The sequence below is a fragment of the Neopsephotus bourkii genome, unplaced genomic scaffold (assembly GCF_033783945.1).
Source record: "Neopsephotus bourkii isolate Nb327-2 ecotype Australia unplaced genomic scaffold, CSIRO-AGI_Nbou_v1 NB_398, whole genome shotgun sequence".
NCBI lineage: Eukaryota > Metazoa > Chordata > Aves > Psittaciformes > Psittacidae > Neopsephotus > Neopsephotus bourkii.
Window position 1 is genome coordinate 534,484 of NW_026900902.1, and position 72,089 is coordinate 606,572.

Genomic DNA, 72,089 nt, shown 5'->3' on the forward strand with positions numbered 1-72,089 from the left:
TAACTTTTTACACAAGTAAGCTAAGTTAAAGTTGTGAACTCTATCCCAAATGAGTTCTATCACAAAGACCTTTGTTTGGTGCAAGATACGCCCAGACTCATTACAGACCTCAGTACCTTTCGGTACACTGTAGCCAATGCAGCTGCAGATAAAACACCAAAACCTGAGTTACAGATCTCTAGCCTAAGTAATAGAGATCTTCCTTTCCTGAGGTGCTTCTCACCTGAATCCACGGTTTCCTCCTCCCACTACCCAGGATGAACAGTCTAATATAACACAAGTGGTAACTGCAGAAAGGAATGGCTAAATCCTCTCTGTGAACTGTCTCCTAAAATTGTTAACTTATGTGGATTTCAATAACTGAGTCCCTTCTGTGATTCTGTTATGCTATTATTGCCCACAGTGAAGGACAACTGGCATACATGAATAAAGATAATCTGTTTCCATGTCTTGGACAGTCTGCACAAAGCATCTGTTCTACTTTAATATAATATATTCAGAGGAATGAAAAGGTGTGAATAATACATATTAATTGTGATTTGAAGTGGAAAATTAAAATATGATGGGATTCATTTAACAAAGTTGATTTCTCTCATTTGCACTTTTCTTTTAGGTCACATAATACTTAGCAATAAAGTCACAAAACACAAAGTATTGTGTTAATGGACTGCTTAGACACCTAAAGGACAGACAGCTCATCTGTACAATGTTAATATCCCTTGTTTTGATTGCAGTGTTATTCATGTTAATATTCAAGCATAAGAACCATTTCAGACATTAGTCTAAAGCTGTTAAAAATAGCTATTTGAGGAGTGCTGCAGACATGCACGAACATTTGAGTTGAGATCTAATACTGCTCCAGGAAATTCAGGTAGCAGAGTCTTAGCAGCTCTGGCATTCTAAGAGCATATTCAACCTTAATTCTCTGTTACAGAGAGATCTCAGGAGCAAACAAAGCATTTTCTAGGCAAAAAGATTGTCTAGGACTTATTTCATACTGAAGAAAAGCTCTAAAGATGTAAAACAAATCTTACTCTGAAACTGCTTAATTTCTCTCTGTGTTTATGAATTAAGCCATTGATGGCTCATTACTCACAACTATGTAGAGGTCCTTATCATGCTGGCATCTGAATTCAGGCCAAATTAGTTCTACACTCATTCACGCATAAGTGTATCAATAACAAACGGTGAAAATGAAAAACAAATATCTGGGAATTCTGGCAGAAGGCCGTTGGGTAGCTTGAAGTCAAATGGAAATGTACTTTATTTTTTAAATACAGGAAAACAGTCTGTAAATTTGTAGTGGGAAAGATAACACAAGTTAGCTGAGAAACCGTTAAGTACAAACTTTAAGCACACAACCACAACAGGAGGTGCCTTGTATATATGAGCAGATTTTGGACAAATTGAGATATTTTACAAGTACCTTCATCTCCAGTGAAATGCCATTGGTTTGGCTTGTTACCTGCTTATGGTGTTGTATAAATTATCTGAGATTAAAATCAATAGAGGTACATAAATGAAGATACAGTAGCAATTAAGTGGATGGCTGAATAGGTCTGCCTGGGATGGAGTCCAAAACAGATTGCTTAGAGTTTCATTTCACTCAGAAATTTAGCTGATTCATCCAGGCAGCTAAGCATAAGTTACCTAAAATCAAACCTAAAGACATCCTTATTCATTTTCTAAGCATATGCTGCATCAGAACCTCTCCTTTGTGTTATCTGGAAGGCATCCTGAAAGCCTGTGTGTTACTGGACTGAGTCAGAGAAGGAAAACTACGGTTTGGGAGGTGGAGGTGTTTCTCAATCCTTTTGATCACCAGTTATCTCAGCCTTCCACAGAGGAGATTTAAAAAGTCTTAGCAGCACATAGTGATTTTGCAAAATTTCTGACAGGGTGCTTAGAAAGAAGAGCGTTCACTTGAGGTATTTCTAAATTACAATAAATAACAACTACAAAGGGTTTCTCTGCACACAAACTGTATCAAAAAAACCAGACAGCTGTGAACAAATTTTGATAAAGATTTAGGTTAAATCTAAACCATCTTTAGCAAACCCTTCCCAAGAACGTGGCTCAATATTGTGGATGTATGATGTAGATGGTAACACTGTTTGAAATAGTGCCAGACACACCTCAAGGCTAGTAACAAACAATGCTCATGCACCTTTGAAGAAAAAGAAAATCTGAGTATATGTTTCTACCATTAGATACTCATGTTAGAAAAATTTTTGAAGCTTATGCTGTACAAAACAGACACATTATTCAAAATTAATATCTTTTACTATTTCAAAGTCATACAGTACATATCAGCACTGATTAGTAAGTAAAAGATGAGCCTTTCTGGGAATATGGTGAACACTGGCATATTGCTTACATATATGACAACATTACATATCTCCTTCAAAGAAACTTGTAACCAGCTCACTGTATACATTTGTGTTATAAAGCAATTTACTCCAAATAAATACTTTTTAAACGGCTAAGAAATCAGCATGTCTTTAGGTGTAGTAACTACACAGAAAGCAGCATCAAAACCAATCATCCCCTTTGTGAAATTTAGCATTAGAAGAAGCATCACTACCTTTCTTCTCAGCAAGCAGGTCTTAAAAGCCAATCATATTGTCAAAATCAAAGGATTTTTGGTGAGGGGAACTGGGCATCACAAATGATTTTCAGATGGAAATCGGACAGCATATTTTCCAAGGCATCACAGAAGAAATTTATCAGGGAAATAAAATAAAAAATAAAACAAAACAAAACAAAACAACAAAAAAAAGGAAAAAACTTTTTGCATTCCAGCCTCTAATTTGTAACACAACATAGAGAAATTACAGTAGCGTTCCTTCATTTAACAAATGAGAAATGTCAAAACAAGGAAGGCATTAAATCCATATAGGAGCATGAGAAATTGATTTTGAAATTATGTTTTCTGCAATCAGATGCTGTTTCCATGATTGATTGTTTCAAAATTTTATACAGATACAAGGTCTCAGGCTTATGTTTTTGAGAGGGGAAAAGCAATTCAGCAATTCCAGAGAGGACTTCATAAACTCACATTAGTTTTTCTTTTTGTCATCGTTATCAAAACCATGATACTTCATGAAGCTCAGCAGAATCATTAATAGGCATAAATTCTTGTACGCCAGGTTGCTATATGCTTTTGATTTCACTTGCAAATAAATTAAATCTTTTTTTTTTTTTCCCCTTCTGGTTATCTATTTCATAATAGATACTTTTGAAAGCAATGATGGTTTCTAATTTGTAGGGACCAGCAATTGTTTAACTATCTTTAAACTTATTGTTAGATAATGGAATAGAAACAAAAAAAAGTAAAATTTCTGCATTTCATAAAACTAAGTTGCCTTTCATGTGTCCTTTGATTCTTAAATTAAATTCAGCCATTTTATGTAATGAAAAGAGTCAAGTTAAATATGTAGGACTATCATGTTCATTTTTAATTAACAAGAAATGTAAAAAAAATTGATAGACTATTTTGTAGTCAGGCATTCCTGATCTATCATCTAGAAAAATTAAAAAAATCTGTAAAATAATTCCCAACAAAACAAAATTCAAGATCAAGTGTCTGGTCACTATACAGGTTTGGCCACAATTAAATTTTTATAAAATTAGCCTACTGCAGCAGAAATGATAGAGTTCTTAAACTGAAAAGCAGACTGAATAATTTCCCTGAAAATTTCTCATAGCATTAGGAATCAGAATTATTATATATAGAAACTATTGCCATAACTTAATTTTGAACACATTCTCCAGGAATCCCAATTTCATCTCAGTGCCCATAGAATAACCCATGTTCCTATAACACTTCAGGCTTCACCTGAAGCTAAGAAAAATGGACAGGATTTGTAGAGAAGGATAATAAAATGCAGGAGAAGACTGGAAGTTAATGATGCCATCTTTTATTTTAGAACTTTACCCTTCATAATAAAATGCTGATTTTGTATTGGAAGTGCCACAAACACTTTAATGAGTTTCTGTGAAGGTGTATAATCCAGGCAACGAGGGGATTCTTGTTCCCGCTGGTGGGAGGTGTCATTTTCCTCCGCTGCTGAACACCTCCACAGGGAGTATCTATGTGGGACAGTGGGATGAGCAAATCCAAAGGTTGATCTCATTATTTTTCTATTAAATTATAATTTCTAGGTAAAAGAGTCTTTTATAACCGAAAAGCATGAGCAATGCTGTTCAATTTCGTTCACTTTTACACTTTTACTTATTTCTGCCTTTCCTGAGCTAAAATTTTGACTTTAATAGCTTAGAAGTCCTTGGTGAATATGTAGAGCCTACTTGATGTAGCAGATGGAAGGGGAAAGTACCTAGATCAGAAACTAGACAGAAAACAATACTTCACATGGATTAAAAAGTAACTGTTAGATGCTTAACTAACTAACTTCATTTTATAACTAACATTAACTTCACAAAGTGAAAAAGAAGAGTGAACACCCATTGGGGCAGAAAACAATAGCCAGCAGAGGTACTGGCTCAGCTATATGGGTAGGCAAGATGCTATAACAGTCTCAAGATAAATTCTCCTTAGTCTGTTCTTTCTTCTGCTCCTCCACAGCTTAGTGACACCAGTAGCTCAACATCTTTGTACTGTCTGGGGTGACAAGTTCTCAAAATGAAAAAGACCCCAATCAAGCTTCCTGTTGCATTTGCTACCTCTACAAATTCCACTTCTTCATAAAGGACTTATCTTCAATTACCATGGTCTGTTTCCATATTTCTCATGGCTACATGCATCTTCATAGTGATAGGACAAGGGGTAATGGGTTAAAACTTAAACAGGAGAAGTTTTGGTTAGCTATAAGGAAGAAGTTCTTTACTGTGAGGGTGGTGAGGCACTGGAATGGGTTGTCCAAGGAAGCTGTGAATGCTCGATCCCTGGCAGTGCTCAGGGCCAGGTTACACAGAGTTTTGGGTGATATGGTTTAGTGTAAGGTGTCCCTGCCCATAGCTGGGGTGTTGGAATTAGATGATGTTAAGGTCCTTTCCAACCTTAACTATTCTATGATTCTATATCAACAAGGCCTGTGATGACAAGGAGCCTCTGACTCACAGGTGGACAAACGCATGCTGTAGATTAATTTCAGAATTTAAAAACTGTATTATAAAAAATAATGTAAAATATACACTCAATGTATAGGAAGAGAGACTAACACATATGAACACCTATATATATATACACATTTGCTACTTCCTCCACATTTTCTATTAGTTTTCAGTAAAACCATCAAAATGATTGAAGATCTGAATGCACCTCTCTCTGTCCTCACAAGCAGGAAAGGATTTATACAGCTTACTGCATCTCAGTGGAGAGGGCACTTGCAAAAGCTCAAAAGCTTTTTTGCACTCTGCCACACCTGAAAACCAGGGGAGATGAACTTCATCATCTAAGGTTGCAATAATGTGAATTTATTTCTCCCAGGAGGTAAAGTGCTTTGCTACAGAGCGGTAGTTTTCTACCTGCCATTCTCAGAGCCCACAAACTGCTTCAAAGAGATTCAGAAAAGCTGCTATAAAGTCAGAGACAACATTACCTTTTTGTGACACTAGAGTGTGAAAGGAGGCTGGTCAAGTGTTTATCTTTTCCAGCCTAAGTGGTTATGTAGTCATTCTGCTCTATGTCTTCATTCGTACTGCTGATAACTTTCTAAATTTTATCATAAACAAAACTGGTGGGATAATTTTACTGTCAGTCACACCTTTTTTACCTCAAGTTGTGCACATGCTATGTTCAGGTGTTCCAAGCTTCTGAGCTAATTATCCCAGTAGCAGAAGATGGAGAACCACCTCATAGATGTAACAAAATATTATTTTAATTACATGTGAACTACCTTGAAGACAGCAACACTCTGTAAGTTACACGCATGGATGTTTCCCCAACAGTTCTTACCAATGGACTTCATGCTACTAAACTAAAACCTGGAATTTGTTCCTGCTGAAAGTGCTCATCTGAATGAACACAGAGTCCAGGCCCATGCCCTACAGAGTGTAAGCCTTCTGGCACAGTCTTTGATACAGGTTTTGGGACTGAACAGTGTCTCTCATCACCACACTATTTGATCACAGATTGCATTTTCACCATTTCTTGCTGTTCAACGTTGTTCAGTCGGAAAACAGAATGTCAAACTATTGCTGGTAATCACCGGCCTCTTTAGGTTTGATGGAGTGTTGCAGGCATGTCGTAGAGCTTAATTCAAACTTCATTTAGTCTTGATATTTGTTTAATTTGCAGTGATTACAGGAGCAAATAATAATAATAAGTATCTATTAAAAAGTCAAAGAACTGAGTTTGCCCTACCTTAGAATAATTAAGTCCTACATTGTCCAGTTGTGAAATAGGTAATGGATAATTACCTATAGGGATGCTGTTCATGTATTCTTACCTACAATTTAGGAAATTAAGGCTGAGTTTCCCAAGATTGACTACATATTTGTTAATATGTTGTGCCAGTATATTAACAAATGCATTTTCTTTTCTTTCCCTAGTTTGTGAATATTTCCGCCCACCATGCCTCCTTAGACAGCTTTGGTCTAAGTAGTTTCTCTCACAAGGAATGTCTGAGCATACCCATGGTTTGAGCTGGCTCATTAACAGCTCTCTGCAGTTATCTTCCATTTGCTTGATGTAACTTCCTGAGGAATTTAAAGTTTATTTCTTTAATTTCCTGCATGCTAGTCAGGCTAGGTTGAAGGCCAGAGGTCAGTGCAGTTCTGAAAATGTGTCAACAAGTTTGAAAGAGCAATAGAGCCACAGGTCTGAACTTTGTTAAAAGAACTAATGTAACTGCAGAAATCAGAAAAGCACATGTGCTTCATGGGCTGAAAAAGCTTGTGAGTAAGCGATAAGCATCAGAAGTTATGGATGATGACAGGCTAATAGATGGCTTTTAAGTATACTCCATTCTTTCACCTGAGGTAAAAAACAGCTCTCCATGGTGACATATTGCTGAATAATGACAGCATGAAGACACATACCCATTTCAATTTATCTGCTGAAGAACTGATGAACGCTGTATGAACCGGCTGTTCATGCTCATGTCTGAGATGAGAAAAGGCAGTCTCAAAACAGAATAGCTAACTTATCAGATTTTTGATTAAAAAAAAGTCTGATTCTGCTGTTACTCATATTTAGATAGAGTTAAAAGCATTTTTAAATGAAAATCCTTGTCATTAACAATTTATTTCTCTTGCTTACTGTGTATGCCCCCCCTTAAGCCTAAGAAGGAAAGCTTCCATGTGCCTCCAGAAAACCCTTCCACATCACCTTCCGCCAAGTAGTTTAATTTCAACATGTTTTCACTCCTATGCCTCAGCCCTACCTGAAGCTTACCCATTGCACTTACAGCACATTGTTGCCAATGTCAGAGGTCCTCCTGTCATGCAAAAAAAGTTTAAAGAAAGAAAAGTACAAGATGACTTGCCATCTTTCTCATCAAACTGGCAAAACCAAAGGCTTAAATTCTGCTCCTTATGCAGTATCCAGCAATGACCTGGAGAGCCTGTAGAGGACATGACAACAACCTCTAGGTCAGAGAGCTTCCCATTCCTGAAGTGGTTCTTGGAAATCCAGTTAACCACATATGGAGCTGCAGATACTTAGAGAGGTTTTTGTTCCCAGGTATCAGAAAGGGAAAATGTCTCATTCAGATATGAAGTCATCTCTTCCCGTTTCATCACTTCTCTCTCCATTCTGCAAAAATAACCTGGGCCAGAGACAACAGGAGACTTCAGAAGGAGGAGGGGCTTGGGGGATGAGGCATTAATCACTGTCTGTCTGTCACTATTGTTCCACCAAGGGCAAATGCAGAGGGCAACAGTAGGACCATTGGATTCCTGAAAAGTTCTGCCTATCAAGCATCTCACCAAGCCCCATTTGCTCAGGTATGTTCAGTGCTGATAACACAAGTACAAGCAGCTCTGAAAACAAAAGGAGACCTTCAGATTAATTCACTCAGTCACAGAATCAGGAGAAAATTAATATTGCCTGAGAACCACTGATGACCTGTAGAAAGAAAGCTTACTTTTTAGAAAGTATTTTGCCTTTCAGTTGAATAAATATTCAATATCCAATTTCCACATAATGCTATTGATAACAAGTCTGTGCTACAAGTCTGTTATTTGGCATATCATGGTCTCTCTTTTACCTAGGTTTAACTGAACATAATCTATACCATTCACACAGAAACATTTTTCCCCTGAAGTTCTTAGCTCATGTTGTTTACATTATCAAGATACACAAGTTTTGGCAAGCACAGGTGTACTTAAAGCCTAGTTTCATTTACATTTTAACACTGAGAATTCCATCTTACAAGTCTTGTTTCCCATGGTACTATTTTTACTGTATGTATAAACATGAATTTATCTACCTCCTACTTAAAGTCTGCTTTGAAAAGCTTGGTTCTAGGAATCTACAAAGCAAATAAGGGGTTTTCTTCATTCTTGCTAGTGATCAGAGAAGGAGGAGTTAGGTACCAAAATACATAAGATAAGGCAGGTGTTAGAGATAAAAGGTCTACCTCTCCCACGTACTCGGTATGTAAGGTCAATGTGTAGCTAACAAAAAGTACATGCAGAAATTCAGCCTACGCTAAAGAAAAGCTTTGAGCTGTGAAGCCTGTGCAGTGCTTTGGTGATCTGCTCTTTACTGTCCCACTCAGAGTGCAGTCTGTTTCCCAGCATCACTGCAGCCTGCAATACCTTCAAAATGTGTCACCCGTGCCTGGTTGAGGGACCAGGACAGGGCATCTCCTCTCTAGTTTCTGTATCTCCAGAAATAGCAACTTTTCTGCAAGAGGAAAAAGTAAGAGGAGTTAGTTCAGATGCTGGTACTAAATCTGAGTTATTCATTTTTTTTTCTTTTCAAAACATATTCTTGGGTGACCTAAAAAAGTCAGACTTTTTGCTTTAATTTACAGTGGGGCTTTGGGTTTTTCTTTTCCTATTTAAAAAAATATGTAGTTCTGACAAATATTTCATAATGTAAATGGACTTCACCATGTTGCGTGTCTAAATCGGAGCTGCATTTTTTTTCAGCTTGTCCACTAATGGTATTACTTCAGTCTCCAAGGATCTACGTTGTACTCTTAAGTCTTCCTTTTCCAATATTTTTATTTTCACTGCAAGATACCTCCAGGTCATATCATTAAAAAAAAAAAACAAAAGAAGTGAAAGTTAAACCCACACACTTAGATATCTAAATCAAAAATTTTTGGACCATAACTTTGTAATTTGACTTAAGTTACATGAACTGCTTTAAAAGAGGGTTAATACATTTTTTAAATGTTAATACATTGGTTAGTGTTGTGCTGTCCTATTTTCTCATAATGAGTCCCACTCATCAATTTTATATTCCTGACTGTTGCAAAAGCCACATCTACATTAACATTTTGTGCCAGTGCACTTTTATTTAAAAATAATTTGAAAGATTTTTACAGACAATACTGTGAACAGATAACTGGGTTTTGACACCAACTTAAAAATTTCATTGAAATCCTACAGTGATGGCTTTTTTTGCATACATGAGCATCCTACTTCTCGCTTAAAGATCCTTCCCAGACTTCATGAAGAGGAGCTCAAAAACTGCACTAAAGTATAATCTAAGTGTCCAGGAATCAGAAGACAAAGAAAGCAAGTTCCTACAGTTAGTACCTAAAGTTTTCAAAAGCATTCAAAGATGTTTCAAACTTTCTGAACTGCAATACTGTGTTTGTAAATGAGCATATATTTAGATGTGCAAACTGAGGCATAGAGGGTAAAGGGGTAGATAAACTGCACTGAACCACAGAAGAATCATTAAGAGCATAAAAACATGGTTTGGAAACTACTTGTCCCCATTTCTGATAAGTGTATTCAGAACAACATGGGTTGTTGGGTTTTTTTCCTAATTAATGCCACTTGACAGGAAGTCATCAAGTTTTTGACTGACCACAAAATCCTCATGATCAGATAATACATGTTACTGAAATATCTACAGAAGATCTTAATATACAGAAACCTAATACTTCCTATACTTATTTCAGCAGCAGAATAAAAGCCTAACATAATTTCTTAAGCATATTGTCATTTACTGAAGGAGGCCAGGAAAGTTTTTAGAAGAGTCACTTCAGTCACATGGAAATTCTCAGAAAGCACACGTATTCTTTCCAAGAGAAAAAACACCTCCAGCCTATATTTAATCGTTAACCATGTTGCATGCAATTTATATATAAATGTATATATGTAGTGGGTTATATACGTTTATGTTCACATATTCATATAGAAATCCCTTTTCTTGTAAGGATGGAATGAATCAACCTTTTTGATTCATTACACTCCAAATAGAAGGACATTCAGCTGTGTCAGAACCAAGAGTGATGACACAGTTTATAATTTCATGGAAACAATTTCAAAACAGAGCTGATGGAAATGATTTTGATAAGCTTTTCGAAACAGTTATCTGCACTAGCAAGCATGCACGTTTCAAGAAGAGCTGCAAGTACTAACAGGCTGCCACTGCAGGAGCCTGACTCCAGGTGAGATCCTCAGGCTTTTACTGAGCTGTCATTTACGCCTGACTGTTCCCCATCTCCCCAGGCATTACCAACAGGCATAAGGCACAGGCAAGGTGTGCTAACATGCAGAAAGCATGTCTAGCATCACTGCTGTCTTTTCTATCCAAGGCCCACTGGTTAAAGAACTCACGTGAGCTAAAGGGAGAGAAGAATTAAAATTGCTAGGAGGGACCTGAGCTTACATCAGCCAGATCCCGTGTGAGCCATCTGCAAAGTGCTCTGGGCACAGCCGGCAGGATGCTGCAGGCCAGTGATCCCTCAGCCCAGATGCAGGGATGAAGCAGTATAATCCAATATTCCCTAGGACAGAGAGGGGTCATGAGCAAACAGTGCTTGTGGGAAAAGGGAGCTGAGGTCGGGGTCTTGTTCTAGTTGCATTTTAGAAAGCAGTGGAGAGGGGGCATGAGTGCAGGTTATAGACCTGTCCCCCAGGATTTATGACTGATTGCTGCACACAACTCTCACCCCACTGTACTGTTTTTGTGGGACCATCCATTTTGATGAATGTTGCATGAAGACACCAAGCATCTAAGCATGGATCCTCCTAAGCCCCAAAGCCTACAAGTGCCATGGTGTAAAGTTTTTGCACCTTCAGCATTGTGCACCCTAATAGGAGCACAAATAACAAACCAAAGGCTCAAAGCATTCAGGTTCTGTTAAATAATGAAACTTCATTGCTGTCATATATTTCATTTGTATAGCTCCAAGTATCAATCAAGAATCACACCCACATCACACAATGACTGTACCAGTCCTATCATCAACTGCATCAACATTATGGTACACCAGATCAAGGGCACCACATCCTCCACACTTTCAACTCCCACAACCAAAGAGCCACCTGTCTGAATTTCCAAAAGTGCTTTCCTAAGTAAATTTCCAGTATCCAGGTAGCTGGATCAAATTTCCCAAGTGCTGAGACACCAGCAGCTACCAGATAAGTTTGCATGTACATAGCGTTCTTGAGGGTTTTATGATCATATCTTACCTTGTAGCTATTAAGTCAAACCTTAAAGAACTCTGAAACAGTGTCTCCTGGTAATACAAGGTATTCTAAAACAAACCACCAAGCAAGGCACTGGAATTGGTCTTATCAAGATCCAAACGTTTTAAAGGTCTAGAAACCTTATGCAGTCCCAGCCCATATTACCCATTGTAATGGAGATGGTTGTTCTAAACAAATTAAAATTAAGATAAGAAGGTGAACATGCAGATAATTTTTTTCCCTGAGAAGAGGGTAATGGTTTTAGACTGACTTTTCAGAACAAATGTCTTGTTATAAGTCACTTGTATATATAATGGATGCCCTTTTGCATTTTGATTTATCTTCATTTCTGTGCCTGTACTGTTGGCATTTTCCATATGTTGAACTAAGTTGAGAAATATTAGAAGAAAAGACACAAGTGACTGGAAGTGCTGTACTATGGCCCTGCATAGCATCTGGCACAAGTGGGATCTTAAGCTTGTAAAAGCTGCCACTGACTCCCCTTCCTCATACCTCATCAGATACAATCAAAAAGCTCTAGAATTGTTAGCTAAATTTTAGCACCTTTTACCTCAGGTCCACGGTTTTTATTTACACTGGCAATTAGGGTACCAATATAAGAGAAGACATATATGGGTGTCAGGTCTGCCCACTTGTACAGGCAGCTGCTCCTCTGAAGACAGTCTGAGACCAGCACCTACTACATGCTATGTGGAGGGCCTGAATGCAAATCTCTGCTGCAAATCAGAAAAGAATAAAAAAATAAGAAGTACCTATCCCATATTCACAGAGACCAGCCCAATTTTGATAATGAACATAGCCTTAGTGAATCAGAACGCTTTCATTCATAAAGCTTTAATTCAAAGCAAAACATCTCATTAGGAATAAGAAAATGGAAACAAACAGAAAAAAAACCAACCAAACAAAACACAACAAAACAACCCCCCACAGCTATACTTTTGTATTTCCTCTCCACTTCTTATTCCCATTCCCAGCAGTACTGCTCAGTGCTTACCTGAAGCTATCCTAGCTTTCTGCACCTACTCCACTCCCTGGGCAAACTAAAAGCAGGAACTTAGTAGTATATCTTCTCCAAATTTCATGTACCTGTGTTCACTAAAGGATGTGCTCTATAAAACCTGGTTCTCAACATCCCCAGTTTAGCCCTCTGCTTCAGAGCTGCTCACTTGAGGTTTACTTTATTCTCAGCAGGGAGCCTCAGGCACGTCAGGGCACAATTCACCTTCTTCAGTACAACTACCCAGCCTGTGATTCAGCTATCTAAACATAGGTGTCTAATGGTAATTTTGATGCCCTAGGATATTCTTCCTGGCAACCACTCCTGCAGGACACAAAACTCCCATAGCACATGGCACATCAGCCAACCCAGTGCAGGTGATGTGGATACCTTAAGGCTGCACTTCCTTTGAAGTTTTGGCCTGGAGCGCTACAGCAGTGTTTAAGTAAATCCCCAACTGCTCCCATTTATGATTTACAGGGCAGTTTTGGTGTGTGCAAACTGGTTTCCTTTGACAGGTTATAACTAAGCTAAAAGCACACTGCACATCTGCAGATGTACTCCAATATTTAATAGGGACATAACGGACACAGACCTATGACTGATCCTTCAGACCATTTCAAGGCACACATGTTAGAGGCACATAGACCATGGACCAGACTAAACCTATTCTGAAATAAAATAGCCAAATTACATGTAGGGAAATTTTAAAGTCCTCAGCACCACATGCTTTGAACTGCTGATTTGTTTCTGTTGGGCTTAGTTCCTTGATAATCTGTGTCCCATCTACTGACAAGTGAACAAATGCATGGGCATTATTCAGTTACTATTAGTTTTATTTTACTTTAATTCTGTGACTTCTCTGCTCTACCTTTACCTCTCACAATAACAGATAGGACAATTAAAATATTTTATTATTATTATTTAAGTCAATTAATTATAAATTTCAATTATAAAATTAATTTATCAATTACCAACATAAAAATTCTAGATGGTGCAGACAGGTTCCAGGCTTGGACAGTGGTAGAAATGAGCACTGGAACTGCAGGCAAAACCACCACTTTCCTGCTACTTGCCAGAAGATAAATGTCATAAACCAACACAATAGCAAATAAGAAACAGTATAAGTCATTTTCCCTTCTAATGAAAATTAGTAAGAGTCAATTTTGGTCTCAACAGAATAAAAACTTCTATAATGCTTAATTTTTCTTTAACTTTGCATACTTTAAAATCAATCAGACCTTTGATCTAGAAATTAAACACCCATCATCTATTCTTTTGGCCACTTATCTGAAATTAAGCATTATTATTAATTAAAACCACAACTTTGAAAGGACAGGTAAAGGCAGTGAAATATTTGCTTAGCTTATGATCCCTCCAAGTCTTAAGCCAATCCTTGCTGAGCAAGGAACATGAAAAACACACTTTTTTTAAGAGACTCCAACACAGTGGAATTATTCAAAAAAATGTAGATTTTTATAGGTGGTAGGTATACACTTCTATAGGTATGACACATTTCTTTGATTTATTATGAAATTATCTGCTTTTCAGCTTTTGATCAATGTCAGAGGTCACCCTTACAGTTTGGCAGTCAAAAGTCTGGCTTACTCTTTTGGAAGACTTTCATTATTTGTCTCACAGCAGACAGTCCTCACTGAACAGCACGGAAGCAGATTTCTCTTCATACACATATAAAAAAAAAATTGAAGTTCTTTAAAGCCTAAGGCTTTTGCATGTTCTTACCTGCAGTTGCATAGTAACTATGCACTACTGGGATGAGATGTCCTGTCTATTGAAAATGCTTGTGTTTGGTTACTGAAGATGGGTACACTGAAAGATTAGACTTTCTGTCATGAGTTAGATAGGCAAGGCTGAAACATATCAGAAAATATAAATGCACTGTGCATTTGTCATTGCACACACTGTATTTGTCAGACAAGTTCTGATGAATCACAGCAGAATCATACCCCTCAAACCAACTATTTAGTGTGTACAGGAGTTCAGCCATGGGTGTAAGCTAGTACAGCAGCAAGCTAAATTTGCCTGCAATCCAAGTTCGTCACACATCAGGTTCTTTTCCCAGCTGAGCTCAACAACAGCCAAACAAGGGAGCACCCATGTCCTCAATGTTTCATTTGAGACTCAGCTTAAGAGTCTGACAGGCAAAATGTAGATGTATGCTCCAGACAGTGAAATGTAAAAATGTAAATGTAAAGATTCAGTAAGTCAGCTTTATAGCTGACTTATCAGCATTCTTTAGGAAGCTATCCTGAGCTAGATGTGTTTTAATGTTTCTCTCCTGCTACTGCATGATTTTCTTTTCTTAATGACCTCTTCAAACTTCCAATTATGTAGTATCACTTTTTCCAAACACGCAAGCAAAACAATCTTCCCCCTATACTTATACTAAAGTTTAAAGTTATAAACGAGGTCACCAAAGCTAGGTATAACTGCTCTTTTAATGATGGTGGTAAGAAGCAGGTAATTGGCTTTAGGAAATTAATTATGTGAAAGAAAAGATTTTTCTAAGACATAAATACACTAAGAAGCATCTCAGAGTCTGAATTAAGCAGACAGGGAAGATTCATAAGTCTCATTAAGAGAAGCATCACAGAAATAAGCACCAGACAGCCATAAAAGACAAACTGTTAAATTGTCTCTCCCAGCATAAGGCTCTGTATGCATTACTGCTATTCATGTTTTATAACTGCTTGAGTTAATGGATAAATCAATTATCTAATTGTCGGCACAGATCCTTACAGGTTTCATTTGCCTGGATTTGTTTGCTCAAGTGACACTAAACTCACTGGCATAAGACGGCAGCCTCATCACCACAAAAATTGAAGAAGACAATTCAGTATACAGTGATTTGGTAATGTGGGGTGCAAAAATACAGTTAGGCTGGTGTTTCTCTATTTAAGTATTGATTGTTTTCATTTTCGAGCTAGGCTGACAGACAGTGTCCAGAATCAGACCTGGCATGTTAATCATCACCAAAATACCACCATTTTCCTCTCCAAATGCCAGTGACAAATGCTTAAAATCACACTGAATAACACATGCAGTGGGAATAGGCATAAGATGCCATTTAGGTTCACAGAGCAGTACGTAGTCCATCTTACCAGTTAAGCACCATAACCTGAGTGGAAAACAGGCAATAAAACAGAAGCTGTACAGCTCAGTACCTCTGACAGCCATCTTTGAAACGTTGCTTTCCCTGAGGATATCAGGAAAACTTATAGAGAGCAGCCAAATACAGGGTTGTTGATCTATTTTCTCCTACTAGCCTGCATGTGAACTAAATCTCAGAAGCACAGATTGAAAAACAAAACAGACTACAGGAATGTTTGAAATCCAGCACTCCTGAGAGAGCTGCCTGCCTACTTAATAATATTGTATCTCTTACAACATGCCAAATTTTTAACCGTGCCTGCAAATATTTCAATGTCTTGGGTATGGTTTTAGTTCCCTAACAACACATGAAGATTTCTTGAAATAGATATTAACATCTATGTTAAATAGTGGCATTGTGTGCCTAATAATCAGTTGAATTCAGAAGAGCTCAGTTCTGTTTCCAGAAAGGATTTTTTGTGATCTAGGTTTTATACATGTAGCTGATGAGCTAATGACTTGGAAACATCAATTTTTACAGTAGAGGAGAAAAAGAGAAGGCAAACCTAGCAGCAAGTACAGGCTATGCTTACACAACCTGCTGACCCATAAGGCGATGCAGGTGAGTAGCTGATGTCCTGTTTGCCCTCAGTCAAGCCCAAACCCTGATCAGGAAGGTCTCCCCCTCCACTCCATTTCCAGAAGTCAAACCCCAAAATGGGACCTTGACATTCCTATGTCTCAAAAGAGGCTGGAGACCAAAAGCAGGGACATTCCCTTGCTATTTCTGAGGGACAGCATCGAGCACCCCTTCACATCTCAGATGTGCTTGGCAGGAGGAGGGAGGAGGGAGGAAGTGAAAGCAAGCCCCTGCCTGAGAAACAGCCTCTGTGAGTTGGAGATCCCTTACATCCTCTCCCGAACCACTCACCCTCTTTTACAGACCTTTACAGGCCTGGGAAAGTAACCCATGGCCCTGAGGCTTGTTGGAGATTTTAACCTGCTCTAGTCAAAAGCTTTAGTTTCAACACGAAACAAGTTCAAGTGCAAATCTGTACTCTGACACAGGTTTTATAGAAAACATTAATGCAGGCATGCTTTTAAAACCTAACTAGCCCTTTAAAAGATCTAGATTGAAAAAATAGAAGCTTCTAAAACGTTCTATTTGAAAGCAGGCATAATAAGAAGAATAAGTTTTCTGCCAAACCGAGATCCTGTAAGCCTTCTCTGCCTTTCATCTACTCCTTATTACCTTGCTTGTTGTTCTATTAGACATATCACAGTCACACAGATGTGGCACTAATCACAGGGTAGGAGTTGCCAGCTGCCTGGGAGGATAAAGCTACTCTGACATTATCCCATCAGGCACCCAACAGTGGCTTAGGAGATACATCCACTTAGCTGACCCCTTTGTAAGGAAACAGGTGCCCTCTGAGCATGCTGGGAAATCCTTTCTAATGCAGTCAGCTCCCCCACAACAGTTCATGGCTTAAAGTTAAAAAAAAATAGCAACTCCCTTCATTCTGAACGCTGAGGTTGGGCAGAAAACGCTGCAGCTTTCAGGGGGAGCCTGGCTTGATGAAGATAATTATGGTTTAGCAAGTTACCCTAGTGAAAAATATTTCTGTGTTGAAAACTAATGATGTTGGGGGGGGCATCATTTGCACTGTAAGTTTCGGACTTGATTTTAGACTAAGATATGCACTGGAAGCTGATTCTGCCTCAAACCTTGTGTACACATAAAGCATCAAAATTCTTCCCTTTGCAATATTTCCAGTTGTGGAGGAAGCCTGAGGGGTAAACTTTTCCCCAATTAAAAACCAACAAAAAACAAACAAAACAAAGGCTTTGGTAAGCTTTTGAGAAGAGACTGAGATTTGGTATGCCGTATAGTCAAAATTATCACAGCTTTCTAGTGTTTTGTTGTTGCTCTTGCTGCTGTTGCTTTCCTGAAGAACCCATCTGGCTGCTCTCATACCTTCTTTTGCTTACAGAATACCAGTGGCACAAAGTTATTTTGCTATCCAAAGCATGAATCTTTGCACTACATTCACCTAGTAGGGAGAAAACACAGTAAGGGTATTTAAGCAGTGACTGATATATGATATTTTTCTACAGAAAAGCACACATGAGCAAAGGACATGAATGAGGGGACACTCAGCAGGACACAAATTCACTGACGATGCTGTGGAATTCCTCTGGTCCCATATACAAAGGAGGTGTTAGCCACACCACACAGCATGTCCAGTGCCCAAAGAGGTCCCAGGGAAGCTGCCCTGCCTCAGCCCCTCATCCCATTTGAGCCATGGGTGTGACAGATAAGAACAAGCCACACCAGAGCCAGGCACAAGAAACCTGTCTCCTGACCTCTGTGCCACACCAGCAGAAAAAAGGTGACCTGCACCCTAGCCCCTGGTGTGGATGCTGAACGTGTTGCCATGCTAACAGGGATGCTGTCAGCTCTGGCTGGGTACCACAGCAGCACACCAGCCCCACTGCCCTGCTCCCCACACTCCATGCTTGGCACAGGAAAACCATCTCCTTCCTCCTCCACCCTTGTAACCCCATGCTCCTCCTCTCGCCACCTGCTGTTTCCAGCCCAAGCTGGAGCAGAGCATAAGTGCGCCAGCTGCACCTGCAAGAAGTGCCAGGATGACTGTAAATCTCCACCCTGCCCGAATAAGCACAGACTATGTTCTTACTCGGGCAGCTCCCCACCCTTCCATCCCCCCTCCTCTCTTCCACAGTTCATCAGTGTGGAGGTGGACATGGTCAGAAGCAATGCAAGACACAAGCAGGGAAGAGCTGCCATCAGGTAGTCGCTCCCTGCCCAGGCTGGAGGGAGGTGGAGATACCACGACACCAGAGGTTCTCTATGTGTCAAAACCATGTGCAAGCAACATTTTAGCAGACTGCCTCATGGGAAACTTTGCAGGCAGGGATATTCACCATCTTCAGGATTACATGGAAGCTGAGAAGGAATCCGAAAGATTACCTAACAGTTACATTTAGGAGCCAAAAGTAACACAAACATCCACACAATCCTGTGGTAAAGTTATCACTGTGCACCAGTAGTAACTTCTAGAAATACAACCAAATGAGGATCCCACCACATTGAAACAAGCCTGTGTGCCACAGTGAATGCTGCATCACCTAGCAAGGGTTGCAGCTTCAAATCCTAGCTCAGGACCAATATTTGTGTTTTCCTGTGTCTTGATCTCTCACCCCACAGACCCCTGTAATGCCAGTGACAGTGCATGCATGAGTGGCTCTCCTGGAAGCATGCAAGAAATTCAAAGAATGAAGTGTAAACTTTATCTTCCTCCTGTGATTCTCATTGCATGTGCTCAACTACACCACAAGCCTCTTTTGCACCCTTAAAGATTAACACAGTTATTCTCTTGATGTGGGATTCCTCATTATCATACAAATAAATGATTAATTGTCATTGTACCAAGCAAGTGCAACTTTTATAACTATATGAATCAGCACTGTGCCAAACCCTGCAAGAATAGTAAGAGTGTTCAAGTATTTATTGCATTTTATTGCTTCCTGGATCATTTAAAAGCAGTCACTGACAAACAACCATTTACACAGGATTGAAAGTTTGCCTCGGATGTACTGAGCAGTTCTGTATTTCAAAATGCAGGCATATCTTCTTTCCCAGCAATTTAACATCAGGCCTTTGGCAGAAAACTCCACGGCTTGTCCAGCAAATGCTACTATTTGCAATGGCACATCTTGTGTGTTACCAGAAGATAATTTTAATGAAACTTTGAGTGTAGTTTTAAGTACTGTTCTAACGATCATGCTGGCTTTGGTGATGTTCTCCATGGGTTGCAATGTGGAACTTAAGAAGTTCTGGGGCCACATAAAAAGACCCTGGGGTATTTTTGTCGGTTTCCTTTGCCAGTTTGGGATTATGCCTCTCACAGGCTTCTTGCTGTCCCTGGCCTTTAACGTGCTTCCTATTCAAGCTGTTGTGGTGCTGATCATGGGATGCTGTCCAGGAGGCACAGCCTCCAATGTCATCGCCTACTGGGTGGATGGAGACATGGACCTCAGGTAAGACCAGCCATTCCCTAAGTAGTTCATCTGGCTTTTTACTCTATACTGAGAAAGACTCTCTGCTTTTTTTTTCTTAGTTTCCTGGCCCATGCACAGGGCCACTTGTAAAGATGTTTAGTTACTGTAATAGTAGTAAATATATACAGAATAGTAAATATCCTTGGTTCAGTGAAAATTCCTGAGGAAAATACCACAACAGAATTGTGTACATTAGAAAATGCATTTATTGTAAATCTTCAGGTCCTGCAGAAAATAGCATTTATGAAGACCACTAAGATACCAAGGGTTATGAAATCTTTGTCCAAGTTAGAACTAGTTTTGTGATTTTTTTGTTTCTCCCAATATGTGGGGCATAAAAAAGAAAGAAATATGTGTAACAAAGGATTTTAAGATCTGAATCCTCTGTACTAAATAGTAACTATGCAATAGTTCTTGAAGTAATGCTTCTTGAGAAAGACCACCTGTGGACAGACATTTTCCCTCCTTTTGTGGGAAAAGACAAATAGACAGGCATAGTTTATCTCTTTGGGAACTAGTACAAATGAAAATCACTTGCAGTGATTCTATTTGCTCTTGGCACTTTCTGCAAAGTCCTCAAACTGAAGACAAGTTTTACAAGCTAGAAGGCACTGTCTGAGGCAGCCCTGCATATGGGGGCAATGAAAAAAACCCTTTGTGACAAAGTGTTGTGGTCTCAATGACAGGGTGCTCTGAACTCAGAAACAGATATGTAAGGCACCTGGCATGGCCTAGGACATCAAACACGCAGGAGAAGTGAACCCTACTCATGATGCAAATTCCATGGGGGGTTCATTAACTCTAACAGCCTTTAAAAATGAGCCATCTTTTGATTTTTATATCCTGATTACTTTGCTGTAAAAAAAAAAAAAAAAAAACAGGATCATTTCTGTTTCCCACAGAGGAACATAAATTGTAGCATTCCTCCAATTTATCATATGCCAGTCTGAACTAGAAATGGAAAAAATAATAGAAGTAAGAAAGATGTGGAGCTAGGGCAAATAGACTAAGAATGTTAATATTTGTAGCTTTAATAAGACATTTTTTCCATCCTTTGAAAATAGTGAGCTTTTCTGTCATATGTAGGTGTTAATGTAATACCAGATTTAGAACTATGCATGAGGTAAGCTCTGCTAATCACCAACTTCCTCACTGTGGAGAAAAGACCTATGATATTAGGGAGGTGTAAGACACCTAACTTCAATAAATACAGGTCTAAGAAACCACAGATGGAAAGATATCCAGCACAAGTCTGAAATCCTGTCCTAGTCTTTCCTCAGAAGAACATACTGAGCTAAACTATACTTTCACAGCTCTGTATGTTCAAAGTCACACTACTGAAACCAATGGTAAAACGGAGAACCAATGATAAAAATAGATATGAGTAGGGTTATACACCAGGATGCCGCCAGAGGGTGAAGTAAATTGAAACTACCTATAAAAAGTTGTTCTTCAGGTAAAGACATTTACCTTAAGAAATCAAAGGCTTTTGATCAGTACCTTAGAGGCAATAACTCAGGGACCAGAAAGTATGTGACCTACAGCAGAAATGGCAATGTAAATGTCTTCAGTTCTTGATAGAAGAATAACAATATAAGTAGCTTGGCTGGTTTCTGGAGCCAGCACATTATGATAGAAAGCCCGTCTGGCAGAGCAGACAAGGTTTTGGTCTTAGCTGATAATATTTTATGTTTATACATAGCAACCCATGAGAATTGTCTACAGTCCTACTTCAAAACTTCCCAAAGCAAACAGACCACAGGTCAGAGCAGGAGTTTGTTTTCTACTGCTCATATAATCACAGGGAGATGAAGGATGAATTTTTATACCTTTTTCAGTAACTCAGTGCCAGCTTCCCATAGGGACATCTGTTTTTGACATCTCTTGATATTTCACAAAAACAACTGATTCTGAAACACCATCTTCTCCACAGCAACCCTGGGATTGTCTGTTAGAACAGGGACTGAGATTAGGGAATGTGCAAACTTTAGAGCAGGATACAGGGACAGTACGAAGATGTAGGAAATGTGGAGGTAGGAAAAATAATCTCTTTTAGCCATTTTATCCAAGCCCCTAGGAGCTTCTGTGAGAACAGGGACTAGGGTCAGATAATGTGCAGACTGGAACAGGATATATATACAAGGACAGTATGAAAATGTAGGAAATCTGGAGGTAGGAACAAATAAGCTCATTTATCTATTTTATCTTAATTGTAGCCCACGTTTCTTTTTTTTTTTTCTGTGTGCACAAACTTTCTTGCCTGAGGCTCCTACAAAGTTCTATGCAAAGACTCTGAAGCAGAGAGTTAAAGGGTCAAAAAGGAATGCCGATATTCCTGTGGTTTCTGTATTAATTTTCTAGATTTCTCTGCACCTGCCCAGTTTGTGGACAGGGTCAGTACACCCTTTTCTGAGGACCAGCAACATAAAAGAGAAATCAGAAGTGAGACTCAAATGGAAGTTTCTGAAGTCCCTCAACCAGAACCCTCTCTCATTATTTTTATGTCAGAGGAGTGTGATTTGTAGACATAATTTTATCTATTCTGCTCAGACTCTGAGAATTTCCACCTTATTTTAGCTATCTTCCCTTTTCCTCCTTCTTCATTCCTGTCTCAGAATGCATCTGTCAGTACAAGGTGTTTCAGGCCTGATGGCTTCAAGATTTTATATTTTAAAACAGAAAAGTTTTTGCACAAACAAAGGAAGCAGCAATACTTACGCTAAGCTTCACTGGGTAGTTCTCATCACCTACGCTTTGGCCTAGAGCAAAACAAGCCAGAAAAGGGAATTTTATTGCAACACACAACCTAGACAGTAATTTTTTATTTTCTTTTATTTTTTATGTTGTTGACTTTTGAGTGAAATTTTAACACTCCATAAATGCTGGTATAATGGAAAACTCCATTCAATGTGAATCTGACCCTGTCCAGCTTGCCACCCTCTCAGAAGCTAGTTGGACAGGCAGCATGCAGACAGACTGGCTAACAGACCTTCCTGATGGATGCCTGTCTGACTTCATCATTTACACTGAAAGCTATTGTCCTGTGGCTGGAGAACATGTTGCTATTTTATGTCTCTCTGTTTTCAGCAGAAGCCATTCCTTCCAGCTAGCCTTTTTCTAACCTCAAATACATGATAAATGGACTGTAGTCAGCAGCATTTCCTGACCAACATTTCATAAGCTGTGAAGTCATAATAAGAAAATTAGGAAGACTATAGACTAGCATGAGATGAATTGTCCATCTACCCAATTTCTTTGCAGCATCAGCATGACAACCTGCTCCACACTACTTGCAATGGGAATGATGCCACTTTGCCTCTTTGTTTACACCAAGATGTGGACTAATGCAAATGCAATTGTACTCCCCTACAACAGCATTGGTGAGTCCAATGAAGAAGCACTTTCCCTTCTCCTTTATACCATCATCATGCAGAGTCATGAAGAAATTACCCCAGATTTTGAAAAGTATTTAACCTCCTAGTTTCTAATAGCTTCCATGGGAATTAGGTACCTCAATCACTTCACGTCATCCACAGCTCTGCAGAACAAAGACTTTATAAAGTCTTTTTAAACATTGTACATATACTTGTACAAAGTATATGTACAGATACATGTACAAAGTCGTTATAAATGTTGTACAGATATTTATCACAAGATTGTGCATGTTTTTCTTTCCAAATGGTTTGGAGACCTGCAAGGTACTGGGTTAGAATCATTTGTACATGAATAGCTACTTCCCCTGGATGAAAGTGTTTGTAACAGCTTTAAAGCACAATACTGCAAAGTGCTGAGGCCATAATCTGGCAAAGTACTTAAGCACATGTGGATAATTAAGCAAGTGATTAAAACTGCTGAAAAGCTGCAATCTACACCGCCAGAAGTGGCGTCATTTGACATCCTGTCGAAAATCTCATTCAGCTACAAAGAAAAAATAGTCAAAGAATTTGGAAATACATGCTCCAGTGCTTTGCAGAGCTGTGGCCCTAGTGCTTATCAAGTGTGGTTCCATGTTGTGTTAATCTTAAAAGCCAGCAGAATCACTTTCATATTCTTCAATTTCATTTCCTATTGTTCTGGGAGAGAAAAGAATATCACATACATTGCTCTTGCTTTCAAAATAAATACTGGACGGGGGAGAACAAGACAAAAGAAGCTTTAAACCATTTGTTGATATGGTACAGTAGCAAAACACCTGCAGACAAAATGAACATTTAATATAGCTACTCATATCACAGGATAGTGATGATTAGCACACTCAAATTTCTGTCTGCCTTTCTGATGCAGGTGAATGATCATGTAGCTCAGCAGAATGGCAATTACTTCAAAAGGCTTCCAAAGGTAACAGACTCTATAGAAAAGCAAATAGGCAGGTGTGGGTAGAGCATGGATGCATGCTCTGGAGTGCACATACCAGAAACATCCTTTGAAGGCTTGCTCTGCACCCCCAGCCATGCTGCATGGTGTCAGTCCTCCTGACATGAACTTCTGCATGATACTTGGGCTTAAATTCTCTCTTCTTTTTTTAAAGGAATTTCACTGGTAGCTCTTGTAGTTCCTGTTTCATTTGGAATATATGTTAACCACAAATGGCCTAGAAAAGCAAAAATCATACTTAAGGTAAGATATATATATAAGGCTGAAGCATTAGTATTTATGGACAAATTATGGAATCAGCAGCAGTACGTTGCTATTCATAACATTAGTGTCTGACTTCATAAGAGCTGGGAAGTTTTCAGCAGAAACAAATGAGATGCTTCAGAAATGTGCTGCTTTTCCCTGCACAAATATGCATGAGTTGCATACATTATTAGAAACCATGATTATCCAAAGAGCCTACTTTTATCTTTGGCTACAACTGTGATAATAATTGAGTTCAGTTCATAATGTAAACTGAAATTGAAGGAAAATCATTCAGGTCAACTAGAAACAGTTTATACTCTGCAAGGTAAAAAAAAAATAAAAACAGTCTGGATTAAAGAAACCTACAACTTTCTACTTTTAAAACAGTTCATTGATTTATGTGGGCAATTCTGAGTGTGAACAAAATTTTTATTTAAAAAAATTTTGAAAATGTTCCAACTGCTAAAAATCTAACAAAACTGTTCAGAAAATTCAAATATCTTTGCAAGATAGTTTCAGATGCATCAAAAAATGATTTAAAAAAAAACAATTGTTCTCAAAAATAATAATAATAAATTATATGTAATTATATAATAATATAAGAGTATGGAAATATATTTCATATGCTATTTATATTATTACATAAAGTAAATTATTTACTGTTATTTTTATTAAATATTTTTATTAAAATAGCTGTGTAGTGTTTACAGCTAATTTTAGTGTCAGCAGCAAATTAATCATTCTTATCGTAGGTTTAGGCTGAAAGTGACTGTCAGATGTTCTGAGTACCCTTGGTATTTGTTAACCATTCTTACTTAAGACATATATTTTCTAAATTTTCTTGAAGAAAACTACTCTGGCAACTTGTTATTCTACCTATGCTTTGTTATCATGTCTCTTCTGTCAGCTCTGGAAACACAGAACACAAATAAGATCCTTTTATATCAATTTTCTCAAACTCTTAGTTTATTCTGTTCTATTTTTAAATGCACTCACAGTACTTATAAACTTGGATACTATTGAGTGCTGGTTTCAAAACTGTACTGTTCCTGTTTAATCAGTTAAGGGAAAACCATGGACTTAAACTCACATGAAAAGAAACTCTACTTGCTCTTTCAGCAAAACGTTGTTTTGTCCTCTTTCTTACCAAGTGGGTGAGCAACCCACAGTACTGACAGTTTGATTTATGCAGGACAATGAAACATCAAGTGCAATTGAGCTGTATCTGTCAGATTAAGGTCTGTATAGTGAGAAACGGAGATAAGAGCACAAGGACAGTGTGCCAGGTGAAAAAAAAAAAAAAAAAAAGAGCTTGTCAGGCCAAACCACTTTTCTTCTTCCTAGGTTCATGTACCTAATAGCTCAGTCAAACAAAAGTACTTGTTTGCTCAGTGCTCTTAAAGAGGCTTCAGCCAAAGACTGATAAAGCCAATTTAATGGAAATACATATTTAGCTGAGAAATGGATTACCCTAAGCTTAGCCCCAGAAGTCTGCCGGTAAGATCCCTCGCAACGTATGCTATAAGGGCAGACATTTCTCTTGGATATTGAGAAGAGGATTAGTTGCCACTTTTTTTTGTCAATCAGTGGTAAAGATCTCAGCATATTCAGCCACAGGAAATAAAATCAACTCATTGACTACATCTATGTAGAAATGCTCTACAAACCCATGGTTTTCAAAAACAAATTTTCAGCCACGTTAAATATTTACCCCTCCACCTCGAAAATAATTTGCTATTACTAACAGCCTAGGATATAGTTAGCATACTTTATAGTAAGCCCTAGAGTGTAACTGCCCAAGAAGTGGGGGGGGGGGGGGAAAGTGCATTCTACCAGCTATGAGGTTGCCAGCTTCCAAACTACTCTGGAGAAATTTTTCTAATGTGTGCACCATTCCTTGCTCACGTCACACTGATGAAATTGATTTTAATCTCCAGTTCTAAGTACAATTACAGCCAAGGCTTGAAGCTAGTTTTACAGGTACTTGCTATAGATATCTATTATATCTGTGCCTTGATCTTTATCCGTAGTAACACGTTGAAGTACATCGTACATCTCCTCTCTGGGAAAAACAGCAGCTATCTAATCTGTCTACCTGCTGTGAATTACGTTGCTGTAAACGTCAGGGGTTTATGTTTAATAAGAAGTTTCAGTCACTCAGAGACACTCACAGGCATGTTTGACACCATGTTTGATGCCACTGAATTTTGTTGGAGCCTCTTACTTACACAGTCCTTCCTCTTTTCCCTGACAGGTTGGTTCCATTGTGGGAGCAATCCTCATCGTGCTCATTGCTGTGGTCGGGGGAATACTCTATAAAGGCTCCTGGATTATCTCACCCAAATTATGGATCATTGGAACCATATTTCCAGCAGCTGGCTATTGTCTGGGGTTCTTTCTGGCCCGCTTAGCTGGTCTGTCTTGGAACAGGTATGAAATACTCCATGAAAAATACCTCTAGACTTTTTCAACTGTGAAAAAAGAAAAGTTTTATTTAATGATTAATAAATGCTGAGAATCTTCCCTAAACATTAGCTATGCTCAGGGTCACTCATTCCCCAAACCTGTTTCTAAGATAAAACTGTACTTGTGCACATTTTTATACACAGATTCTGACTATACTATTTACTCCAGATGTTCATATCTTCCCCTTGTGTGCCCATGTCCTCCACTACAAATGTGTGAAACAGACCTGACTTATAAGTGAGTTGGGAATGCAGTAAAATTTCTGATGAAGATGCAGCAGCTTGCAGTCTAGAACATCATTAAAAGAAAGGGAGGTAATGCCACACACATGGCTTGAAAGTGGATCACGGTCCCTTACTATTGCTGAACAGCCATAAATTGTCATGTTCTGGTGGTTACGGCCATATGACTATTTTGTTGACTATGTGAGCTGAAAGATAGTTTTTTAGTTATCCATTACTGTATGTTTCTTGCTTATCTAGATTATTACAAAGCATAAGGCTGCTATTTCACAACTGTCTTCGTCTTATTCTCTTTAGATGTCGTACAGTGTCTCTGGAAACAGGCATGCAAAACACTCAGCTATGTTCAACTATAGTACAGCTCTCATTTACTCCTGCACAACTTGAACTGATGTTTACTTTCCCACTCATCTACAGCATTTTCCAGCTGCTGCTTGCGCTACTAATTTTAGGAGGTAAAGTATATCTATTTTCTATGACAGAGTTGTAATTATGATTATTATCAGTCCCATTTTTCATGAATATGGAGAAAACAAGAAGGGATAAAAATAATCAAATGGAAAATAATTAAGTACATAATGATTATTAAGCACCACCACTGTGTTGTTGCCAGTATATAACTAGGAATATACAAGGCTCAGTTCAAAATTTGGAAGACCCCTTTTTTACAGCACAAGGGAGGGCATCTCCACCACCTACAACTGGGCACATGAGACTGCACTGAGCACAGAATCGTTACTACCTTTAACAAAGGAAGGCCAAACGCATCTTCTTCCACTGCTCCAGGGTGCCTGGGTGCTCAGCTGATCAGCAGGGCCATACCCACAAACTCCCCTCCTACCAGATGTTGAGGTAACAGGCATTAGTTTCACAGCTAATGTGAGAAAATATCTTCCCTTAGAGGTAAAGGTCCCTTTTTCCTCCCACATACACCTCTCATAAGTTGCACTTATGCACTGCCACTAATCTACAGAGGGTTGGGACCTTGTCCCTGTTGCTCACACCTGAAACAAGCTGTTGATTATTGAGCTCCCACTCCCAAACCAGTCATCTTACCCAACACCAGAGCACCGTCCCAGTGACGCAGCCTGCGAGGTGCAGCCCCGACTCCAACCTCTCTGTCAGGCAATGGTGTGGGGACAGAAAAACTTTGTCCTGGATCCTGCCAAACAGAACTCACATGGAAGTAAAAGTCAGTCCCACAGACCCAGCCAAGAACCCGAAGACTTGCCGAGCAAGACAGGTAATGTTTTAAAAAGTCACTGCACACAACAGGAGCACAAAGTGGTCAAACACCAAACACAGGATTTAAAATGTTTTCCTTGTTATTTTCTAAAAGTACTTTTCCACCAATGAGTGGAGTTGACATAAAATAGTTAAACATAGCTTTAAAGAAACTGTTTGCTTTAGCAATGTAAGGAAAGAAAATGTTGTATGGGTACACGTTACTACAGTGTCTTTTCAGGCAATTTTTGTAATTTCTTTATTTAATACTAAATATATGCCAATCCCCAGGCTACCGTATTTACAGAAGACATCGGGTCAAAACAAAGACAGATATCGAGAAAACAGAGCAAAAAGAGGCTTCAAAATCAACATCATCTCATGCTAACGTAAATGGAGGATTTGTACCAAATGAAGACAAATAGACAGTTATCTCTGTTCTCACCAGCTAAAAGATATATGGTTTACTGAAAACTATTTTTTCACATGCCACTGCTTTCTGGAAATATTTAACAAAAAGAAGTTCTGTTGATATTGTACAGTAAGATTTTAAAATTATTAACTTATGAAAGGTTTCTACTTTGATTTTTAACATGGTTTCTGCCACGATTGTTGAATCTGGCTTTGAACCAAATTCCCTAAAAAAGATATTTAATGGCTTTTTTGTGGCTTATTTAAAGAAAGGCAGAATAAAGGTGGGCTATTGCTAAAAAAACAAGCAGATATTTGCATTACCAACTCCAGCCATGATCCTGCAAATCTGTCTGCTAGTGTTAGCTCACACAACAAAGAGAACACTTGTAAAAGTGCCTTAAGCAGCAACAGGATTTGATGTGGAAGATTTGATAAGGCTGGAGGACTTTCACTGGACATGAATCAACCATGAAATTGGAACAAGCTAATAATGAAATAAAGTTTCATGTAGGTCAGCCTGGGCAGACTAAAGTCATTACACTGTACTAATTGGTTGAAGCATTAATTTGCACTAAAGCTATGATTTTAACAAGTGCAAGGTACGTTAGAACTATTTTTCTCCCCTAAAGTAATAGAAAGTAACAGCTTTGAATCTTCAGTCTTCTAGGTGCTGGAAACATGAACAGAGAGACAAAGCTGAGGGTATAAGCCTAGAGCAATTTTAGTGTGACAGCTGCATACAGACAAGCAGGCTGAGATTTTGAAAGTGTAAGAAATTATTAACTTCTGCACTGAAAGGGAGGCATTTGAAAGCAGAACAAAATTGTCCCTGATTTGCCCAGGGGTTTCACCAGTGTTAACATGAGACAATAATGTTTGTAGAGAGTTAGTTATATATTTTTATTATTCCATAAACTCAATAAATTTGAATTACCAGGTGTCTGCAACATGTAGACAGTGGTGTAGTTGAAAATTTTAAGATTTTAACTATATGAACCACAGACAGAAATAATTGGATGTACACATACATTATTTGTCTTTGAAAATTCAAGAGTACATATGGAAAGCTGTCTTAAATGTGTGGAGAAAATGTGTTCTAATTCTAGGAGAAACAGTACAAAACAGTACAAACACTAAACTTTTTGTGGCTATAATTTTTTTATGGATACATTCAGTAACATTAGTCCTGTACTTTTAATGTAAAGAAAACATCCAGACAACTTCAGATGAATGAGTGAGAGGTTGGATGACCAAAAAATTCAAGAATTAGCCAACTATCAACACATGGAAACTATACACCTCTTTGTCATATTCAGGTGGACCTTCCAAGGCATTGTGAATTAATGTGGCAGGTTTTTTACAAACACAACTGAAATGGTGGAATTTAAGTTCCCTACATGTAGCTTTCCACTGCTGCAGAAATGTGCCCAGTATTAAGCAAAGAATAAATTATTTCTATCTACCATATGTGGGGAAAAGGGTCTCAAAATGTTCCTGAGTTCTGGGAGGCTTGAAGCTGCTTCACTTCTGGGGGGAGTTGAGAGTGGTTATAACCTCCAAGGAGGAGTTTAACACTTGGCAGGAGGTAGCACATAATGAGGCATGCTGTGTTTTATAGAACGAAGATTAAACAGGAAAATATAGTGAAGTCTGCCATGGAAGAATCATAAACGCGCAACAGCACACTCATAGAGAAAAAGATAAGTCACTGTTTCTAACATCTGTAGTAAAAAAGTTATTGCCTTTATCCTGCATCCATCAAAGAAAACAGGCATCAAAATTTAGTTCGGGTCATGACTTTCTTACACACCAAGCTGCTACTCTTTCCCCATACTAAACTTCAATGCTTCCATGCATATTTTCAACGCATTTTGAAAATGTATTGAAGAATAATAGTTTGTCTTGCTCATACTATGTGTGTGTGTATTTAAAGCAACTGTATAAACGCTGAACTGAATAAAGTCAGAAGCTATTTATAATTTTGCCCACTGGAGTAATTTAAGTTGGAAAGAATTGAGACTGAAACCTAACATGCAGACAAAGCTTATGGCTTTAAGATGTAACAAAAATACCTCAGATTATGTGTAAAATGAATATGTTTAATAATCAATCATTGAATCGTAGGATGGTTTGAGTCAGAATGGACCTTTAAAGGTCACCTAGTCCAACCCGCTACAACCGACATCTTTAACTACATCAGGTTTCTCAGGGCCCCTTCCAACCTGACCTTGAATGTTTCCAGCAATGGGGTACCTACCACCTCTCTGGGCAACCTGATGAAGACTAAAAGGCATATGGGATGTCTGATGACATATTTAGTACACATTTTTTAATGTATATGAGCACTTAGAACTCCAGGTGAGGGACTGTTCTGCTTTTTGGGGCTACAGAACTGATGGACAGTAGTAAAGCAGTGCATGTCATCTACCTGGATTTGTGTAAAGCATTCAACGCTGTCCCACACAACATCCTTGTCTCTAAATTGGAGAGACATCAATTTGATGGATGGACCACTCGGTGGATAAAGAACTGGCTGGATGGCTGCACACAAAGAGTTGTGGTCAATGGCTCAATGTCCGGCTGGAGACCAGTAACAAGTGGTGTCCCTCAGGGATCGGTGTTGGGACCGGTCTTGTTTAACATCTTCGTCACTGACACGGACAGTGGGATTGAGTGCACCCTCAGCAAGTTTGCTGATGACACCAAGCTGTGTGGTTCGGTTGATATGCTGGAGGGAAGGAATGCCATCCAGAGGGACCTTGACACGCTTGTGAGGTGGGCTGATGCCAGCCTCATGAAGTTTAACCATGCCAAGTTCAAGGTCCTACACCTGGGTCGGAGCAATCCCAGGCACAGCTACAGGCTGGGCAGAGAAGAGATTCAGAGCAGCGCTGCGGAGAAGGACTTGGGGGTGCTGGTCGATGAGAAACTGAACATGAGCCAGCAGTGTGTGCTTGCAGCCCAGAAAGCCAATCGTATCCTGGGCTGCATCAAAAGAAGTGTGACCAGCAGGTCAAAGGAGGTGATCCTGCCCCTTTATTCTGCTCTCGTGAGACCTCACCTGGAGTATTGTGTGCAATTCTGGTGTCCTCAACATAAAAAGGACATGGACCTGTTGGAACAAGTCCAGAGGAGGGCCACGAGAATGATCAGGGGACTGGAGCACCTCCCATATGAAGATCGGCTGAGAAAGTTGGGGCTGTTCAGCCTGGAGAAGAGAAGGCTGCGTGGAGACCTCATAGCAGCCTTCCAGTATCTGAAGGGGGCATATAGGGATGCTGGGGATGGACTCTTCATTAGGGACTGTAGTGATAGGACAAGGGGTAATGGGTTCAAACTTAAACAGGGGAAGTTTAGATTGGATATAAGGAGGAAATTCTTTCCTGTTAGGGTGGTGAGGCACTGGAATAGGTTGCCCAAGGAGGTTGTGAATGCTCCATCCCTGGCTGTGTTCAAGGCCAGGTTGGACAAGGCCTTGGGTGATATGGTTTAGAGTGAGGTGTCCCTGCCCATGGGAGGGGGATTGGAACTTGATGATCTTAAGGTCCTTTCCAACCCTAACAATTCTATTATTCTATGATTCTATGACTGAGGTTGCAGCTGCTACAGCCATTACAATTACGTCTAACAAGGGTCATATATCCCAAGCTTTATGTGAAGCAAAGCCACCTCAAAGGTCTTAACCAACATGTGTCTAGAGCACATCAAACCTAAAACAGAAAAACACAGCTTGATGTTGCCAGACACGGGCTTATGTTGACATGACAGTTGTTAAGTCTCCAGCTGTAGAAGTCTGGGCAGCATCAATGTCCATCCATCACTGGTGAAGCTGAAGTGAGTGGGTTATCTCATTGCAACATAAGGGACTTCTGGAGAACCTGTGCCCTCTCCTCAGAGGCCTCCAAAAAGATGTTTTTTGTTTCTTTAGGTGTTAGCCATACCAGTCCTGACATATGGGCTCTCAGTTGAGGGAGACTGGTAGCCTTCAGCCTTGCAGTTGCAGTTGTCTTGCAGTTATCAAACAAAAACCCCTGGCTTGCCAAGATCAGCTTGTTTAACCTGCTCAATGTCATCTCCTCTCATGTCCTTCAGAACGAAGATCATCTGAAAAAAGGCAGTATCACCTAGTCTCCACTGCTGTTTAAGCATCATGATCAGGTGAACAGATACCAAATGTAATTAACTCTTACACAAACTGGTAATCATGAATTTACTGGTGCAACCTAAGAAATTATACAGATTCCTTAGCTGGTGCTAGGTTAACATATCTAGTTTACTTTTAGACAACAATTCATGTCCAGGGAGCTTGGGTAGTCCCTGACTCTTAACTCTGCTGCACTCTCGATTCTCAAGCCATTGCAGGCAAAATGATCTGAAGTATGTCTAAGGATAGTCATACCCTAAAATTTTAAATGACAGCCATTAACTCCTAACTCCCCAAGTTCTGCAGTGTAAGAGCTGCACCGATGTGACAATCATACTTGCCAAATCTAAGTCTGTAGCTATAAATCTGGGTATAAATACATGTTTCCTACTCAGCAAGGAGAAAGAGATGCACCACCATGGAATTAATCATGCTCAGTGTCTCAGACTCCTGTTACAGGATGAGTTCTCCTCTGGAATTTTCTGTCTCTATAAAGTAGATTTATGTGGACACATTTACACCAAATATTTCACTTTTTTACTCTCAGAGAGAAAAAAAAAAAAAAAAGAAAGAAAAAATAAAAACCCAAACACTAGTTGAAAATAAATACCTCTTTTTGTCTTAATTTATTTTTCTGCATAAAGTCTCTGAACACCCACTATGTTTCCTTTGACCAGGATGATAGGTCTTTATAACTTAGATAAAGAAAACCAAACAAAAAAAAAATTCTGCATTATGATTCTAATCTCTTATGAACATATAGCTAATTTCTCAGCTGGCCAAAAGACACGTAGAAGAACTGGTTCTGTCATATAGTGTGCTGTGTTAGTTAGAAAAGAGTGCAATTTGAATAGAATTAACAAGCAAATTGATTTCCAGTTTACATTTAATGAGTTTCTTGTTTCAAACTAATTAGGTTATGATGCTCAAAAACCACTATGGTAATCTCTGCCAATCAGTATTATTTTTGTCAGCCTCAGAAAGGAAAAGTGAACTTACTGTTTTGTGGTCCAATCAATTAACATACTGCATGCTTGATGCAAATCTAAAACAACAATCAGTACTCCCTATCTCCCAATGCACAGACCTCCGCTGTTTGGTATTTAAGAAGAACGCTCCTTCCTTCCGCATATTAATTGTATTGTTTGCTTATGTCCAGAAAGAAAGCAAATGTAGCATCATAGTACCACAAGCAAATGACAACCCAGCAAACCTGGCTGGATTTTCCTACCCAGGTCTGAAGGAAAGTAGGAACAAATCTCTGCTTCTGTTTCCCAAAGAATATACATTCTGCTCCAGAAGCACTAACATCGCAGTTAAACTGAGCACTAACCTTAAAATATCAAATGTAAAAATAACTGTTACTTGCCAGAATATTTGTGAGTCTTCAAACTGGAATTGCAGAAGGTGGATAATTGAAAGCCCTGAAGGTGTACTTATATGTTTTCATGAATAGATATCTGCTGTGGAACGATATTGCTGTCTCCATTTAATTTCCATTAAATTTAGCCATCTACAAACAAAATTTCAGCATCGATCTTCATCCTTCCCTGAAAACAAGAAGTCAGCACTGCCAGTAGGAAGAGACAGATGCCTCTGGAGAGCAAGCCATCACACCCCTCAGACACCTGGTTTAGGGTGGGAGGAATTCTGAAAGGAGACAAAGAGATCATGCACAATTCAGTGTGAAATTTGGTTGCCTGAACTTAGGAATCTAGTGTGATACGATATGCCCTGGGATGTTCTGCCTGGTTTTCTGCTGCCAGTCTAGGAAGTCACAGGTATTCTGTAGGTCCTGTCTCCTGGCTACACCTACCATAGCCCTACAGCATCTAAAATGGCACCAGACGCTTTTTTAGGCAGGCTAAACCTCCCTGTAACTTCTGTGCAATTCATCCTTACATGCGGGATTTACCCTGATCTATCCAAATTCCTCCTCAGTCAGATGAATGGCCAGGACTCTGCATGAGATACTTGCAAGTCCATAGGAAAACCTTTGCAAGATATTGTAAAATATCTCAGAATTTAGAAAAATAAAAAAAAATTAAAAAACAAAAAAAGCAGCCCTTCCAGCTGCCTCTTTGAACTAGCCAAAAGTATGCCTCCTTAACAAATTTCTCCCTGCCCTGCATCTCTACCCAGAATTATATGGGACTTTGAAAGGGCTTGGAACAATATTCAGTGAGGACATTCCAAACAATGTCTATGTAAACAAAGCACATATAAAAATGTATTAGTGATATCTCTGCTTGCTCATAATGGACTTAATGAATGAATCAATTGCCAGTAAGACTTGAAAGATCATAAATCAGCCTCCTCCTTCAGATAAGGTTTCAAGAAAATATGAGACTTTAGAAATATTAACCTGAAATGAAGATTTTAATCTTTTGGACTTTAATTATTCAGGGATTCAGCCATCAGAATTGGACTTTCAACTTTCTAATAACACATCAGTTGCTAAATTTTTTGCAGTCACTGTATTTACTTAAAAAAAAAAAAAAGAAAGAAATAGCGCTGAAGAAAACTCTTATTTACTGCAACAGGGAGTTGATAAGGTCTTTAAGTGGTATATCCCCTGTTACTACATAGTTTAGATATTGTTATGAAAAGGAATAATTTTTGTTCCAAACAAACAGAATCTAGTTGGTTTCCCTTAGAGCACACAAAGCTCAGTTTCTCATTCACTGCAATTGTTCCTGACCATGAGAAGTATTAGCAATTACAAACCTAGTGTTTCCACCTCACACAAATCTAACATTGCTTCATATTTTATGGATGTAATTTAATTGCTTCAGATATAATGATTAGATATACTGACCAGATATCATTAAGGTAATCTGATACATTCTTTTAAATATGACTACAGACCTTCTGTCTCCTTCTTCTGCACTGCCTTTATGCATTACTCATTTGGGAGATTTCATCACAGGTTTTAAAAGCCATTTTCCCCCATCTGAATTCAAAATAGATGTAAGGAGGTCATGTTGAGCTGGTAAGGCCCTGTTTAAATAATTTGGTGGTACAATTAATTCCCCACAAGTGGAATTAATTGCAAGGGATTAATGAAAATGTCAGGGTTACAGGTTGTGCTGGTGATGTGTTTCTAATGTCAGTAGTAAATCTGCTGTATGTAGAACACAAATTCTTTACATGCAAGGCATTTTCTTTAAAAATATACCCGGAATTCAAAAAATAACCCGTAGCTGATATGGACCAATTTTCTATAAAAGTACACCTACTGAGGAATCAGAACAAAATACGCAGCTTACACAGATAACGACATATTTAAGGTTTAAGATATCCAATAATGATTAAAAAATAGTTAAAAATAAATAAATAAATAAATATGAATTTAATGCAAAATATCTAAAAAGTGGGTTTAAGGAAGAGATGGGAAAAAGACTATTTTATGGACTAATTAATTGCTGGCAATTTAATATGATGCTCAAGGTGCAAGTTTTGGCTCAGAAAGTCCTTCAATAGTTATTTGCTGGAAGCTGCAGAAATATGTGCCTATGTCTCTTTCACCCTTTCCTTGACCTGCTTCTGTCACTGCCAAGCTAACTGAGGTTCTTTGTCTGTTTGTGCAGTCATTTCCACTACTCATTAAACCCAAGGAAAAACACAAGCTACTTTCAATTATTTTGCCTATTGAAAAGAAAATAACATCTGAGTGGAAGGACAGAACACTGAAATGAACAATGTAGTGAGAGGGGGGATGGGAGAAAATTATTTTATGAAGACACAGTTAGCTGTCCTCAGAGGGGACTGCTCATCACATTGATTACTTTCTTTCTATTCTGTATCACTTCACCCAATCTGTGAAGTGATTTGGTACATAAAATAAAAACTTCCCACAGTCAGAAAACGTGAACCAGCTGGGGGATCTTTACATCACCAGAATCACTTATGGGTTTTGGAACATCACTGGAATATGATCAAATTAGTCACTGCAATTCATTCACTCTCGAGATAACAAATCCTCCTCGAGGTCTTTGCAGGCACCTACTTAGAAACACTGTGATGTTACTAAAGGCATAGGAGCTTCGGCTGCATGATTTGAGTGGTGAGGAGTCAAGGATGGCTGGGAGAGGAAACTGAGGTCAAGCAGCGGTGAGCACAGAGCACTGTTTCACCCCCGTATTTCAGCCAACTGCTGCACTGTACCAGTTGTGCTCCTACCACCCATGAGGGCAGAGCAAGAGGATGAGCTAGTCCACTCTCTGTGCTTAGTTTTCCCACTTGATTCCCTCCAGACTAGAGCCAGACCACAAGCCGCCACTCAGACTTGTGAGGACAGGAGAATAGGCTTGTCTCAGGCACAAGTCCAAGCTACACTTGGCAGCAGAGATGCAAGTTTAGGCTATACCTTTACTAATAAAATTAAACAGGGGGCAGTCTCTAACCCCGGAGCCAAGTGGTATTGCCCATCTCACATGCACAACACTCGGATCTCTTTTCCCACAAGCAGGAAGGATGCATTTCAGTCTCCCTTCTGAAAACAGTCCCCTCCATCAGCCCTAGCCTGTCACCAGTCAGGACCGTCAGGTCACAAGAGCTGAAGCTGTTCCAGCAAGGGTGCAAACAGTCATGAGACAGTCCTCAAGCCAGTGCCCTCCCCTTGGCTTATTTACTGGTATAAGATGCCCAAACCCATTTTTTATTTCAAACACTCAAAACTGTTTGGCTTTAGTGAGACCAGAGAATTCAGGGTAAAGACCATGTATTTTCCCCTATTGTTTCCTTGTAGACCTATGGTAGCTCTGACTCATGCTGTTAATGATAGATTAAGCTTTAACGAAATAGATAAAGTTATTTATCTTTCTTCAGTTGGAGTAATTTCTACTTCTGTGGAAATGAGCCTCCACTCCTAGAAAAACTGAGCATATTTATCCCAAAAGAATACTATATCTTTAGTGTAATGTTCCTTTTGTTTTCATTAACAATTTGATCTTGGTACCATTTATAATCTACTTTGAACATGATATATTTTAATTGTTAATAAACTAATGACTATGAAACAGAATAAAAGCAATGACTGGGATTAAGTTTTCAAAGGAGAATTTCTACTTTTTTCTATGCTATGAAGGCTAATTGCATTGTATGAGTTATTTTTGTTTAACTGCAGAGAACTACAGGACCAGGTTCAGAGGTGGTGTGCTGCCTTTAGGCACACTTTTCAAAAGCCTGTGTCTCAAGTGTATACAGTAATACAGAGTCACTTCTGCATTTCCTACATGATAAGAAAGGACATCTTGACAGGGTAGGAGGAGGAGGATTAGTGCTGCAAGGCTACTCAGTCAGATACATAAACACCTTTGCAAATGCAAAAAAACTGTTTCTTGTACTTAATGCTAAACTATTAAGCAAAGACGCCTGAACTCCAGAGACACCTTACAGTTTTGCCCAGGAGTTCTTCAGATAGCTTAAGTGACACACGCATGCAGACTCTGAAAATGCCTTGTAACACCATTCACGTCAGAAACAAGTTTATCCCAAAGCCGAGCCAGGCCCTAGATACAAGGAGCTCCCCGACCAGCTTCTTTTCATGGCTTAGCCTAGCAGTCCTGCTCTGAGAAAACCTACTCAAGTAGGTTTTTATATGCAGCTGTTGTTGATGACCCATTTTCTACTCCCTTGTCCTCTCCCTCTCAGTATACATTAGCCAAATCACCCTTGCTGCTGGGAGGATAGAGTTCAATTCCTTCTTCTACCTAAAGAGATTTAAATCACATTTCCCAATTCCCTAAAGAAAGCTCAACCACTTAATTCTGTCTGTTAACTTGTGCTCAGCATATCTCAGCATCCTTAGTACACAGCCTGTATGCCAAGCTGTCCTTGCAGCTCTGCTCTTGACTGGCTTTCACTGTGACACATCTTTGAGGGACTGGTTGTTCTCAAAAACAGAAGTCCTGTCCTTCAAACAGCGTAATGACTTTCCCTGGAGGTAACACAGGTGCTTAGATTCCTGTTTTTCAGTTGAAGGGTGAAATAAAAATAATCCAAGAGCACAGAGATTAGTTTATAGACACTAGGGCACACACAGAGCACCAAACAGTAGAGTACTGCTTCCAGACTCCCCATCAAAGTAGCTGAAAGGAGCTAGCAAAATATGTGAATTTTCACTTTCATCACAAAATTTAGTATGGGTGTATGTGGTTTAGCCCCTAAGAAGAACACTTTGACATCAACGGTGTACCTCAAGACTGCAAGATGCTTAAGAGACAGAACAGACACCATGCCCTGCCCCTGGGGCTGCCCACAGGAGTTCTTAAGCCATAAGGAAGGTAACCATGAGCACAGCTCAAGTAGTGTGTTGAAGGAGAGGGTCACACAGACCAAAAGTAATCAGCACAACAGCATCCCAGAGGGGTGCATGTCAGCAACAAGCAGTGTCTGCTCTGACACTTCACCTCTTACATGCTGCAGTTTGTTGGTGAACGTTACCATGTGCACAAGAGTATGCTGTTAAATTACAGGGTGGCCAGGAAGCAAGTATGAGCACATGCTGATATTTGATTCTGCCCTAGCTATTGGTAACAGCTGAGGTCAGTTCCCCAGCAGTATGGGCATGAATCAGGTCCTAGTCCTCTTTCCTTTAGGAGTATATATATAACAAGGCAATCTTCCTTCTGTTTGTGTAGAGGTACCTCTGCCTCAGGCTGAGATGTTACCTAGGCATATGCTAGTCCTGTCACAGGCAGCACTTGCTCTGATTTCTGCAGGAGGTAAACCCTGTATCCAAAAAGTCACCAATGTACATGCCAGCCCTTTATCAGTCTTTTGTAGATAATGCCACGTATTGCATTGCAACAACAGATGGTAAGTCTAGACACAGCCAGAGACATGAAGGCTGGCTTCTTACAGGAGAGCTCCTGTGTCCTACTACAGGCAGCTTGGCTAGATCAGTAGCAGAGAGCTGTCAAAAAAAAGGCTTTAACTATTCCAGGAATACACATGTAAATGCATGAGTAACGATATGCATAGAGGACGCTACAAGGAAAGGAAAGAAATGAGGTGGAGAGATAACAGAAAAAGGGTGGGTAAAAACTGCAATTACAGTGATTATTGACTGCGGCAAGAGCCTGAGCATGTAGAAACAGAAGTGGGTATAGCACAAGGATGAACACAAATGTAGCACAAGGATGAACACAAATGTAGACTGCAGTACTGTAATCCAACCGAGAAGTGCTCTGAAACAAAACTGGAAAGGGGGGTCAGAATTAGTAGGAACAGGTTTTGGAGAAAAAGAGTTTGTGGTACCTTTCTTATTGACATCAAAAATTGACAAAGAAGGAACAGTTTTCAATATTCCTGCTTTTCTTTCTGCAAATGTACCTTTAAAAGTTAGAGAACAAAACTATTTATGTAACAGCCCCAAGATTTTCTATAAGGACACAGAGTTTAATGCTCTTTCTGTTTTTAACTACCTGATGAAACAAATAGGGTGTGCCATACACTTTTACCAGCGAATCTCATCTTTACAACTTCAAGTTCTTTTTATCTTTGAAAGATAAAAATGGCTCTTCTTATCAGATAAGTTTCAGGAGATAGGAGACAGGAGTTCAGCTAAAAGATATGCACTTTGGATTAGCAAGTGAGCAATGGAAAAACCTCTAACCTGCAAAGAATCAAAAGGAAAAAAAAATGTATTTTCCCTTTCAATCTGTACCCTACTAAATATACAAAGATTTGCCTGATATTCAGTCAGGTTTGCTCTGTAACTTTCAAGCAGGCTTTAGTTTTCCTGGCTGCAGTACAGGCCCTATCTTCTCAGCCTTCATTGATTTGATTGGTTGGTTTGAGTCAGAAAAAGTGTAATTGCATTAAACAGTTTCATGTAATGCACTGTTACACTGAATTTATGCCACAACTGAGCTTCCACAGGAATCAGCTTGTCAAAATAGCCAAACAGTATTGTCCTCTGCCGCCACTGTGTCATAAGTGGTGGTGTACTGTAATTGCAGCAAATATAATCTATCTATTCTTTGGGCAACACTTAGAAAGCAGCCTAAACAAGCAAAATATTTCAACACCGTCTTACTGTGCTCTTATTAAGTAGTAGCCTGCACAAACTGATTCTCTCTTTCCTCAGATATTGAGCCCATGGAGGCAGATCTTGCTTTTGTGTGGAGAAAGGTTCTTCATAGATGACTGGAATTTGTGAATTCAGATTTTAGACTGCTTTCAGATCTTAACGCAGACAACTGAAATTCTTTATTGTAGTTTATATTGATTTTAATCAGTCTCTTGAAGTACTGGCCTGGATGATAGTGAGTACTCAATCTCTTGAAGCACTGTAATAAAAGCTTGCTTTCTTTTCACAACAGGAAGTTTTGGCTGCAGAAATAGTGGTGTGAATTCCATGCCCAATCCTATGCCATCAAACTAAATTAATTCAGTAGTCTTAAAATACCCAGGGAACAGTTGACTTAAGCTCAGAGGTCGTCTCAGATCTTTCAATTACTATTTCAATTGAAAAGAAAAAGAAAAAAAAGTTACCATCCTACTGTATTTGTTCTTCTTTCCTCCCAACTAGCCTAAATTATCTTGATTATTTTGTCTTGTCTCTTATTTTTAGCTCTGTGTCCTGAAGCTAAACTTTTGAAATCATATGACATATTTACACAGAAATGTGAAAATATCAGCACTTAATGACACATGATGGAAGCAAGAGAGCTGAGATCCAGAGTTTCATTTTGCATAATCTGTCACTGTGATCACATGGTTTCATCACACAGCAGCACATGTCAGCACCGTGTGTTCAAATGAAAAGAAGACCATAAATATTATCTACTACAAAAGTGTGAAAAAGTTATTGCTTCTTTGCATATCTTGTTCTAGAATACTGACATCAGAGATACTGAGATACCAAGGTGAAGTACAAAACCAGACCTTAATAGGTTTAATTTTTAGCTCTAAACAACATAAATACAGGCTACAGTGATGGCATGCTGTCAAGCTACACGTGCTTCTGTTAAAGAGTCTTTCACCCAACTCAGTGAAAACAACAACCCAGAGACCAAGAGGAAACAAATATTCAGTGTGTTACTAGCCTCCTGGATATGTCCTTGGTCATCTGCTTTGGCCCATTGGTTGATTCAGACAAAAATGCCCTTTATCACAAAATGTCGTCCTACTTGTTCGCAGAGCCTGCGGGATGCTCACACTACACAGCCAAGAGTCCTGCAAAGTGTCTACATACCATACACAGGGAAAGGTCCTTCTCATTCTTACCCTTGAGATCCCTTCCAACCTGGAATTCTATGACTCTATACTTCTATGATTCTTGGAGGAGACACTACTTCCTTGGCCTTAACTGGAAACAGGACCACAGCCTGACTATATAGTATTAAGTAAGTTGGTGCCGGTCCAATTTTCAGAGCCTTATACCTGGCATGTCACAGCTCACGCTTACACTGTTAACATTTTTTGCCTCCAAAATGAAGTGGACAAGTCCTAAATACCTGTCTGTGCACTTAAACACTTCTAATTCAAACCTGAAGCCCAGGTTTCTGACTTACACTCAGTCGTTAAAACGGCAGCTCAGTGGCTGACACGCATATAGCAGGATGGAAGGAAAAACCTTTTGCCAGCTTTGCCCAGTGGCAAAGACACTCCCCCTGTCCCACCACACAGCCAGAGCTGCTGAATCCTCTTCCATTTAGCTCACAGGTGAGATGTTCTGTAACATGAGAGTCAAAACTATTATTTATTATAAAAGCAGGTCCTATCCAGACAAGGGATACCTCCCCCGTTCTCTGCACTTGCTCTATGTCCTCACAGCATGTGGCCATCCAGCCTTCTCATCATTCTTTTCTCATGTCGCAGAGAGTTGTGCAAACCTTTCTAGGCTGAGAAAGTTGGGGCTGTTCATCCTGGAGAAGAGAAGGCTGCGTGGAGACCTCATAGCAGCCTTCCAGTGTCTGAAGGGGGCCTATGGGAATGCTGGGGATGGACTATTCATTAGGGACTGTAGTGATAGGATGAGGGGTAATGGGTTCAAACTTAAACAGGGGAAGTTTAGACTGGATATAATGAAGAAATTCCTTACTGTTAGGGTGGTGAGGCACTGGAATAGGTTGCCCAGGGAAGTTGTGAATGCCACATCCCTGGCAGTATTCAAGGCTAGGTTGGAAAGAGCCTTCGGTGACATGGTTTAGTTTGAGGTGTCCCTGCCTATGGCAGGGGGGTTGGAATTTGATGATCTTAAGGTCCTTTCCAACCCTAACTATTCTATGATTCTATAACCAGCTTCACAGGCTGCAGCTCTTCAAAGGCAGAAAGCAGTGTTTGGTGTTAAAAAGTGAACTAATTCTTGGGCAGTCTTGAAAAGAAAGAGCACATTTGCACAAAATTCAGTGTATTTTTCACAAAACTGCACATCCTGTATTCCTTCTTGTACTTTAGTTTGTTGGTTTTAGTGTCACTTTTCCACTGCTGTAAATGTTCTTTCGTTCCATCCCACAATAAGGACTGTTTCAAACCTGTTTGGTGTTTAGGCTGTCAGTCTCTTAAGACTCCAGGGTCACACTTCTAACTGCTCAGCTTTGGTAAATAATTCTAATAAAGGATGTCTCCAGCCTCTATCCTTATTTGCATTTTTACAGAAAAACAGACCCAGCCAGAGCTCATTTATAACTTAGGTAGCTTTACTAAACTGATGAGGAAAGTTTCAGACATTACTTCTTTCAAAACTAATTTGTACATAATTATGCCCTTGTTTATTTGGATTACAGGGTGTGACTCACAGAAAGGACTCTATGGAAGAGAGAAGATGATGATGACTAAAGTTGTTATGATCTGAGAGAAAATTAGAATGTAGAATCTGTTTACTTCCATTAATATTTCTGTTTATATTTTCCAGTTTTCTGAATTTTCTCTGTAGTTGTATTTTTTTGTTTTATTAATATGTTCCAGTACCCTGGCACAAGGCAAAGGTACAACCTGCTTACTTAGACTGAGATTTCCCTCTTCTAACTTTAACGGTCGATATTTAGCCTATTTTCCTTAGGCTTCCTTTTTTAATCAAGGGAGAAAAATGACAACTATCAAAACATAGTTTATCTGGTCTGTTATAAGCATCTTGAAGCTGGGAATAATGGGATTCCTATTTCTTCCCACTCACCAGAGACACAAGTCCAGGCTTGTGCATACAAGTTTGATAGTAGACATCCTTATCTGACCAGTTACAAGGTTTGTAGATTCTACTTAGTGCAAGTGCAATATTTTCTATGATTCTCAGCAATTCATCTTCAACTGATCTAATAACAGTTGTATAAACTATTTCTTCTGCAACTTTTTTTCCATGTACCTGCTTATCAGTGGAGATTGGTAATAGCTAGAAACCTGGTGTAGAACTGTACCTTGTTAATTCCTGGTTGTATTGATCTTATTCATCTCTTCGGTAGCTCATGTTGAAAGGTTTGGTGACAGGAGGAATATTTCTTTTTCCTCCCCAGGTAAGATTGGAAGGAACTGCTGTACTTTTTAGCCTACCTTGTAGTCCAGTGTTTGATTAAATAAATTTCCTTTATTAATTACAGGTACACCATTAGTAGTTTTCTCATCTCTTCTGCTTACTGCCTGTGATGTATGATATGTGTAACAAAGCATAATGACATTTCAGGTTTATGTTTTGAAAGAGCTCCGCAAAACACCTCTTTTTACAATGCAAGGCAAGCATTAATCAAGAGATAGTCACTACCAGTCCTATGCTCTTATAACTTGTTAGCCGACAAATGCTTTACCTGATTTCAAGGAAGGAAACAGAAGAGGATAAGAGGAGATAGATATCAATTAGTACAAGAGTATTATTAAGTGTTTTTCCTATTATATTATTCATTAATTTTAATAATGCCTTGAACTGTAACTAGTCATTATAAACCATTTAGATGGAAAAAAAGAAATAAAATTTTATCACAAATTCCACACAACATGGTTAAGAAGCAATGATAACCCTTGAGACCTTAGGCCCATCTCTCATTTCACAGCAGGACAAGTCACATGTAATCAAGGCCTAAATTAATATGAGAGGCTTGGCGAAGACAGGAATATGAAGCATCACTTCAATTTATTCTAAATTGTATCTCCCAGCTAGCAAATCTTATTGTACGTTTCTTTTTCCACTCATCCATGTGCAAATTTTGTTATTGGAGGGCTATGTGCTGGCAGAACAGCATAATGGGTGCTGCACACTGTGTGTGTTACACACTCACTAATGCTAAGAAGATGGATGACACATTCATTCCCTTCTCGTCCCACCACTAAATCCATCCTTATCCACCCCAGTGTTCCTGGGGGCCATATATGACACCTTTTCCTTCGTTCTGCCCACAGCTCCATCTACACACCACCTTGAATGAATAGGTTTTATTACATAATCTAGAATTTCATGTTAGATCATAAGATGATATGAGTCCATGTATTTGATGATGTACGCACCTCAGGGAAGTCATTTTGTGTTCTTTCTATCTAATCAGTCCAAGCCTTTATGCTACTCTTATTACTACTACTTGTAAGCATTTAATTATCATAGCTAATAATCTACAAAGATTGCAACACAATGTTTCTATCAGATTGCATTGTCATTAATCTGATTTTGCTGACTCAAATGATAGGAGTCTACCTGGGAGTGTCTTTAAATCTATGCATGATCTGAGATCAGAAGTTCAGTTTCCTGTGCCATACATGGCAACATCATTTTGATGTTGAAACAAATTCCTTTCTTTACTAGATGCTTCATTTTTCATTGTGGCAGTCACAACTGACACTTTACCACAGGACACCTATATCCTAATTTAGTCCCTTTCAGGCATGTATTTACCAGAAACAAGGCCTGAACCTCCTTGCACCTTTAACTATCATCTGGCCCTAGCACAAGCATGACCTGACATATGACAGCAGAAGTCTTCAGTAATGCACCAGCTGCCCTCTTTATTTCCCATTTTAATTACACCCAACCCAGATCCTCTCACAGAGGAGGGGAAAATTGCTTCTAGTGTGGTGTATGAGCCCTGCACAAGAGCACAGGAGGTTCAAATATGGGGCTTTGAAGAGAGCTCCTTGTAGGGTGGCACAGACGGTCAGAAAAAACAGGCAGCTAGCACTTAACACTCGAACACTGAGCTAAGGCAAAAAGAATGTGAACAGGTCTATTTCCATCCAATTATATTTTATGTTCGCAGACCTGTCTTTCAGAGATTTTGTTTTTGTCTTTCATGTTAATTTGCCAAAACAACGTAAATCAGATCTGCTCAAAAACATTTTGCATGCACCAAACGAGGGAAAGTCGAGAGGGGAAGGTCAGTCATGTAAAGGTGTGATATGGTCAGTGTGAGCCAAGTTACTAAAAGGTTAGCCTTTTAAATGGCCAAGTTAAATAAGACACAATTGGTGCTAAGTTAGCCTCCAAGAGCTCCCAAGCACAGGCTTATGAACGCCTGGAGGGACAGGTTTGCTTCAATTGTGCCGTATTTAACTTGGCAATTTAAATGGCAAAGTCCTTTCTAACTTGGCTCTTGATATATATATCGCACCTTTCTATGGCTTAACATCTTTTCTAAAGAGGATTTTTTCTTCACATTAATTAGATATTGCCATATGTGTGTACATAATATTCATATATATATACAGACATAAAATACATTAATCTATTAGATGTCACTGAAAATTCACATGGGGTGGGTAAAATTTTCCAAGTTCTAGCATATAAGCTATATTCAGATTTTTAGTCCCGAGAGAACTGGTTTTCTTAAAACAAGATTTTAACACCACAGATAGTCCAGGAAAAGAGAGAAGTGCAACGACGTCTTCTAGAAAGAGATCTTGTCCAGTGTTACTTGTTACTTTTGTTATCTGGTAATTCTTTTGGGGTTTGTCCATTGAAGGCTCAAATGAATCACTAACTAAAGAGAACTGCGGTTTCCAGGGGTACTCGTTTTCCTTATATCCCCTTTAGAGATTGATGGGAGTGTGCTAAAGTTTGGATGAGGTCACACTGTAGGGCTAAGGCTGGCATTGTACAGCTTCTCTCCATTATAGGAACTCAGATGATCAAGGGCTAAAAAATGGTGATGGGATTAAATCCTTGTAAATCCATCTTTAGCACTGCCATGACTGAGATCAGAACCTCTTTCTTTTTAGCTTATCTCTTAACATGTGTTGGGATATGCAAGGAACCTCTACAACTATTTCTGTTTTGTAACCCAGGTGTTCTTCTGTAGGATAGGAATAAGTAAATAATTGGACACGAGTTGATCTGTATTGAGTTTTTCTAGAATGCCACTAACCCTCAAATTTTGAACTGTACATCCTTAACTATGAGAGCTGAAATTAAATCATTTCAACACTCTGATATCTAAAGGAGCAATTTCTCTCTTAAGAGCCACCCTTTTCAGATAATACAAAGAAAAAAATAAACAAATGAATCATTCCCCCCCCCCCCCCCCCATTGATTTAAACGAATAGTATACAGGAAAGGAGGAATGGATTAAAGGGCTGAGAAGATATGAGCTTTCTGGGAAAAACAAAAAACTGTTTGAGCCCCTCTGGTCTGGAATGTGTTCATTCCCAGAATGGGCTATTACTTTAATATACATCAGATTAGAAAGTTCAGTTTCACTTCCCCACCTTCTTCCCCCAAATACATTGACATTAGAAGGAAGATTACAAGTTGATGAGAGTACTGCAAGCTATAAAAGAAACTAATTTGAAATGAGCTGCCTCATGACTTGCTCCCCCATTAATCACTTCTATGTAACTGTTGCATTCTTCAATATAAGCTTTGAAAGCACCATTGCAAAATGGGTTTTCTCCCTAAAATCAGTATCATGTTTTAAGGCTGAGGCAGTATTCTGTCTCTTTGAAAGGCACATCATGTTTGGGTGATATCACAACCTACAGACAGTAGACTGGGCAGCTTGAGTTTCTAGTCCTGTTGAAGACAGCAAAAGAAAGTGAGTAAAATAAAGTGCAGGATTTCATTACCTTTCGTCATGTTTTATTGCATTGTGCATATCATCACTTTTAATCCTTACTATCAGTAGAACATCCAATTACAGGAAGCTTCAGATATCGATTACTTGTTTAGGTGGGCCATTGTAGTACTCAACCTAATGCACAGCATTTCAAATAGAAACCTATATCTCTAGTTGATATATGTACAGTCTCAACCATCCCAAGCTTCTTTGCAAAAAGGCTGATGTGGAAATGTGGTCTGCCTGGATATTTTATGCAAAGACAAGTAGACATTAGGAGAAGGGTTTGAAGGATAGTTTAGAAGCTGCGTTGAATCTACTGCTTAGTCAAATGTTTCCTGGGATAACCTCACAAGTCATTTAGGACTAAACTCACAGACAAATGATGCCCAGCTCAGGAAGATGAGCATGCAAAGGTCACTGCCTGAACTCCACGTATGACACTGAGGAAGAGAAAGGCAATTGAGAGAGGGATTCGCAGAAACAGTTTCCGGAGCAAAGAAGGATGTGGCAGGTTAACATAAGCTAGCAAGCTGCAATTCAATGGAGAAAGGACTGTACCTAAAGTTGTTGGAATGTGGAAATAAGACTCACACCACAAAGACCAGCCTATATTTAATCTTCAGAGTTATGTAATTGGCTGTTAATATACTTCACATTTTAAATACAGCTTAAGAGAAGATGATAATAGTGCTGCCATTCATCTTCTGCACAACAACTAAAATAGTTGTTTCCTTTAGCTGTTCATGAAGTCAATAGAAGAAGAAGAGTCACTGGAAGAAAAGAAATAAATAATAAGCATTCCAAATAGGTTTAGTGCTTTTCTTTTCTGCAACTCAAAATCATAATGATGATTTATAAATATTCTGCCTTTTTTTCTAAGGTTTTGTATGTAAGAGTATATCACTGCAGGGGCTCTCCAATTTATGTGTTGAATTTATGAGTCACTTCCATACTAATCTTTTTTCTGATTTAGGGTACTGAATGTTACCATTTAAGTTACCATTAAGGCTCTAATTGACTTCAGTGTGGAAGGCAAGCAGTGTAAGCTTCCTTTAAAATAGTTTGGGAAGTTTAACTATATCATATTAACTGAAAACTGAGGTCATTTTATGACTCATCTTTCATTTTTAAAAATCTTACTCTGTAATCTTTAAAAAACAAACTTGATTGCTGAGAATAATTAGGCATAGAAAGTACTATTTACATTGTTCAGTCTTTTGATAAATGTCCCTCATTCATTAAGAATCTCCAAAATTAGAAAGCCACAGTCTGGAGCACAAGTCAGATGCAAAGAAACAATCCAAAAGTAAAAAACCGGAGCTTCCTAGGCTCACGAGTCCAACATTGATTGTTTCAGATCATCTAGAAGTTTCTCTTTCAGGCTAAACTATGCTTTTACCTGAAAAAGTTCATCATCAAAAATAGATAAATAGGAACTTTAGACAGGCAAGCTAAGTTACCTGGAGCTCTCTAGAGCTATCTGGAGAAGAATAAGGTCCCTGTACGTGATTTTGCTCTTTCTAGCAGAAAGGGGTCATAAACCTAGATGGTGCTCTGATCTATTCAAATGAGTAAGAGAGGTGAAATAGAGATAGTTCTTCCTTTTTGACAGTCACTTTTCATTAAGAGACAACCAGGAAATACAGATGTATAACTGCCTTTAAGCATGGTGTTCTCCATAATAGTGAATGGATTTTTATTTTTTTGGATCTTACAGTGACCACACAATAGGGCTAACTTAGCCAAAAGAGCTGCTGAGAATTAGTGTCTCAGAACAATCCTAAATATCTTCAAAATACGGAAGATGTGTTAAAGCAGAGAGCATTGCCCTTGCATGTGTCAAATTCAAACACTGAAGATGCTTCAGTTGGTGACAGTCATGAAACATGGAGAGATCCATCTGTTTGGCGTATTTGAAAAAGGTGTTAAAAAGGAAGCATTTTTTTTCATGTAGCTAAGAACATCATTTTCGTGAGACCAGAGTGTACGCCCAAAGCAAGTGAAAATGGGATGCACTGTCTTTGGAATGATAGTCATTTGAACTCTCATACTTCTCTAATATAACTAGAGGTGAAAGAATAGAGGTAGGTGAAAGAAAGCACCTGAGTGCTATAGTTTTATATCAGAAAATGAGGTGTGGGCCCTCTCATTAATCCCTACATCCCCACCATCCGGTTTTTGTGGGAAACGCATAGCTTGGAGCACTGCCATGGTCCTGTGGTGACAGCGAGAGACTGCTGATGCCAGGCCGTGAAGGAGTGCTAGAAATAACACCTGCTCCCCTTCAGATGGAGATAACTCTGTGAGAAAACTGTGACAGCTGTTAGAGATAGGGGACACAGCTCTGATGGATAAGAGCATTTAGAGGGCAGATTTTGCTCTAGCAGCTCTGAGAATACTTGATAACTTCCATAGCACAGTATGGCAGGAGATCAAAGGCAAGCATCTTCTGGAAATCCCTTTCTGTCAACAATGTACTTGGATGATTTCAACTTTCTGTGAGGAAACAAAAATAAAACAGAACCCAAATTATCTGTTCCCATTGCTTGGCAAGGTCTTCGTGAGAGATTCCCACAGATCTGAAGTGAATGCTTGCTACACAACATTCTGCCTTCCTATCAGAAAAACACTGGTCAGTCAGCACTGGTGGGTTTCTTATTACTGTAGAAATACTTCATTTAAAAGTACATTACAATAAAATACTTGTAAAGAGAGCTGAAGGAAAAACCATAAGCAAACCTTTAGGGCCACTAATTCCACAATCAGAGATACTTGTATATACTTAAATAAACAAGCCTTATATAGCTTCCAGGTGGAAAGTAGATACAACTTTCATGCAGGTTTGCAGCCTTTTCCAGATTCCAGAACTACATCAATATGTTGTTAGAATCACTATGGTTATGTACAGCCACTTTTCCCAAAGTTTTTACAGAGAGAAAAGTTTGCTGTTTTCACCAAATTCTGAAGACTTTTGAGTCTTCAAGCTGTGCTGTGGATAAGGCAGCAATTTAATGGAACATTGTTTCAATTTCTGAAAACTAATAATATTTTTCAAAGATTCATGCTCTAGTAATAATGTGAAAGTAATAGCTAATAGCACCTTTGCAATTTGTTAGGTAATGGCAGATCATGCCTTAATGCAAACCGCGTTAGAACAGTCTTAGTATATACTCTTAACAACAGCCAGGCAAATATTCCCTTTCTTTTTCCCCCTTTTAGGGACTAAACATCTAACCTGACAACCTGTAAGGTTAAAGACATCAGAAAGCACATTAAACATTGAGCAGTTTTTATCTTTTGAAAACTATCATCACTAGTAACAGCTGCAAAAGGATTTCATAAACTACATTTAAAATGAAACGAGAGCTGGAGTCAGGTGAAAACTAGAAGGACCTGGTAATTTTTGCTAATTAAAGCAAAGTCTGATCTAAAAAAAAAAAAAAAAAGTATTTAACATTAAGGAACTATATTTCCATGCTAATTTCATACCTACCTATTCACCGTCATGCAGCTTGTAGAGCTATCTATAGAACTATCTATTTTCACATATGACTTCCCATGTGCTTGTGAAACATAGATATTCCATTACATGCTGTAAAATCACTATCCTAATGGGCTGCAACACAACCGCTTGCATTATTTCAGCCACATTGAACTGAAAAATCATATAAAGACAATGATGTTGATATTGTAACACAGTAAGGGCTAAGGTCAAGCAGCTGTGAATGCAAGAAGCAAATCCTGGGTAGGGCCAGCCTTGAGGCATAGGGATGTGAGTCATTATGACTGCATGGCATGGATCCTGCATCACCCCACATGGCTGATGCAGGCGTAACTACAGAAACTGCAAAGCATAATGCTGGCTGTGCATATAACTCTGTAAATATAATGCTTGGAATTTATTACCCAATAAACTATGAGCAAAAGGTTACTATTTGAAAGACAACTTTGCAGAAAGAATACTTACACCTGATACAGCAGTTAAAATTTTATGTACAGAAGTTTATTCTTTGTGATACTACAGGATTTTATGAAGTATATGAGTATGTTCAGTACAGCTACTAGTATAAAAATAACCACCTTTATAGAATTCTACCACAGCTAGTTAAACTCCAACCCCTGTTTTGTTTTGGTTTGTTTTTCAAATGTACCAGTTAGTTCAGTGCACTGATGGTCATTGCTCCCGGTTTATGCTAGTTTATGTTGAAGACAGAATTAAGGAAAGCAGGCTGCAGAGATCCTGCTGCGATCATTGTTCACCCACCTAAGGACCTCTCTGTGGTGAGAGAATCCCAGACATCCTTAGATGGGACTCACTGTATCCTATAGCAAATCATCTATATGGTCATGGTCTGTCTTGATGTTTCTCCTCTGGGAAAAGCACATGGGACAAAAGAGATTCAGGGTCTGGTTATTTTGTAGAAAATGTGGATAGAAGATCCTCAGGTGAACAAAAAAAAAAAGAAAAAGGCAACAAGAAAGGTTGCACTGCTTAAGCTAATCACTACTTAGCAACAGCTGAAACATCAGTGTATTATCAGCATTATTTTCATACCAAGTCCAAAACACAGCAGTGTACCAGCTACGAAGAAGAAAATTAACTCTATTCCAGCTGAAAGCAGGGCAGACAGGTAACAGGGAAAAGCCTCAATTCCTTTTTTGCTTCAGTTTTCATCGATAATGATCCAGGAACTACAGGACAGCCAGCCTCACTTCAGCCCCTGGGAAGGTGATGGATCAAATCCTCTTAGAAAACTTTTATGGTCCTATGAAGGATAAGGTGGCTAAAAACAACCAACACAGATTTACCAAGGGCAAACCATGCCTGATCAACCTGATTGTTTTCTGTGATGAGGTGGCTGGTATTGTAGATAAGGAAGAGGGCAGGTGATGCCACATACCTTGAATTTAACAAGGTCTTTGACACAGTCTTCATAGTCTCAGTATCACCAAATTGGTAAGATATAGGCTGGATGCGAGAACAATAATGTGGGTGGGAAACTGACTGGACTGCTGGGCTCCAAGAATTGTGATGGGTGGTGCAAAGTCCAGCTGGCAGCCTGCTAATAATGACATCCATCAGGGATGAATACCAGGTCCAACAGTGTTTAGTGCCTTAATAGCATGAATAGCAGTATACCCTCTGCAAGTCTGCAGACAACAGCAAATGTGGAGGTACAGTCAATATATTGCTAATCAGAGGAACCTAGACAAGCTGGAGAAACAGGCTGACAGGAATATTGTTAAAGCCAGCCAAACTTTCAGCAGTTTTATAAATTATCTGGATGCAGGAGTTGACTGTATGTTGTTTAGCAATGATAATAAATGAGTTGCTGTGGACTCCTTTGAGGGTAAAGGGTCCTTGCAGAGACATTTGGATAGGCTAGAGAACAGGGCAATCACCAACTGTAGGAAATTTAACAAGAGCAAGTGTAAGATTCTCTAGCTGGGGGAGGATAATCCTGGTTATTGTACAAACTGGGGGACAAGAGTTCAGAGAGCAGCCCCTTGGAAAGAAATCTGAGAGCTTGGGCTAGTGTCAAGCTGAATGTGACTCAACAGTGTCCCCTGGCAGACAAATGGGTCAACCATTTCCTAGGGGACATCAATCACAGCGTAGCTGGTGGGTTGAGGAAGGTGACTGTCTCATTCTACGCTGCACTGGCACGGCCCCACCTCATGTACCGTGTACAGTTTTGGACATCTCAGTATAAAAAGGACATAAAACTGTCATGATGTGTCCAGAGGAGGGCAACCGAGATGGAAAGAGTCCTCAAGGGCAAGATTTACAAGGAGCAGCTGTGGTCACTTGGTTAGTTCAGCTCAGCTCAGCTCAGAGAAGGCTGAGGGGTGACCTCATTGCAGCCCACAACTTCCACAAGGAGGGCAGCAGAGGGAGAGATTCTGATCTCCTCTCTCTGGTGACCAGTGTTAGGGCACAAGGAAATGGAATGAAGCTGCACCACTGGAAGTTCAGATTAGACATTAGGAAAAGGTTCTTCACTGAGAGGATGGTTGGACACTGGAACAGGCTTACCAGGGAAGTGGTCACAGTACCAGCTCTGTCAGAGTTCAAGGAGCATCTGGATAATGCTCTTAGTCATATGGTTTAATTTTAGCTAGGATGTCAGGGTGGACAAGTGGAACAGGCTTTACAGCTGCAGCAAAGGCCATTGGTATCCTGGCTATAAAAGTGCAGACAACAGATTCAGGGAAGGACATTTTGGTACTTGTGAAATCACAGCTGAAGAACTGCATCCAGTCTGGGGAGTCCCCATTACAAGACAGAGAAGGACATACTGGAACAAATCCAGCAGATTTATTGATTTGAGAGAGAGATCACTATCTCATCCTGAACACCTATCTGTTAGAGAGGAAGTCACATGAATTTGTCTACTACAGGTACCTGAGTTGAGGATACTTTACTTAATTCATCAGGGTGAAACAGCCTAAAGCATGCTTCCAGGCAGAAATCATTTTTTAGATTTGGAAATGCTCTTTGGGGTCTCTCATGCTCCCACTGCCTATAAAAGGCAACTGAGGGATTTCAGCACATAACATAGTGGAGCTACCCCCAAGCCTTAATTCTTTTTTCCTTAACTTTCAAGAAGAAGTTCACAATTAAGTTGTGTCATGATTTAGCATCTTTAGGTATTCAGAACTCTCTGCTTGTACTGTGACACGTGAGTGAGATTTAGGAGATTTCGCGCTCCACTTCTCTGTGGTAAGACAGTTTTCAGCAGGCAAAGACTTCTGCTGCAGTACAGCTGACAGATATCCAGTGGAAGACGTTCCTCCACTTGTGATTACCTGAGTGACTGAAGGACTTATGTAATTAGACTAGTGGTATTTAAAATATATATAGGCTTTGAGTTATTCTCTACTATGAGGCTGAGACATGGACTCCATGCAAGAGACAGCTCACAACGCTGTCAAGACAGGGAAGCTGTTACAGGAGACACTATAACAGTGTAAATATCTAATTTCATTGTTACTATTTTATTCTAATTTATGTTAATATTTTAATGCATGCAATTTCCTACAGTTCTTATCATTACCTCTTTGCACACCATGGGATTAACATACCCCAAAATCCACTAAACCCTTACATATTTGGTTCTGTATTGAATAAATCAGAAATGAGGACTTAAGCAACTAGCACTCTGTCCTGTATTTCTTATGGTGACGTGTATTCAGACTTTGCCCCCCCTGCACTTTCAGTGAGCCTCTATTCCCTCAGTGTCCCTGAATTGCTAGTCTCTAAACCAGACATGTATTGACACTCAAGGTATTTTCTACCTGGTTAACTCGAGAGCATGGCAAGTGTCAGGACTCACAGCAGAACTCCCAGTGGATGCCAGTTGTCTTGCACAGACACTTGCAAGAGAATTTTTTCTCTCCATTCCTCACCTGTCAGAAATACTGGTCTCACCCTCTTTTTGTGTTCAGTCAAATCCCAAGTTCAGCTATAACTGTGTGCAATTGCTACAGTGTTATTGGTGCAAAGCCTGGGGAATGGGAGGTGGAAAGCTTACATATCGATAATAATTACTAAATATCTGTTTAAGCATGCATCTTGAATATTATCTTTCAAGATATCAGGTTCAGAATAAATGTTCAGAATATATGTTTAAATAACAAATCGCTTTTTACATTATGTACACCTAATTTAACCTTTCTTTTTTTTATTACCAGACCTGTGATTTATGATTTAGCCAAAATAATATATATGAAAAATATATGATAAGCTAGAGTAAGTCTGTGTCCAAAGGCCTCTCCTTGTAGATACCAAGAGCTCTTGAGTTTTTATAAAAACAGCTGCAACCGATTATATACAAGACAGATATCTTTTGCTCTTGATCTGTCTAAAATGCATTTATAGATATATAAATGAATACATTTTCATCTCAACTGCATCGTTAAAACATCACTGTCCCCTGCAAGCTTGCATATGTGCAATTAACAGAAGAATTTGGTCCCTTGCCTTCTGTCAATTTTAATGATGATCTTTGACCTGTAACAATCCTATAAAATATTGCCATACACGCTTTATTGTATGTTATAAAATGAGTGAGAAAGAATTTACTAAACTACTGCAGCTCATCATAATCTTATCTGCTTAGAGAGACAGTTGGCACTGCTTTCCCTTAGCAACAGCAACAAAAAGAAGTGAGAAGCATAGAGATAAATGATTTCCTTCATAAATGTGTATTAAACTCAATATTTTGAAACATGGATATCCAGAATGAAGGCCCACACCAAGTATGAAAGCCTTGTTGAAAAAGTGACCTGTTTTTTAACTGATACTTGGCACCCATCCACAGCTTCCTTTGGTTTCTCTGAGCAGAATTTAGGCAATTATCACTGATTTTGAAAAGCACAAGCAAAATACCCGTGCTAAATGCATCTGAAAATCAGACCACTTATACTTAGAAGCATAAACTTTTGCCCTGAGATAACAAAACCATCATTCACAGGTCACAGTATCATTTCTATCACATTGTTAATAGTTCACAGAGCATGAATAGTGATCAATCACAAGTCCCACACTATAGAGAGATTCTTCGTACTCTTTTTCTGCTAACATCCTATAAGCATTTCACAAGGCAAAGCCTCTTTTTTTTTTCCTGGACCTAATTCCAACAAAAGTCATGTATGGAAGACATCATTATCTTTTTGCTATGATAGCTACTGCATTTTGGTGGTTTGGTTTGGTTTGGTTTGGTTTGGTTTGGTTTGGTTTGGTTTGGTTTGGTTTGGTTTGGTTTGGTTTGGTTTGGTTTTTTTAATGGATCAGCAACCGAGACAGAGAAGATGTGAAAATGAACACAGCATTTTTAAGTAATTGGGATAAATGAATGATGTCCAGGTAAAGTAGCCCAACAATTCTTAGTTTGGTAAGAATTTCCTGTTGCATCTGTTATTAAGAAATTTGTCATTGCTTACTACCTCTGAAACAATATGAATTTCCAGTGAAACACTATGGCTTTCTTATATCCCCATATTTCGTTCTCTACCAAATTCCTCTTGCAGCTGACTCTACATTTCTCAGACAGAGCTGTGCTAGCCCTTTCTGGATCCTGTATTCAAAGCAACCAAAAAGGCAGTTAGCTACCTTTGCCAAAGCATTCTGTCTGACCTCAAGAAAGACAATGTCATTGCTGGTTGTGTTCAGCTGTTTCCACTTTCTACAAAAGTGTCACCTTTCTACCACTATAGTTAGCAAGGCTACAGCTTGCAACCTTTAAGTAGAGGAAACAGTGAAAGTTCCAGCACATTCATTTTCAAAGCTCACATTTTCTCTGTCTTCAAAAGAAGATGACTGGGCAGCATTCTCATCAAAGCATCTTCCTGACCCATGCTTCTTTTTATAACTTCTGCAGGGCTAACTGTCTCTGTCTCAGAAGGCTTTCAAGGTGTCAGTGCTGAAGGTTTTATCTTTCTGCCCATAAGCTTTAGAACTGGTGAACCTAATAAATCATCCTGAATTGTACTGCAGTATTCTCACAGTTCTTTTGAAACTTTGAGGACATTTTTTAAGTCAAGTTCGTTGAACTGAATTGTTTAATAACCAGTTTAGCTTGTCATACTGCACCTTTGAAACAGTGAGTCTGTCCTGGGTTCAGCAGTAGCAGTCATTTTTTTTCTTTCTTAGTAGCTGGTGCAGTGCTGTGGTTTTGACTTTCAGCCTGGGAACAGTGCTGATATTACCTACATTTTTAGTTGCTGCTCAGTAATGTTTACTTTGACCAAGGACTTTGTGAGTCTCATGCTCTGCCAATGAGGAGAGGAAGCCAGGAGGAAGCAGAGACAGGACACCTGACCCAAACTGACCAAAGAGGTATTCCATACCACAGCACGTCATGCCCAGGACGTAGAACTAGAGTTAACCGGAAGGGCCAGTTCACTGTTCAGTCAGGCTGGGTATCAGTCGGCGGATGGTGAGCGGTTGTATTCTCTTCCCTTGCTATTTCCCTTATCATTATTATTATTGGTGGTAGCAGTAGTGATTTGTGTTATACCTTAGTTACTGGACTGTTCTTATCTCAATCCGTGGGAGTTACATTCTTTCGATTCTCTTCCCTGTGCCTCCGGGAGCAGGGGGAATGAAGAGGGGAAGTGAGCAAGCAGGCTGCATGGTTCTGAGTTCCTGACTGCACTTAAACCATGACAGAGTCCAAATGATATTTTAAAATAATCTCCCGAGTTAGAAACCTAGCTATTGCAAATTCTCCAGGGATTTCCTACTAAGCAAATGCAATGCACAGTGTACAAACACATAGTCTTCAATGTATTGGAAAACATTTAATTCTATAAGATTTTGCAGACAATCTGCACCAATCTTGAACTAAAACTGAACAGGATTCCTAAATTATTTCATTTATTATTATGGTTTTTGTTATTTTACTTATTGACAAAAAAAAAAAACACCACTTTCAGCTTTATTTGAATCACTTATTTATAGCAAAACATCTGTCCTTCTCTTCAGATGAAAATAGGAGTTATGTTTACATTTTCTGACCAAATACTTAAGACTTTTCACAGAATCCTCTCCCTTCTAGGCCAAAAATATTTAAGATTGTAAAATTTGAGGACTTTTCTGCTCGTCATTCCCCTGGAGTAACACTCTTGAGCTTTTACACAACAACAAGCTAATTTTTCATTTCCAGTTTAAAGACTTTCAAAGTCATAGAATCATAGAAAGTTTGGGGTTGTAAGGGGCCTCAAGAGATCGACTAGTTCCAAACCCCTGCCATGGGTAGTGACACCATCCACTAGACCAGGTTGCTCAAAGCCCCGTCCAACCTTGAACACTGCCAGGGATGGGCCATCCACAACTTCTCTGGGTAACCTGTGCCAGTGCCTCACGACCCTCATTGTGAAAAATTGTTTTATCATAGTAAAGAGTTAAATAAGACTTTTTTTTTCTTTTTTTAAGAACAATTTTCTATTACAACGTTCAGATTAGAAGAAACTTCTTAAAATTAACCACCCTCTGTCGAGGGTTAGAGAAGACAGTCCCAGTAGATGAGCCTGTTCCTGCTGGTATTCCTCAAATGGGGCTGGCTAGGAATTTTGTAGTAAATTTCTGTTGGAAATAATTTCTATTAATTAATATTACTGGTGTCTTACTTTCTTCAAATCCTTTTGTCACAGATCTGGAATTTCACAGTTAACAGGTATCTTTAAAATTCTGTGTGCACTGCAAGAAAGATCATGTCTAGTCTGCATTTTTTACTTAATGAAATAGCCATTTTTTGAAGCCTAGAAGGAGTGGAGACATTTTTAATGACTGGTACAATATGAATTGTGAGGGATTACGGTCTTTACCTACTCAAACTCTTCCTTCATGTGTCTTTTTGCCTATAAACAGTCTAAAAATGAACCCATAAAAAAGCCTACAGAAGCAAAACCAAGCACCAGAATAATTCCCATAAATTATTCAATTTTAATTCCACTGTTTTTCACCTACCTACTGGCACTAAGAGGGTATATTGTCACCATGCAAATCACTGATAATTTGTAAAAATATGCTGATCATATATGAAGAGACATTTACACATATAAATGCAAGTTGAATGTTTAAATAGCAACAAACAGAAACTTCAATTCATGAAATTTAGGTAACAGATTTGAAATTTCTGGCTGTAAGTCTAAAAACACATTACCAGAATAAGACAAGCAGAGCGTCCTGGTTTTGGCTAGGATAGTTTATTTTACTTCTTAGTAGCTGGTGCAGTGCTGTGTTTTGGCTTTAGTCTGATAACTCACCCATCTTTTGGTTGTTGCTAAGTAGCACTTACCCTGATCAAGGACTTTTCAGTCTCTCATGCTCTACCAATTAGGAGAGGCACACAAAGCCAGGAGGAAGCAGAGACAGGACTCCTGACCCAAACTAGCCGAAGGGATATTTCATACCACAGCACTTCATGCCCAGCATATAAACTGGGGAGCCACTGGTTCCTGTTCGTGGACTGGCTGGGCATCAGTCAGCAGGTGATGAGCAAATGTAGTGCACATCACTTGTCTGTATTGGTTATTTTTTATTTTTCACTATTGTTATTGCTATTGCTATTTTTATCTTCATTTAAATTATTAAACTCTCCTTACCTCAACCCATGGGGTTTGCCTTTTTCCAATTCTCTTCCCTATCCAACTAGGGTAGCAAGGAGTGAGCGACTCGCTGCTTGGTACTTAGCTGTCAGCTTAGTTCACAATGCAAGGGAAAGAACTAAAAGAATCAAAAGGTAAAAAAAAAAACCAAACCACAACAAGAAAAAAACAAAAACCAGTTAAAAGGGAGAGCTGCACCACTCGCTATAGAGTGAAAGCTTTTATCTGTATGAAAGCCCATAACTACCTTCCTGAAAGGATGTTATAAAGGCTGTGAACCCAGAGGTTGAACAGGCTGCTAGGCTTAATATTTCCACTTAGCACTTAGCATTTCCAGCCAAACCTAGTAGCTTTGCTAAGCTCTCTGTACACACAATGGGAAGATAAAGGTATTGCCACATAGAAACTTGCAGAGCCTTAACTGACAGAAGCAATACCTGCACTGCTCACCACCACAGGGTTTGCTTCTGTACATGCCAAGTGGCTCCCTCTCTGAGGCAAGACATGGCAAGATACCATGAGACAGCTTTATTCCTGTATGCAACCTCAGATCACTCAAAATTATGTTTCTGCTTTAAATCACCCCTTAAAGCAGCCTCGCTCTCTCTAAAGGGTGTTTATACTTAGAATTAGATCCAGATTACTACCTAAGCTAGGCTGAGTGTCTAAAGTTTTAGTATCCAAAGTTAGAAAGTGTGAAATATCCCTGAGTTTCAAGAGACATTTTCTTAGCTCACTTAGAAGTTATAGAGAGAAAGTACAGAATTAATTTGAAGCTTCATTTCACAAAATTATTCTTTACTTATTATTGCTTCTTTCTCCCACAGATGCGTGAAAAAAAATCCTGCTTTCACTTTAAGGATATGTTGTCAAGCTAATCATTACATGAGTTTCAGCAACACTGCCTGCACTGTACTATCCTGATTTCCTCAACTGTTAACTATAAAATCAGAAAAGGATAAAGTTCAAGATAATCACTGATCAATGAGTACTGCATCATGACACAAAATAGTACTATAGCTACTGTTCATTGAAATGTAGAGAATTTAGAGGTCAGAACTGCGCAAGGTTTACATTCTCAGATACAAGTATTGCTTTCGATGCAAATAAAACACTTAGGGACTGTATCAATTTGTACTTTTCACAAGGGTGAGTAGTTAAAAGGAATGAGAACCTTAATTTAGCCTCACTGCACATGAGGTAGTTATGAACACAGCACCCCAGTGCCCTAACCTCATCAAAAAGTGCTTAAATGAACTACTTTAAAAGAACAGTCCTACCTCATTTGTTGGCTTTCATACCCATGAGTTCAGGAACTTGATGCATGATGCATCAGCCCCTGGGATAAAAACTAACATTTTGTTGTGTGGATTCATTTAAACACATCGAATGCTTATTTCAGCTTGGAGAAGAATAAGGAATAGGAGACAAGCTCTGTGTTCCCAGGTAATCATGGTGCTGGTTGTTCAGCTGGTTGCAGGTACACCAGTATACATCAAGAGGAACTAACAAGGAATCTGTCATATTATAGTATTTCCAAATTACTAAGTAAAGAAAGTTACCATTGCAGAAGTCTTAAATGAGATGATCTGGATTTTCTAGGGAAATCGTTCTCCTGATTATTAACCATGGTCCTTAACTGAGAAGCTGCTAGGTGTAGAAGTGAGCTTCAATGCTCCTTCAAAACAAAAACTCAGATTTTGGATTAGACCTAATGTTTTACAGAAAACCATGCAGAGTGTCCAAGGCAACTGTGATTTGCTACGGAGTCAGGACTCCAAGTTTTCCTTTAGACTGGGGTAAGCAACCTTAGTGTACATTAGAAACTTCTCTGTTCCTGCAGGGCCTTAGTACTCCTTCTTCCTACTTTCTTGACTTTATTTTGAACCCAGATACTCAGACAATAGGTTTGGGTAATAAAACAGGCATCTCAATGTTTAGTAGGCAGGACATCCTCCCAAATACACAAGAAGAACGACTGGCAAAATCAAAACCAAGATAAACAATACCAGGAGCAGAGAAGACCCCTTTCTGGGAGAGGGGAGAGGACAATAGCAGAAAAACATGAGGTGTAAGCAGGGTACATTGTAGAAGACAGCCCTTTTCAGCCCTGAAATCCCTCATGGGTGAACTCTCAAGCCTGACAACTTCAACCTTGGTGACAAAGGAAAAGGCAACCATCAGTAACCATAGTCATCCATTCTAACTACACAACATCAGCTCCTTGATATTGCATACATATAGCTAATTCAGGATAAGTATTAAAAACTAAGAGGTTTGTATACAAAATGGCAATGACTAATATTGTGTAAGATTTAACCATTATCAGGAAGTATGATGTTTCTTAATTAGAATCATAGAATAGTTAGGTTTTGAAAGGACCTTAAGATCATCCAGTTCCAACCACCAATTTTGATGTTTAAAGTTGGCCTTATTTTTCATTCTAAACACTCCTATGTTTCAGTTTTCTAAACACTAGCACAGTGATCTTTAACTTCTCTATAGATATATGTTGATTCGCAAAGGTGTCTTTGCCTTTGGCTTTATCCTATTCCATGAAGTCAGCAGGAATGTCACCATTACAATAAATGAAAGTGATATTGCTGTCTAATACGTTAGGTAATAGTTACTTTTTTCTTCACTTTAGCCATCTTCACTGTTTCTCACATACTGATTCTTATGCCTTCTTTTTTTTTCTCACTTTTGAAAAGGGTGCACTTTTTCTCCCACGCAAGTAAAAGTTTCTCCATTTTTCTTAACTTTTTTGCGAGCATTTATTCTTCATGAAAGGCTGCAGAGGAGCCACCCATACGCATGAGAAAACTGATGTCTTCTATTTAGACATAGATCCCATAGAAACAGTTGGGCGAAGTGCAAGCCCCAGTCAAGATGTCCAAACCAGCAGAGATGAATCACACCCTGGAAGTGGTGATTTCTCCTCATTAACTGGAAAGGGAGTCCAGGAACTTAACTTTGAGGTGATTGAACTTAGCAAAACAATTGCTGCCCAGAGCAAAGAACTGATGAACATTGCTGCAGAATGCTGTCAGGAGTTCAAGGTCCCTGTTTATGTGCAGGACAATGCAGGAACCAGACAGAGCTACGTAGGTTTATAATAGATCTCTTCGTTTTCTTGCCAATCTTCTTGCTTCTGGGAAATAATAGAGACTTAAGCCTTGGAGTCCTCGCATAGTTGGCACTGGAAAATACGAAACAGTGAGGCTGATAGGTTGCGTGACATTGACGATATGCAACATGAAGCAACTTATTTCCCCTTGGGTGAAAATGCCCTGATATCTTGCATGTGACAAAAACTGTCAGGCCATATGATCTTTTTACCATTGCTACAGACATGTATCCAAATTGTTTTGAGACTGCGTTGCTCTATTACAAAGAGATTTGTCTATTGTTACAAAAATGCATGTCTTTGTAGCAGAAGGATCTAAACTTTCTAGTAAGGTTATATATTTCCTCCTTTAATTATATTTTTGTAGCTTGCCACAAACCCACATTTCACCTGACTTGAGAATCTAAAAAGTTTCAGTAAGATTCAATCATTTTTTTCCTCTAAAGGTGCAGAAACATTTATCTTGCTCAGAAAAGCAGTAAACAGTACAGCATTTGTGTACCTGATAAACAGTGAGTAGGTGAACTAATTTCTCTTATTCTCCTTCAGCAGCATAATGACATGGCAAATGTGGTATATGGTTTCAAGTGAAATGCTAAACCACCTCATATTTCACAACCCTCAACTCTGCATAAAGTATGCTTTGTAACACAAGCTTTTGCTGATACACATATCTAGAAGTGTAATGAAATGAAGTACTACACTGTATGCTCAGTTCTCTCCTCAAGGAAAATGACAAATTTTAATGCAGTAAGGGACAACACTGGAATGGTGCAACATTTATCTACTTAAATTACATTCAAAACAGAAAAGCTACACACACATTCTTACCTCAGAGGAAAAGACAGCGCCAGAAGCAAATAACTTTTGGGACTGATCAAAAGCTCCTAGAGCAATAAAAATTGCCATAATGCAAAATATTCAGAAAAAAAATGAGAAATCAGGTGTAGTGGGATACATCCTCACCTGATTTTTCCAGTGTCTACAATATACCTCTAAGCTAGTCATCTCAAGTGCCTAGTTAGCAGATGTATTTTCAGATACGTTTTGTCTGATCTATGCTTGACATCTTATTTAGGATGGGAGATGCTTCTTCCTCCCTTGTACGGCCTAGAGGTGTTTGTTCCTCCCTGTTGCCTACAAAGAAAGTTGACTTGAGGAACCTGACAGTTGACATGAGGATCACCTTATGACACTGAATGTAATTTACCCTGTATGTTTTGGTTTTTCCCTCTTGCCTTCTCACAGGCAGTATCTATCTTCAAACTATGCAAAGCACTGAGAGAATGGCAGTTTGGAAAGACGTTTCATCTTGGGTCATTGGCAATAATTTGCCAGTGACACAGTCTGTCACTGCAAGTAGTTTACAGGGTCACAAATTTCATCTTTACATATACTGCTCTCCAAGGACAGTGGAGGACCTAGAGCTCAGTAACGCATACCATATGTTCACTCAAAGTTCAGAATAACTATAAAACTATCCTGCCTTCTTTAGTGTTACTACAATGCTAAAATTAGTGTTGAGTTTCATCTTCCTAACAAACATGTAAACATATATATACAATCAGTATTTTTATGCCTAAATTTTCTCTAAATGGCTTTTAGGTCACTGTTAAGTACAATGTCACATTGTATTAGATAACTCACATTAGAAACACATTAACAAATAATCTGAGTGCTGTCTCTGTTCTGCTGGTACTAGGTGAGAATTATTCTATTAATACAGAGTACATGAAACCCAATTTAACTTTTAATTTGCCTAGTTCCTTGGACAAGTTCCTGTGTGATGTACTCTAGGTTACCCTGCTCTTGCAGGGGGGTTGGACTAGATGACCTTTTGAGGTCCCTTCCAACCCTTGGGATTCTGTGATTCTGTGATTCCTTAACAAGTAGAAAAAGAGCACTCTGGTAGTGTCCACCAATTGATGTGGTTTATGCTCACCAACAAAAACAGCCATGCATATGAAAAAGAGACTTTTCAATTTCTAGAATTATAAATAATTTCTAGACTTTCCAAGCTCTAAGAGTTGGTTTGTAGACCTGAAGCTCATGATCTACTTCATGCTAGGTACACTTACTAGATACTACTACATACTTCTACCTATTAATACTACTAGCATTAGTACTACCTGGGTACTCACTACTGCAGATAAGAACTGCAGAATACCAGGGGAGGCAACACCTGCATTATGTTGGATCAGACAGCTCGAAGGTAAGTGACATTTTGCAAGGGCAGAAATTGCCCTGACAGGACTCAGGGAAGGGTCTGATGATCACATAAATCATTAAGTCTGAAGAACAGTAGTGCAGTAGACTTTGTGTGGGAATGGTGTCCTCTTTCTGCAGAAGGTATTCTATCAGATTCTCATCCATAGAGCTTGTCTTCATGGCGACTGGAGTCAAAGTAAAGCCTCTGACAAGAAAGTAGGGCTTGCTCGAGTGAAATTTCAGTCCAGTACACAACACGCAAGAGAGAATCGAGACAGAAAATAATGCTCAGCAGTCATTATCTCTTCTCTTTTATGTACTCTGTGTGGTCTTTTTCTCTCTTCAACTATTTTTTCAAAGAAAGAGAGTATGAACTGAAGCTTTTGTCTACATTTTGCTACCCTTACAGTGTCTAAAGTCCCAAGGGTTTATGGAGTGCCAGAAGTCAATTTATGCAAGTTCATTGGCCCAAGGTTTCTTCCCCTCTTCTAAGCATGGAACTGACCTTTCCTAGAAGCTGGCTTGACTTGTGCGTGGCCTGTTGTCTCCACCTTCTTGATTTTCTATTTTTTCATGCTGCAGCTGTATTTTTCACCACTTGTCTGGTTCCAGCAGCAGACTCACACCCTGCATTAAATTCACAGGCATTATCTTAGCACTCAGAAGGGTAAAACATGAACATTGGGTTGTCTGATAAAGTTAATAAATTATTGCAGTTCAGTAGAACAGACAAGCCATGTAGGCAGAACCTCGGTGGGCAATGTCTACCTCAACACCCTTCATTTGGGACCGTCAGGCCAGGGCAAGGCTCAGCTCCCAGAACGTTGCAGTCATGAGGATGCTGTTTGCTAGAAGAGCAGGAAGGGGTTTCCTTTCCCGGGACACTGTAGTAGAGGAGCAGTAGTTTGCATGTACCTCCCAATCATTGTACAATCAACACATAACACATTCAAGTTGGCCAACAGTGCCAAAGTCACAGATAACTATGTCTTAAGGACAACACCATGATCAAAGTGCACAAATAAAAATGTGTCTATATCACAAATATCCATGAAGCAGCTTCCAAGCAGAGTGCTCTAACTTCTTATAGTTCCAGCTAAAGGACAGCTTCATGGCCCAAGTTAGCAAGCTGGCACTAGCTCAAGGTTTCCTTGAAAGTTATCTTTTTAGTGTTAATTTATCACAGGCACATCCTTGAAGCCAAGGGGGTTAAAGTGTCAAAAGCCAGGGAACTCAAAAGGTGACATTCTAGACCTGCTGCAAATAAAGGACTTTTTATACAGACTTATAAAGGGATTTTCTGGGATTCTACACTGTAAGTTTCCACAGTTAAATGGAGAGGAAAATAAAAGAGGCAGAACAACTTCCTTGACAAAGGGAAAGTCTTTTGGAAAATGAGGACACTGCATGGTAGGAATGTTTTTCTCTTCTTTTTCTTTCTTTCATGCCAACTCCTTATGTATGCTTCTCAATTTATGTCTAAAATTATAAAACATATATTGTTTATTATTATTTTCTCTCCTTACTGTTAGGTATCTGTTCCTCTTCCAGCTGCTGAATACACGTGTTAATATTACAAATAATTCTGTAAATGTCTTTGTACTATAGATATTTAAATAGCTGACTATTCTTTAGCTAAAACAACCATCAAATAGCTATTTCAGCTTTCCACCAAACTGAGTTTTAGTGTCTATGATTTTGTATATAAATGTCTGTACATCTATTTCACGTTTCATGTTATTTATATGTATTAATAATAAATCCATTATAAAAATAATTCAAAACACAGGGTAATTTCACAAGTAATGCTCAGGTGTTCTCAGTGATAAAATATCAACTGGATCAAAATTAATAATAAGGAAATTGTTAATATATAGTAATAAAGAGATGTGCACATCAAAGAAGCTGATGGACCAGAAATCATTGAACATCTAAAATTAAAATACTAGAGCTGGATCAGCTAAATAATGAGGAACTGATTGACTCAATTACCTCAGAGGAAATTAGTTCAGCAGTACAGAAATAAGCAACTGTGTCAATGGGTATCAAATAGAATATTTTATAGATTTTTTTGATAGAGAAAGTAGTCTTTCAGATGAGGAGTATACCATGGAGTAATGCACAGCGCAAGAGGTGAACACCTACAACTATGATTCATAAGATGAATAAGCTAGAACCTCATTCAGTGGTATTTGTCTTGTTTAATTAATTAAGTATGCATCAAAATCCTATCAGGTAGCTTAAAACAGGTCACAGATAAACAAATTCATAGAGATCAGGTTGATTTCCTCCATGGCCAATTTATGGCTGATAATTTGTGCAAATTATCCAATTTAATACAGCAAGTAAATAAATTAAGCATTCTCTCTACAGCAATCCCTGTTGATACGCAGAAAGCCTTTAAAAGGTGATTTACTCAAGTTCCCAAATAAACTGAATTCCCAATGTCTCGTGCTAATACTCTGTTACTATATTTTAATGCTGCTTGTCTGCTTTTTCTAGTGTTTGCCCATGCATGCAGTCAAGATGAGGGGAGAGCATTTGGCCCTCCTGCCTTAGATGCTTATCTTGCAGCTAGATAAGATCAGCGTTGTGGGAACCCGTTCTTCCCCACTTGACTTGTTTATTCCCTGTGTGGCTAATGGAGAGAATTAGGTGCTTCTTAAAGCCTTGGCAGTCCTGGCTGCTTAAGCTGAGATCTCTCAGGTTACTTCTGCCTTTTGTGTGAAGAGTTGGAAAGCTCTGCAATGACTGCTGCTCATTATTTCACACACAGACACATTCCTGGGGATGGAGCCGTGCTATGCGCCAATCCTTGTCAAAACAAGCCAGGAAAACAATACCCCTGAAAAATGTGCTGTCATCCTGACATTTGCTCTCCGGAGGAAAAAAAGAGGGGAAATTGAATGAAAACAAAATGACTAGACTTGCAAGCCTGCTGAAGGGGGCAGAACATCTTGTGGCCAGCAGCCCTATGGTTACAACACCCCCATTAGAGATATTGGGTTCCACATGAGGATTGCCCTGCTTCAGGAAGGCTTTCTAAGGACCAAGTTATGGGCTGTTCTTGATGGTGTCATAATCCCTCCCATTGATGCCTCTCTGCTTTGTGTAATATCCTGAAATACTCAAAACAGAATGAGAATGACACAGTAAAAGTCATTCTCATTCTGCTTTGAGGGAAATTTAAGACACAATCCGCTCTCTAATCCAGGTCTTTCTTGGCTTACATTTACAAAGGTAGTGGCATCATCAGAAAAGGCTGAGGCAACGTTGTCAGAGGAACATCACATTCATCCCACATTCCTAAGAAGGACAAGAAGAATCAACTTTTAAGCAGGAGAAGGTGAATCCTTGCCTACAGTAACCTGAGTGATGCAGGGGTGCAGCCCCAGTGCAGGGAGGTCAGCCCTGCCTCCAACAAGCTGACATCTGCTCCGAGGCAGCAAGTGAATAAAAACAAAACGGCAGCAAAGAGGAGCAGTGCTAAGTGTCATGATGTGCCACAGCTTTGGTCTACCAGCCAACCTACCATTGTCAAGGACTAACAGGCTTCTAATCAGTATTTGAAATGTAAAGAGAACTTTGTATGAAGAAAAAGAGGCAGTATGTTTTTCCTCCTGTGGCAATGTGGGGTCTGCCCCCTTTTTCTCCTGTTGGTATGAGAACCTCACTCAGCAGACAAATGTGGGAACAAGCATTTCAAAAAAGATCAAAATAAACTCCTCTACTTTTCCTTACAGCTTGCTGTCACTTTAATGCAGCCCAGTCTTTTGGCAAAACTGAGACAAATATCATAAATTATTTTCAGCCACCTTGAAACTGTAGGGTTGTTGGGTTTTTGGTTTTTTTTTGTAAATATGTTATTCAGAGAAAAACACTTTGCCTGGGTCTAATCAGAAACTAATTAGAATCAGCATATGCTTTTTGCATAGTTACCGTGTCATCTGGAACAGCTAGATATACAAACCCAAATCTAATCAAACTGAGATGCTTAGCATTGGGAGCATTATCATCTGAAGAGTCTTCTGCAGTCAACAAAAAAAGAAATAGCAGCATGATTCAACTCACCTAGTGTCTTGAACCACCTTCTAAAAATTATTATTGCTCCCCTTTGATTATAGAGAAGTTCTGAGAATGTGATTTGGTCACCTAAGCACTGGTAATCAGCACTATTTCAGATGCCCCAGAGTATCCACGTGGCCTACACCTGCCCCTTTGGAAGAGCACAGATCTCCCCCAAGTCCCATGGCATATCTGCCAGGACCAGGCAGGTGTCCTTAGTACCCTGGAGAATCTCAAATGTCATGTATGAGCCGCACCTTAGCCATTTCTACATGCTTCAGTATAGCCTGAAGTCATAAAAGTCTAGCCTGGGCTGCTGGACACTGCTGTAGCCATTTGAAGGGTAGCAGGAGCAGCAGAGGCTGAAGCCATAGCTTCAGAGCTAGCCAAGGAATAAGGGAGCTGCCACAAAGCAAGCCAGGAATTTAGAGCTCCATTTTTTCCTGAGTGAGGCACTACAGGGTCATGAGGGGATTGCTCAGACAGTATTGTTATAAAGTTTATGTGTCAAACTTTTTGTCTGAGCCGACACCCACCATATATGAATCCATGGAGCCATCACACATATATACATACAAGTCTGACTTTTGTGCAGCAATTTTTATTCTACACCTAATGACATTACCACAGTTACACAAATTACACTTAGAGAGACAAGCAACCAAAGCAAAAGCCAGAAACTGCAAAACCGTAACCTTTGGTCACCAAAAAATTCTTCTCTCTCAAATTCTCTTGCTTGTTCAGTGATTTTCCCACTTGTCCTTTCATGTTTTCTTCTGTATAGAGCTAAACAGTTTCTTGTATCATAAAAAAATCTTTAGTTTTATCATTAATCATAGAACTAAGACATTAATATGAAACAATTCATTTTATGGCAACATATTAGGCTTTTAAAAGAAGAGGTAAGAGGTTTTCCATCTTGTGAGGATCAATTTTGTTTTACAACCAAGAGAAATTTTAGTCCATTTTTCAGACTATCTGAAGTCCCATCTATTGAAGAACAATCCATCAGCAAATAGAGTTTCAATTCAAGTGGTAATTTATGATTCTATATGACCACAAGGATATTTGTAACACTGGCCACCAAAGTTTATCACCAAGACTTTACCAAGCAAAATGCATCTTATTTGCAGGTTTGCATTTAGACAAATGTGAAAGATAGGACAGATTGCTTGCATGACTGAAAACCATTGAACCAATTTACACTCAGCAAATGATGTATAGTGGAACATATTTAACAACTGAATAGTTTTAAAGCATACGGTGAACAGCACTATACTGCTGCAACACAATCCAGCTTAAGGAGTCAAAGGCAGGTTCTTGACCTGGAAACCTAGGCTGTCAGCACAGAGAAACAGCATCTGAACTCTTTCCCTGGACTCTCTATGCTAATTCCTAGTTTGGACACCTGTAGCAGATGCCTGAACTCAGATCCTGGAATACTCCTACTCTGTGTAATTCTGAGGCTGAGCAAGAGACGGACAGAGTGCTAATACTGAAATACCAGTAGGAAATGACTGGAGGGCTGCAAATAAGGAAGAACAACAATTTAGAAGTATATAGTATGTCACTTAAGGATGCCAGAATAAAAAAAACCCAAGGTGCAGAGATCTGTGCCAATATCATTCAAAATCTGTAACAAGACCAACCAAGACTGACAAAAAATTAAGATTAACTGCAAAGGCTTTCATTCATTTGCTTTATGAAAATGTACTACTATTTTGGTCTTCTATGTTTAGGAACACCAAAACACTACCCAGGTATTATGTTTAAAACCACTTCATTATTCAACATGTTCCAGCATGTTCTACTTGTTAGGACCGCTATGCAGCTGCTGAAGGTGAATGTTCTTTGATCACAAGGTGCATGGAAGATTGTTTGCGCATGATATTTAACAAGCAGATCACTTGTGTGTGATGTTGACCAGGTGCAATTTGTGGAATCAACCAAAGAACAATGGGTTTGTAGAGGTGCAGTCATTTCAAACTTCAGCATGTGATAAAAGAAACAGCTGCCGCACACAACTGGTCTTGAACAACAGACACTGCTGATAGATCTAAGAAAGAGTGTCATCATTGACAAGGACGAGAGAGAGCGACATTGTTGAGAAGTATCAGAAAAAGCAATCCTGTTGGAAGCCAGAAAAGAGGACCCGACGTAAATTCTTGAAGATGTCAGACTGTATCATCTGAAATAAAGAAAGGTTTTTCAAATATTCTTTGTATGTGCAACCACAAATCTTCCAAACACATTGGGCAGAAGCCCAGCTCCTCAACCCAGGGCCTTGGCTAGTCACCAAGAAACACCATGGGCAACTGGACCAGGTTAAATGCAGAGGCTAAGAGAAAGTGTAAGTGAACGTGTAGGTATCTGCTTGTGATGAAGTTTCAGCCAGCAAGAACACAGATTCTCTTCCCCTTGCAACAGCCACACCTAAATAAGACAAACCAAATATTCAGCATTATTTGCTGAAAAGTATATATAGAAATACACATATATAGTTAAAATAGAACTGTGTAACATAATTTTTAGCTGGAGTATTTTTGTACCTTGTCATAAGATTGCTTAAGTAGATTTAGTTTTGCCTTTGTAAATACTTATAGAATTATTCTAGAACTGTCCGTTTGACAAACAAAACATTAAGGGGAAGAAAGCAAGGTCAATCCAAAGCTAACAAGAGCACAGCAAAAAATCCTTTGAACAATCC

General features: G+C 39.1%; 1 protein-coding gene and 1 long non-coding RNA gene across 2 annotated transcripts; one reads left to right on the top strand and one right to left on the bottom strand.

Annotated features, from left to right (window-relative positions):
* The first annotated feature begins 19,162 nt into the window (after window positions 1-19,162).
* Window positions 19,163-30,722, top strand: SLC10A2 (solute carrier family 10 member 2). The gene is made up of 6 exons (XM_061349259.1): window positions 19,163-19,756; window positions 23,039-23,157; window positions 24,306-24,394; window positions 26,652-26,827; window positions 27,403-27,560; window positions 28,621-30,722. Exons 1-6 carry the CDS (start codon window positions 19,335-19,337, stop codon window positions 28,752-28,754), a joined length of 1,098 nt encoding a protein of 365 aa, XP_061205243.1. The 5' UTR covers window positions 19,163-19,334; the 3' UTR covers window positions 28,755-30,722.
* Window positions 30,723-52,454: 21,732 nt separating this feature from the next.
* Window positions 52,455-53,012, bottom strand: LOC133210137 (uncharacterized). Its single transcript, XR_009724874.1, has 2 exons — window positions 52,770-53,012; window positions 52,455-52,634 (listed from the first exon to the last, which is right to left on the bottom strand). It is a non-coding gene; the product is annotated as an uncharacterized LOC133210137 (long non-coding RNA).
* Between the last annotated feature and the right edge of the window lie 19,077 nt (window positions 53,013-72,089).

Excerpts from the sequence above, each read along its gene's own strand:
- SLC10A2 (XM_061349259.1), top strand. The coding sequence starts at position 19,335 with ATGCAGGCATATCTTCTTTCCCAGCAATTTAACATCAGGCCTTTGGCA. Across the intron at positions 19,757-23,038 it reads GATGGAGACATGGACCTCAG|CATCAGCATGACAACCTGCT; the intron begins GTAAGACCAGCC and ends ATTTCTTTGCAG. Across the intron at positions 27,561-28,620 it reads TGCGCTACTAATTTTAGGAG|GCTACCGTATTTACAGAAGA; the intron begins GTAAAGTATATC and ends GCCAATCCCCAG.